This window comes from Dama dama, chromosome 2, assembly GCF_033118175.1.
Source record: "Dama dama isolate Ldn47 chromosome 2, ASM3311817v1, whole genome shotgun sequence".
In the NCBI taxonomy this organism is placed as follows: domain Eukaryota; kingdom Metazoa; phylum Chordata; class Mammalia; order Artiodactyla; family Cervidae; genus Dama; species Dama dama.
Window position 1 is genome coordinate 24,136,507 of NC_083682.1, and position 72,089 is coordinate 24,208,595.

At 38.1% G+C, this 72,089-nt stretch overlaps 5 protein-coding genes across 5 annotated transcripts; 2 read left to right on the top strand and 3 right to left on the bottom strand.

The window, feature by feature from the left end:
* Positions 1-17,746: 17,746 nt before the first annotated feature.
* LOC133068236 (olfactory receptor 10N1-like) lies at positions 17,747-18,679 on the top strand. Its single transcript, XM_061159417.1, has one exon. It carries the CDS (start codon positions 17,747-17,749, stop codon positions 18,677-18,679), a length of 933 nt encoding a protein of 310 aa, XP_061015400.1.
* Positions 18,680-26,682: 8,003 nt separating this feature from the next.
* On the top strand, positions 26,683-27,621 carry LOC133068243 (putative olfactory receptor 10D4). The gene has a single exon (XM_061159429.1). It carries the CDS (start codon positions 26,686-26,688, stop codon positions 27,619-27,621), a length of 936 nt encoding a protein of 311 aa, XP_061015412.1. The 5' UTR covers positions 26,683-26,685.
* A 20,494-nt stretch (positions 27,622-48,115) lies between these two features.
* Positions 48,116-49,054, bottom strand: LOC133068248 (putative olfactory receptor 10D4). Its single transcript, XM_061159443.1, has one exon. The coding sequence runs from the start codon at positions 49,052-49,054 to the stop codon at positions 48,116-48,118; it is 939 nt and encodes a 312-aa protein (XP_061015426.1).
* An 8,456-nt stretch (positions 49,055-57,510) lies between these two features.
* On the bottom strand, positions 57,511-58,440 carry LOC133067061 (putative olfactory receptor 10D4). Its single transcript, XM_061158311.1, has one exon. The coding sequence runs from the start codon at positions 58,438-58,440 to the stop codon at positions 57,511-57,513; it is 930 nt and encodes a 309-aa protein (XP_061014294.1).
* A 2,450-nt stretch (positions 58,441-60,890) lies between these two features.
* On the bottom strand, positions 60,891-61,820 carry LOC133067072 (olfactory receptor 10D3-like). The gene has a single exon (XM_061158313.1). The coding sequence runs from the start codon at positions 61,797-61,799 to the stop codon at positions 60,891-60,893; it is 909 nt and encodes a 302-aa protein (XP_061014296.1). The 5' UTR covers positions 61,800-61,820.
* Between the last annotated feature and the right edge of the window lie 10,269 nt (positions 61,821-72,089).

Sequence of the window (72,089 nt, forward strand, 5' to 3'; positions counted from 1 at the left end):
AAATAGCCAGTGGGAATGTGCTATATGACGCAGGGAGCTCCAACTGGGACTCTGTGACAACCTAGAGGGGTGAGGTGAGGGAGGAGGTTCAAGAAGGAGGGGATATATGTATACCTATGGCTAATTCAAGTTGATGTATGGCAGAAACCAATACAACATTTAAAGCTATTATCCTTCAATTAAAAACAAACACATTTTAGAAAACAACAACTTGATTTAAAAGGGGGTAAAGGACTTAAAGACACTCTGCAAAGAAAATAAGAAACATACAAAAAGATGCATAATATCACTGCTATTCAGTCAGTTCAGTTGCTCAGTCATGTCTGACACAGACCACATAGACTACAGCACTCCAAGCTTCTCTGTTCATCACCTGATCCCACAGATTGCTCAAAGTCATGTCCATCAAGTCGTTGATGCTATCCAACCATCTCATTCTCTGTCATCCCCATCTCCTCCTGCCTTTAACCTTTCCCAGCATCAGGGTCTTTTCCAATGAATCAGTTCTTCACATCAGGTGGCCAAAGTATTGGAGTGTCAGCCTTTCCAATGACTATTCAGGACTGATTTCCTTTAGGATTGACTGGTTGGATCTCCTTGCAGTCCAAGGGACTCTCAAGAGTCTTCTCCAACACCACAGGTCAAAAACATCAATTATTTGGTGCTCAGCTTTCTGTACAGTCCAAGTCTCACATCCATACATGACTTGGAAAAACCATAGCTTTGACTGGATGGACCTTTGTCAGTAAAGTAATGTCTCTACTTTTTAATACACTGTCTAGGTTTGTCATAGCTTTTCTTCCAAGGAGCAAGTGTCTTTTAATTTCATGGCTGCAGTCACCACCTGCAGTGATTTTGGAGCCCAAAAAAATAAACTCTGTCACTGTTTCCATTGTTTCTCATGTTTTCCTATTTCCCTTGAAGTTATGGGACCAGATGCCATAATCTTAGTTTTTTGAATGTTGAATTTTAAGCCAAATTTTTCACTCTCCTCTTTCTCCTTCATAAAGAGGCTCTTTAGTTCCTTTTGTCATCTGCATATCTGAGGTTATTGATATTTCTCCCAGAAATCTTGATTCCAGCTTGTGCTTCATCCAGTCTGGCATTTAGCTTGATGTACTCTGTATATCCAAAATCACTGCAGATGGTGACTGCAGTCATGAAATTAAAAGACACTTACTCCTTGGAAGGAAAGTTATGACCAACCTAGACAGCATATTAAAAAGCAGAGACATTACTTTGCCAACAAAGGTCCATCTAGTCAAGGCTATAGCTTTTCCAGTGGTCATGTATAGATGCGAGAGTTGGACTATAAAGAAAGCTGAGCACTGAAGAACTGATGCTTTTGAAGTGTGGTGTTGGAGAAGACTCCTCAGAGTCCCTTGGACTGCAAGGAGATCCAACCAGTCCATCCTAAAGGAGATCAGTCCTGGGTGCTCATTGGAAGGACTGATGTTGAAGCTGAAAACTCCAATACTTTAGCCACCTCATGCGAAGAGCTGACTCATTGGAAAAGACCCTGATGCTGGGAGGGATTGAGGGCAGGAGGAGAAGGGGACGACAGAAGATGAGATGGCTGGATGGCATCACTGACTCGATGAACATGAGTTTGAGTAAAGTCCAGGAGCTGGTGATGGACAGGGAGGCCTAGCGTGCTGTGATTCATGGGGTCGCAAAGAGTCAGACACGACTGAGTGACTGAACTGAACTGAACTCTACATATAAGTTAAATAAGCAAGGTGACAATATACAACCTTGACGTACCCCTTTCCCAATTTGGAACCAGTCCACTGTTCCATGTCTGGTTCTAACTGTTGCTTCTTGACCTGCATACAGGTTTCTAAGGAGGCAGGTAAGATGGTCTGGTATTCCCGTCTCTTTAAGAATTGTCCACAGCTTTTTGTGATCCACACAGCCAAAGGCCTTAGCATAATGAATGAAGCAGAAATAGATATTTTTCTGGAATTCTCTTGCTTTTTCTATGATCCAATGGGTGTTGACAATTTGATTTCTGGTTTCTCTGCCTTTCTTAAAATCAGCTTGAACATCTGGAAGTTCTTGGTTCATGTACTGTTGAAGCCTAGCTTGGAGAATTTTGAGCATTACTTTGCTAGTGTGTGAGATGAGTGCAATTGTGCAGTAGTTTGAACATTCTTTGGCACTGAAAACTCAGCAGTGGCCACGGCACTGGAAAAGGTCAGTTTTCATTCCAATCACTACCATTAGCGAAATGCATATCAAATTCACAAGGAGATGTCACCTAACACCCATTAGAATGGCTTTTTGGGAAAAAAAAAAAAAACAAAAAGGAAAAGAAATGTGGATAAATTTTGGAACCATTGTACACTATTGGTGGAAACTATAAAATGGTGCAGCCACTATGAAAAACAGTAAGGAAATTTTTTTTTCTCAATAAATTTAAAAATAACATTACCCAATGATTTGGCAATTATCCTTCTGAGTGCACACTCAAAAGTTTTTTTGAATACTCATACTTCTAGCATGTTCAAAGCCGCATTATTCACAATAGGTAGAAAGTGGAAGTTATTTGTGCCCATCAAATTTAAATAGATAGTTAAAATGTGCTATACACATACATGGAATATTACTCCCACTTTAAAACGAAGGAAATTGCTGAGAACAAGATGGCGGGAGAGTAGGTGGACGTGGGGTATATCTGTCTCCACAGATACATCAGGAATATAACTTCAGACACAGAAGTGCATGCAGATCACCAGCTGAGAGCGGACAGGTGTACTTGACCAGTGGAAAAGAAGATATAGAACCATCAAAACTCCATAGGACAAAGGAACTGAGGGGAAAACAGGACTGTTAGTATGACTGGACCTGCCCTCGGTGGGTGGGGGAACTGAATCAGGAGTCCGATCCTGCAGCCCTGGAAGCAGCGGCCATGGAAGCAAGGCGATACTGCTGAGTCACACGTAGGGGTGGAGCCATCACCATAGCCTCTCTCTCCCCACATGCCAGAATCAGCAGCTGAACAATAGAGAGGCTGGCCCATCAAACGCCTGGCACATTGAACTACAGAGTAGGACCCCAGTCAGGGTGCCCCTTTAAGTGCCTGTCGCACCAATCTACAGAGTAGGACCCCAGTCAGGGGGCCCCTCTATGTGCCTGAACCAGCGGAGCTACAGAGAAAGACTGGCCAAAGAGGCCTTCTGATCACCAGCTACAAGAGGCTGGAAGAAAAACTCTGATAGGGCCGTAACTCCTGCCGCAGAGGCAGTCTGTGTCCCTGCACTCTTGGAGCCGCCAGGGTCCCTGCAAGCCAAGCAGCTGTGCCACCTTCATGCTCAATTCTAACTGGTGCAGAGCTGCCACAGCAAAAAAAAAAAAAGTCTTGTGTTTACGCGAACAGGGTCACTTTGGTCATGTCTAACTCTTTGCCACCCTGTAGACTGTAGCCTGCCAGGCTTCTCTGTTAGAAAGGGGGTTTTCCAAGCAAGAATACTGGAGTATATCGGCCAATACTGGTTGCCATACCCTTCTAGAGCACTATGTTTACTACCAGCCTAGCTGCCAGCCCCTCCGAGTAGCTGGTGCTGCCAGAACCCTTGCACCCAAGCATCAGCACCATCTCCACACCTGGCCTTCATAGGGACAAACTCAAGCCCTTCAAGGCAGCCTCGGGAGCTAAACCCCAGTGGATGACCCACAAAAACCACAGTTGAAACCCAGAGGTAGTGTGACTAAGGAAGAAGACCCAAAACCTTCCAACCAGCTGTACAACCTGCAGATGAAATCTACATGATCAACTAGGCAGACTCTGTGCCTAGGGAATATATAAAAGGTCATGGAGAGCTTCCACAAAAGAAAACGCACTAGCTCTGATAGCTGTGGACATTGGAGGCAAGAACACACAGGAGTAGGACCAGATTAGAATCTGAGCAGCCCCCACAGCAGGTACAGAGATCAGTACAGTGTTGGAGGGCATCCTAGAGAGGTAAGGTGGACTGTGATTCCCAACACGGAAAAGGACTCTGATAGCAGTGACTCAAGAAAAACATTTATTACTCTTATGTTTTGACTTGTTCTGTAGATTCTTTTGGATTTTTTTCTTTTTTCTCTCTCTCTCTTTTTCCCCCCTCTGTCGTAGTTGTCGATTTTATTAGCACTAAGAAATTCAATTAAGCTTTTGAGCTTTTTTTTTCCTTTTTCCTCAGTCACATTTTTTATTGTTGTCATAAACCTCTGCCTCTATATTGGGCTTTTGCATTTCTGTGGCCTTCTCTCTCTCTCTCTCTCTTTCTCTTTTTTTAATTTTAATTTCTAAACCTATTATTATTTTTCTACATTTATTCATTTATTTGCTTTTCCTGCTGTTCTTTACCCCTCACACTTAATCTTTAATGTATATAAGTCTTCTTTATCTACCTCTGTTTAACTTTGCATATCTATTTTTTCTTTCTTTTCTTTCTCTCCTTTCCTCTCAACATATTTGTTAGTTTTATTTTCATTGCTTTATTTCCCAATTGGCACCTTGCTTTAGTTATGTTTTCCAGTTTGTGCTTTAATTAGTTTTGTTCTAGATAAAATTTTTGGTTTCCTTTGTTCACTGGGTCAATCTATTGTACTTAATTTTTGTTGGACTGTTTTGATTTTGCTTATGGGTATATATGTATATGTGTATATTCAGTCACACTTTCTATTGTTGTTATGAACCTCTACCTCTATATTGGGCTCTTGCAGTTGTGTGGAATTTTCATTTTTCCCCTCTTTCTGCTTCCTTTTTTTTTTTTTTCTCTTTTCTCTTTTCTACAATTTTAATTTTTTAGACTTATTATAATTTTTCTGCATTTATTCCTTGGTTTATCTTTCCTACTGTTCTTTTCTCCTTGCAGTTAATCTTTAACGTATATAAACTTTCTTCATCTACCTCTATTTAACTTTGCGTATCTATTCTTTCTTTTCTTCCTTTCCTTTCCTCTCAAAAAATTTATTTTTTTCTTTCTTTGCTTTATTCCCCACCTGGCACCTTGCTTTAGTTTTGTTTCCCAGTTTCTGCTTGTTAGTTTTGTCCTTAACTGGTAAATATAATTTTTTATTTTCTTTGTTCAACAGATCAATCTACTGTACTTTATTTTTGTTGGACTGTTTTCACTTTGCTCATGAGTATATATGTATATGTGTATATTCCATTATTTTAATTATTATTTGCCTGATTTTGTAACTGTCATTGGTCTAGGGTTCCTCTTTGGTTTCTCATTTTTTGATATTTGTTTTACTCTCCCTTAATGCCATAACAAACCACTGTGGGATCTTCATTTCTGACTAGAGATCAAACCCAGAGCCTTTGGAGTGGGAGCACTGACTCCAAGACTCTACACTACCAGAGAACTAACCCTAGGGAGTATCAAATAGTGAGAACTCAAACAAAAGAAACCACTTGAATACAAGACCCAGCATCACCCAACCACCAGTAGCACCCTGTGCAGGACACCTCATCTAAACAACAAACAAAACAAAAATACAAACCCATTCATCAACAAACAGAAGTACCACCTCACTCAGCCTTGCCCATCAGAGGAAAAACAAACCAAAACTCAGCACAAATATCACCCTATACAAAGCTCACACAAACCACTGGACCAACCTTAGGAGGGCAGAAACCAAAAGGAAGAAAGAATTCAACCTTCTTCAATAAAAGAATTCAACTTTCCTTGAAGCCTTGGGAAAGGAGACCTCAAACACAGTAACATTTTTTTTTTAATGAAAAGGCAGAGAAATACTGCACAAATGAAGGAATATACTAGAAGCACAGAAGTCCAAATAAATGAAGAGGAAATAGGAAAATTATCTGGAAAAGAATTCAGAATAATGATAGTAAAGATGATCAAAAACCTTGAAAACAAAATGGAGAAAACACAAGAATCAATTAACAAAGATCTAGATTTAAAGAATAAGCATACAGAGACAAACAACACAATTACTGAAATTAAAAATATTCTAGAAAGAATCAATAGCAGAATATCTGAAGCAGAAGAATGAATCAGTGAGCTGTAAGATAAAATGGTGGAAATAACTTCTGAAGAGCAAAATAAAGTTTAAAAAATGAAGAGAGCTCAGGACAGTCTTGGAGACTTCTGAGACCATATCAAACATACTAACATTCGAATTTTAGGGGTCCCAGAATAAGTATAGAAAAAGAAAGGGTATGAGAAAAAATTTTAAGAGATTATAGTTGCAAATTTCCCCAACATGGAAAAGAAAATAGCCAATCAATCAGTTCTAATGAGATGGATAAAACTGGAGCCCATTATACAGAGTGAAATAAGCCAGAAAGGTAAACACCAATGCAGTATACTAACACATATATATGGAATTTAGAAAGATGGTAATGAAAACCCTATATGCAAGACAGAAAAAGAGACACAGATGTATAGAACAGACTTTTGGACTCTGGGAGAAGGCGAGGGTGGGATGATCTGAGAGAACAGCATCAAAACATGTATATTATCAAGTGTGAAACAGAACGCCAGTCCAGGTTGGATGCATGAGACAAATGCTCGGGGTTAGTGCACTGGGATGACCCAGAGGGATGGGATGGGGAGGGAGGTGGGTGGGGGGATCGGGATGGGGAACACATGTAAATCCGTGGCTGATTTATGTCAATGTATGGCTAAAACCACTACAATATTGTAAAGTAATTAGCCTCCAACTAATATAAATAAATGAAAAAGAAAGAAAGAAAGAAAGAAAATAGCCAATCAAGTCCAAGAGGCACAAAGAGTCCCATACAAGATAAACCCAAGGAGAAACATGCCAAGACACACTGATCAAACTAACAAAGACTAACACAAAGAAAGAATATGAAAAGCAGCAAGGGAGAAGCAACAAGTAACATACAAGGGAAACCCCATTTGCTTAACTGCTGATCTTTCAGCAGAAACTCTGCAGGCCAGAAGGGAATGGCAGGATATATTTAAAGTACTGAAAAGGAAAAATCTACAACTAATATTCCTGTACCCAGCAAGGATCTCATTCAAAATTGATGGGGAAATAAAACTTTTTTCAGACAAGCAAAAGTTAAGAGAATTCAGTACTTCCAAACCAGCTTTACAATAAATGTAAAAGGGACTTGTATAGTCAAGAAATACAACAGAAGAAAAAAGATCTACAAAATCAACCCCAAACAATTAGAAAATGGCAATAGGAACATATATATCAACAATTACTTTAAATGTAAATGGATTAAATGCTCCAACAAAAAGACACAGGCTGGCTGAATAGATACAAAAAGAAGACCCATATATTTGCTGTCTACAAGAAACCCACTTCAGACCTCAAGACACATATAGGCTGAAAGTGAAAGGATGAAAAAATATATTCCATTCAAATGGGAAGCAAAATAAAGCTGGAGTAGTAGTCCTCATATCAGACAAAATAGACCTTGAAAATAAGGAAGGCTACACAATATAAAAATGGACACTATATAATGATCAAGGGACCAATCCAAGAGGAAAACATAACAATTGTAAATATCTATGCACCCAACATAGAAGCACCTCAATACATAAGACAAACACTAACAGACATAAAAGGAGAAATTGACAGTAACACAATAACAGTAGGAGACTTTAATACCCCACTCACACTAATGGACAGATCATCAAAACAGAAAATTAATAAGGAAGCACAAGTCTTAAATGACACATTAGATGAGATGGATCTCATTGATATCTTCAGGACATATCATCCAAATGCAGAAGAATACACCTTCTTCTCAAGTGCACATGGAACATTCTCCAGGATAGACCACATCTTGGGTCACAAATCTAACCTCAGTAAATTTAAGAAAATTGAAATCAGATCAAGCATCTTCTCTGACCACAAAGCTATGAGACTAGATATCAATTATAAGAGAAAAAAAAAACTGTAAGAAACACAAACATATGATTAAACAACATGTTTCTAAACAGCTAACAGAAGAAATCAAAAGGGAAATCACAAAATTTCTAGAAACAAATGACAATGAGAACACGACAACTCAAAATATATGAGATACAGCAAAAGCAGTTCTAAAAGGAAAGTTTATAGCAATATAGTTCTACCTCAAGAAACAAGAAAAACATTGAACAGACAACCTAACTTTACACCTAAAACAATTGGAAAAAGAAGAACACACACACAAAAAAAAACAAAATTAGTAGAAGGAAAGAAGTCATAAAGATCCAAGCAGAAAGAAATGAAAAAGAGACAGTAGTAAAGATTAATAAAACTAAAAGTTGGTTCTTTGAGAAGGTAAATAAAATTGACAAACCCTTAGCCAGACTCATCAAGAAAAAAAGAGAGAAGAATGAAATCAATAAAATTAGAAATGAAAAACAAGAGGTTACAACAGACAATGCAGAAATACAAAGGATTATAAAAGATGATTATGAACAACTACATGGCAATAAAATAGATAACCTGGAAGAAATGGACGGATTCTTAGAAAAGTTCAATCTCCTAAGACTGAACCAGGAAGAAGTAGAAATTATGAACAACCCAATTACAAGCACTGAAATTGAAGCTATGATTTTAAAAAATCTCCCATGGAATATTACTCAGCCATTAAAAAGAATTCATTTGAATCAGTCCTAATGAGATGGATGAAACTGGAGCCCATTATACAGAGTGAAGTAAGCCAGAAAGATAAAGAACATTACAGCATACTAACACATATATATGGAATTTAGAAAGATGGTAACGACAACCCTATATGCAAAACAGAAAAAGAGACACAGAAGTACAGAACAGACTTTTGAACTCTGTGGGAGAAGGTGAGGGTGGGATGTTTCAAAAGAACAGCATGTATATTATCTATGGTGAAACAGATCACCAGCCCAGGTGGGATGCATGAGACAAGTGCTCGGGCCTGGTGCACTGGGAAGACCCAGAGGAATCGGGTGGAGAGGGAGGTGGGAGGGGGGATTGGGATGGGGAATACATGTAACTCTATGGCTGATTCACATCAATGTATGACAAAACCCACTGAAAAAATAAATAAATAAATAAAGGGGAAAAAAAATCTCCCAAAAAAACAAAAGCCCAGGACCATGTGGCTTCACAGGAGAATTCTATGAAACATTTAGAGAAGAGCTGATGCCTATCCTTATAAAACTCTTTCAAAAAATTGCAGAGGAAGGACCATTTCCAATTTCATTCTTAAGGCCACCATCACCCTGATACAAAATCCATACAAAGACAACACAAAAAAAAGAAAACTACAGGCCAATATCACTGACGAACATAGATGCAAAAATCCTCAACAAAATTTTAGCAAACAGAACTCAGCAACACATCCAAAAGCTCATACACCATGATCAAGTTGGGTTTATTCTAGGGATGCAAGGATTCTTCAATATATGGAAATCAATCAATGTGATACACCATATTAACAAATTGAAAGATAAAAACCATATGATCATCTCAATAGATGCAGAAAAAACCTTTGATAAAATTCAGCACCTATTTATGACTAAAACTCTTCAAAAAATGGGCATAGAAGGAACCTATCTCAACACAGTAAAGGCCATATATGATAAGCCTACAGAAAACTTTGTTCTCAATGGTGAAAAACAAAGCATTCCACCTAAGATCAGCAACAAGACAAAGGTGTCCACCTTCACCACTATTATTCAACATAGTTCTGGAAGTTCTAGCTACAGCAATCAGAAAAAGAAATAAAAGGAATCCAGATCAGAAAAGAAGTAAAGCTCTCACCATTTGCAGATGACATGATACTGTACATAGAAAACCCTAAAGCTAGTATCAGAAAATTACTAGAGCTAATCAGTGAATTTAGCAAAGTTGCAGGATACAAAATCAATACACATAAATCACTTGCATTTCTATATACTAACAATGAAAAATCAGATAGAGCAATTAAGAAATCAATCCCACTCACCATTGCAACAAAAAGAATTAACTATATAGGAATAAACTTACCTAAGGAGATGAAAGAACTGTACACAGAAAATTATAAGACACTAATGAAAGAAATCAAAGATGACATAAACAGATGGAGAGATATTCCATGTCCCTGGGTAGGAAGAACCAATATTGTGAAAATGACTATACTACCAAATGCAATCTACAGATTCAATGCAATCCCTATCAAATTACCAATGACATTTTTCACAGAACTAGAACAAAAAATTTCACAATTCATATGGACACACAAAAGACCCCAAATAGCCAAAGCAGTCTTGAGAAAGAAGAATGGAGCTGGAAGAATCAACCTTCAGGATTTCAGATTAAAATACAAAGCTACAGTCATCAAGACATTATGGTACTGGCACAAAAACAGAAATATAGACCAATGGAACAAGATAGAAAGCCCAGAAATAAACCCATGCACCAATGGGTACCTTATTTTTGACAAAGGAGGCAAGAATGTATAAGGTGGCAAAGACAGCCTCTTCAGTAAATGGTGCTGAGAAAACTGGACAGCTACATATAAAAGAATGAAATTAGAACACTTCCTAACACCATACACAAAGATAAACTCAAAATGGATTAAAGACCTAAAAGTAAGACCAGAAACTATAAAATTCTTAGAGGAAAACAAAGGCAGAACACTCAATGACATAAGTCAAAGTAGAATCTTCTATGACACACCTCCTAGAATAATGGAAATAAAAAAATTAATAAATAAACAAGTGAGACCTGATTAAACTTAAAAGCATTTGCACAGCAAAGGAAACCATAAGCAAGGTGAAAAGAAAAGCTTCAGAATGGGAGAAAATGATAGCAAATGAAACAACTGACAAAGGATTAATTTCCAAAACATAAAAGCAGCTCATACAACTCAATACCAGAAAAAACAAGCAACCCAATCAAAAAGTGGGTAAAGACCTAAACAGATATTTCTCCAAAGAACACATCCAGATGGCTAACAAACACATGAAAAGATGCTCAACATCGCTCATTATTAGAGAAATGCAAGTCAAAACTGCAATGAGATATCACCTAACACTAGTCAGAATGGCCATCACCAAAAAGTCTACAAACAATAAATGCTGGAAGGGTGTGGAGAAAAGGGAAAACTCTTGCACTGTTGGTGGGAATGTATACTGATACAGCCACTATGGAGGTCAGTATGGAGATTCCTTTAAAAAATAGGAATAAAACCACCATATGACCCAGCAGTTCCACTCCTAGGCATATACTCTGAGGAAACCAAAATTGAAAGAGACACATGTATCCCATTGTTCACTACAGCACTATTTACAATAGCTAGAACATGGAAGCAACTTAGATGTCCATCAACAGATGAATGGATAAAGAAGCTGTGGTATATATGCACAATGGAATATTCAGTTCAGTTCAATTAAGTTCAGTCTCTCAGTCATGTCCGACTCTTTGTGACCCCATGAAGAGCAGCACGCCAGGCCTCCCTGTCCATCACCAACACCCAGAGTTCACCCAAACCCATGTCCATTGAGTCGATGATGCCATCCAACCATCTCATCCTCTGTCATCCCCTTCTCCTGCCCTCAATCTTCCCCAACATCAGGGTCTTTTCAAATGAGTCAGCTCTTCGCATCAGGTGGCTAAAGTATTGGAGTTTCAGCTTCAGCATCAGTCCTTCCAACGAACACCCAGGACTGCTCTTCTTTAGGATGGACTGGTTATATCTCCTTGCAGTCCAAGGGACTCTCAAGAGCCTTCTCCAACACGACACTTCAAAAGCATCAATTCTTCAGTGCTCAGCTTTCTTTATAGTCCAACTCTTACATCTATACATGACCACTGGAAAAACCATAGCCTTGACTAGACAGACCTTTGTTGGCAAAGTAATGTCTATGTTTTTTAATATGCTGTCTAGGTTGGCCATAACTTTCCTTCCAAGGAGTAAGCGTCTTTTAATTTCATGGCTGCAATCACCATCTGCAGTGATTTTGGAGCCCAAAAAAACAAAGTCAGTCAGTTTCCACTGTTTCCCCATCTATTTGCCATGAAGTGATGGGACCAGATGCCATGACCTTAGTTTTCTGGATGTTGAACTTTAAGCCAACTTTCTCACTCTCCTCTTCCACTTTCATCAAGAGGTTCTTTAGTTCTTCTTCACTTTCTACCTTAAGGGTGGTGTCATCTGCATATCTGAGGTTATTGATATTTCTCCTGGCAATCTTGATTCCAGCTTGTGCTTCTTCCTGCCTAACGTTTCTCATGATGTACACTGCATATAAGTTAAATAAGCAGGGTGACAATATACAGCCTTGACATACTCCTTTTCCTATTTGGAACCAATCTGTTGTTCCATGTCCAGTTCTAACTGTTGCTTCCTGACCTGCATACAGGCTTCTCAAGAGGCAGGTCAGGTGGTCTGGTATGCCCATCTCTTTCAGAATTTTCCACAGTTTATTGTGATCCCCACAGTCAAAGGCTTTGGCATAGTCAATAAAGCAGAAATAGATGTTTTTCCGGAACTCTTGCTTTTTCGATGATCCAGAGGATGTTGGCAATTTGATCGCTGATTCCTTTGCCTTTTCTAAAACCAGCTTGAACATCTGGAAGTTCACAGTTCACGTACTGCTGAGGCCTGGTTTGAAGAATTTTGAACATTACTTTACTAGCATGTGAGATTAGTGCAATTGTGCAGCAGTTTGAGCATTCTTTGGCATTGTCTTTCTTTGGGATTGGAATGGAATATTACTCAGCCATAAAAAGAAACACATTTGAATCAGTTCTAATGAAGTGGATGAACCTAGAACTTATTATACAGAGTGAAGTGAGTCAGAAAGAGAAAGATAAATACCCTATTTTAACACATGTATTTGGAATCTAGTAAAATGGTACTGAAGAATTTACTTACAGGGCAACAGTGGAGAAACAGACATAGAGAATAGACTTATGGATATGGGGAGAGGGGAGGAGACGATGAGATGTATGGCAAGAGTAACATGGAAACTTACATTACTGTTTGTAAAGCAGATAGCCAACTGGGATTTGGTGTATGGCTCAGGAAACTCAAAAAGAGGCTCTGTATCAACCTAGAGGGGTGGGATGGGGGCGGGGGGAGATGGGAGGGAACTTCAAAAGGGAGGGAATATATGTATACCTATGGCTGACTCATGTTGAGGGTTTGCCAGAAAACAGCAAAATTCTGTAAAGCAATTATCCTTCAATAAAAAATAAATTAATTAAAAAAAAATAAAGGAAGGAAACTGACTCTGGATGGATGCTACTAGATGGATGAAGCTTGAGATTATTTTAAGTGAAATAAGCAGCCACAAAAAGACAAATTCTGTAGAATTCCATCTATACAGGGTGTTTAGAGTAGTTAGATGATAGATAAGAAGGTAGGAAGTTGTTTGCCAGGGGCTGGGGGAGAAGAAGATACATTTGTTACTCACTCCTGGTGTCCAACTCTTTGAGACACCAGGGACTGTAGCCCACCGGGCTCCTCTGTCCATGGAATTCTCCAGGCAAGAATACTGGAGTGGGTTGCCATTCCCTTCTCCAGAGGATCTTCCTGACCCAGGGATTGAACCTGGGTCTCCCACATTACAGCCAGAGACTTCTTTACTGTATGAACCACCAGGGAAGACCCAGGGGAAGAGAGATTGTTGTTTAATGTATATAGTTTCCTTCTGCAAGGTGAAAAAGTCCTGAAGTTATAGTATGAATATACATAGCACTACTGAACTGTATACTTAAAATGGTTAAGATGATAAATGTAATGCTTTGTACTGCTTTTCCACTATTTAAAAATGAGGCTCCTTTGGAATAGACATGTATACACTGCTGTATTTAAAATGGATAATCTACTGTATAGCACAGGGAAATCTCAATGTTATGTGGCAACCTGGACAGGAGGGGAATTTGGGAGAGAATGGACACATGTATATGTATGGCTGAGTCCCTTTGCTCTTCACCGGAAACTATCACAACATTGTTAATCAACTATACTCCAATATAAAATAAAAAGTTAAAAACGTTAAAAAAATAAATAAAAATAAGCCTCTTTATCTGGTTCTCACATATCCTGGGATTTTTGAGTTTGCTGGTTCTCTCCTTTTTCTTATAACTTCATCTACTCTTGAACCCACTCAAATCACTGTTAAATTGCTGAATACCTCAGTTTCGTGTTTGGTATGGGCAGAAAAAAATCTAGTCTAAGGTAGGCCCCACTGGGGTATGCCTGGAGTTATCATTAGTGTCCTTACTCCTTACCAGACAGAGTGAAATGTGATTGCTTTACAAGTATAATCTAGTTTACCTAAAAAAACCTTACTTAAGGTGAAACAAGGTTAAGGGATGCTGGATAAATCTCTGTGACTTTCACAGGTTTTTGTAAACTGAATTAGAATTCCATCTCCAATCCTCTTACAGCTATCCTCAACATGGCAATTTTGCAAAAATTTGGAAGTAAGTATTTGACCATTTACATACATACACCAAGGCTTCCCTGCAGCTCAGTGGTAAAGATTCCACCTGCAGTGCAGGTTTTGTCTCTGGGTCGGGAAGATCCACTGGAGGAGGAAATGGCAACTCACTCTGGTAATCTTGCCTTGGAAATCCCATGGACAGAGGAGTCTGGTGGGCCACAGTCTATGGGGTCACAAAGAGTCAGACAGTACTGAATGACTGAGTACACATACACACAATACATACACATACACACACACACACACACACACACACACACCCCAAAATATCTTACCTCCCTTTGTTTTCCTTTCAGTACCTCATATTATCTCTTATTCCTATCTTCAAACCATGCAAGCAACCTCCTTTTTTATACCTTCTCTTTTTCCCACATTACTCAATGTCTTGTCTTCTTTATTTAATTTTCCTTCCAAGCCTTCCTAACCCTAATTTTAACCTTAACCCTGAATATACCCCTACAGACCAAGGTCAATTTAATGGTGTTTATGTCCTAGGCTTGATTCTACTGACAAAGATTCATATAGTCAAGGCTATGTTCTTCCCAGTGGTCACATACAGTTTGAGAGCTGGATCAGAAAGAAGGCAGAGTGCCCAAAAAATGATGCCTTCAAATTCTTGTTCTAGAGAAGACTCGTGGGAGCCCCTTGGACAGCAAGGGGATCAAACCAATCAATCTTAAAGGAAATCAACCCTGAATACACATTGGAAGGACTGATGGTGAAGCTGAAGCTCCAGTATATCAGTCACCTGAAGCGAACAGCCAAATTATTGGAAAAGTTTCTGATCCTGGAAAAGATTGAGGGCAAGAGGAGAAGGTGGCAACAAAAGGTGAGATGGCTGGATGGCAACACGGATGCAATGGACTTGAACTTTGGCCAACTTTGGAAGACGGTGAGGGACAGGGAGGTCTGGCGTGCTGCAGTCATAAGGTCACAAAGAGCTGGACACGACTGAGTGACTGAATAACAACAACAGCTTTGTAGTTAAAGGTATGGTTATCATCTTTTTTATTTGTACAGACTGTAAAGTTTTTTTCAAGTCAGTCTTCATGCTTCAAAGTATTAAAAATAATCAAGGATAAATCGGATGGTAGGATTACTCACTTTAACCTTTTATCATTAGTTAGATTTGCAACAAAAATATTAAGCTTACTTTTCAAATTGAATTCCAGATGTACTTGGAATAATGTAGCTACCTAAATACGAACTAAGATGCCAAGTACTATAAAAATTAAATTTCAAATTATAGCTTAAAATTCTATATGACCTCCTAGAATGTTTCTTCCCCATTTTCTCCTGGCTTAGGCCTTTATTTCCTCTAACCTTTGGAGGACTGTCCAACTCTATTCCATTGTACCCCATATCCTAGACACAGAGGTGGTCATGAGATTCAGCCAAAGAAATCAGGTTTGAATCTAAAACCCTGGAAGCAATTGATGGTTGAATCTGAATCACCTAATGGCAGGGCCCTGAGGATACACCACAAGTTCTTACTGTTGAGGAGCTGCCCTAGTTCCCAGCCTTCCATGAGCCCAGTTTTTCATCAATTTCTTTAGTTTTTGAAGCTACTACACTTACTATTTCTTGCAATAAATCGATCCTATTAACACAAGTATCAAAATAATATGTATGCATGTATGTATGTGTCAGTTGCTCAGTAGTGTCCAACTCTTTGTGACCCCATGGACTGTAGGCACCAGGATCCTCTGTCCATTGGATTTTCCAGGCAAGAATACTGGAGTGGGTTGCCATTCCGTTCTCCAGAGGAAATCCCAACCCAGGGGTCAAACCTGGGGACTCCTGTATTGAAGGCATATTCTTTACCATCTGACCCACCAGGGAAGCCCCAAAATAACATAATTCATTAATTAAAACAACATATACACATGAAAAAGTAGTAAATACATAAATGTACCTATAAATATGTGATATGTGTGCCAAATGAATTTTTAAATTATGTTATTATTCCATTGACGTGTATTTTACAAAGATAATCATAAAAGATTTCATCTTTAATCAGTTTCCTTCTCTTTCTGTCTCATTACTAAGGTGTAATTATACCAAGCAGTTAATTGCTTCCTTGCTTAATAGGCTCTCTGACTTGGGGGATTAACACCCAAAGGAAGACCAAGGTTACTTAAAGCTTGTTTGGGAATTATTGCAGTTCCTAGAGTCAAAGAGGAAATAATATTGCAAGAAAGAAAAGCACACTGAGATTTTTGACATTCTGTTTGAAAGTGATGGGAAAAGAGAAGAATTCTGAAGGTCTACCAGCAGACTGCAAGCGGATGAGAATTCTGCAGGACAAGACTGCTTCCTTTTCCTGCAGTAGGAGAGAAAAGTGACATTCAACTCAAATAGCACTAGCCAGTTATGTTCCCTCTTTGCCTTGTTAGTTCCCAAATTTTGTGCTTTATTTTTTAAAAATAATTGATTATCACCCTCTCCCACCCATCATAACCACCAAAATAAAATAAAGTAAGCACAGAGCTAGAACTAGATAGGGTTTTAGGCAGTAGAATTGATGGATTGATCTATGATTCGGTGACTTCACTGTGTTGGAAAAGTTAAAGCAATTTGGAAAAGATATGGAGGTGTTCAAAAAATGAAAATAGGAAAGCAGTCTCTAATATGCATACTCCTGAGCTGTCTACTGCCATAAAGTTGTTGTAGTTTAGTCGCTAAGTTCTATCTGACCCTTTTGTTAACCCATAGACTATGGCCTGCTAGGCTGCAGTGTGTGGGGGATTTTCCCAATAGGAATACTGGAATAGGTTGCCATTTCCTTCTCCAGGGGATCTTCCAGACCCAGGGATTGAACTTGAGTCTCCCACTTCTCCTGCATTGCAGGTGAATTCAATACCACTGAGCCACCAGGAAAGTACTTCCTAGCCCCTCAGTGTTCTTGGTAGAATTTCTAATTAACTTCAACATCATCTTGATGTTTAAACAAAGGTTGTAGTTGTTAGTATCACTAAGTCATGTCTGACTTTTATGCCATCCCATAGACTGTAGCATGCCTGGCTCCTCTACCCTCCACTATCTCCCAAAATTTGTTCAAGTTTAAGTCTATTGAGTCATTGATGTTATCTAACAATCTCACTCTCTGCCACCCTCTTCTTTTTCCTTCAATCTTTCCCAGCATTAGGGTCTTTTCCAAGGAGTTGGCTCTTCAGATCAGATGGCCAAAACTTTTCAGCTTCAGCAACAGTCCTTCCAGTGAATATTGAGGATTGATTTCTTTTTGGATTCAGAGTGACGATGAATGTATTGGTATTGTGTCTTTCACAGCCTACACCTTCATGCTTCCCTGTCTTTGATCTCCCCTAGACCTTCCTCCCAGGAACATGAGGAACCACACAGAGCTGAATGAGTTCGTCCTACTGGGAATACCTCAGTCAGAGGGACTGGAGACTGTGCTCCTTGTCATCTTCTCATTTATTTACCTCTTCACCCTGCTGGGAAATTTGCTCATCCTTCTAGCAATTGTCTCCTCCTCGACCCTTCACACTCCCATGTACTTCTTCTTGGGACTCCTATCGATTTTGGACATGCTGTTCCCCTCTGTCACCTGTCCCAAGATGCTATTCTATCTCTCTGGCCAGAGCCGAGCCATATCTTATAAGGGATGTGCTCTTCAGCTCTTCTTTTATCATTTCCTGGGTTCTACGGAAGGCTGCCTCTATTCCGTGATGGCTTATGATCGTTTTGTTGCCATCTGTCACCCACTGAGGTATATGCTCATCATGAGACCTGGAGTCTGTGTTGGTTTGGTCGTGGCAGCCTGGTTGGTGGGTTGTCTTCATGCCACCATCCTGACATCCTTTACCTTTCAGCTACCCTACTGCAGCCCTAATCGGGTGGACCACTTCTTCTGTGACATTCCTGCTGTCTTACCCCTGGCCTGTGCTGACAGCTCGCTGGCCCAGAGACTGGGTTCCACTAATGTTGGCTTTCTGGCTTTAATGCTTTGGTTGAGTGTTTGTGTCTCCTACACACGCATTGGGATTGCCATTTTGAGGATCCGTTCAGCAGAGGGCAGGCAGAAAGCTTTCTCTACCTGCAGTGCCCACCTCACTGCCATCCTCTGTGCCTTTGGACCTGTAACCATCATCTATCTGCAGCCCACACCCAACCCGTTTCTCAGTGCCATGGTGCAAATATTAAATAATATTGTCTCACCCATGCTGAACTCATTAATCTATTCTTTAAGGAACAAGGAGGTGAAAACCTCACTAAAGAGGGTATTCTATAATGTAGTATTTACTGCTCTGGACTAAATTATGAGTTTTGTAAAGGATTTTAGATTTATTGTCTTTTAACACCATTCTCCTATTTCTTCTTTGAAAAAAAAAATTGTAGTATAGCTTTTTTACAATGTTTTGTTCATTTCTTCTGTACCTTAAAATTAATCAGCCATACCCACGCATGTGCTAAGCTGCATCAGTCGTGTCTGACTCTTTGCAATTCCATGGACTATAACCCACAAGGTTCCTCTGTCCGTGGGATTCTCAAGGCAAGAATACTGGAGTGGGTTGCTATTTCCTACTCCAGGGGATCTTCCTAAGCCAGGGATCAAATTCGTGTCTCTTGTATCTCCTTCTTTGGCAGGTGGGTTCTTTATACCCACTCAAATATCCCCTCTTTTTTGGATTTCCTTCCCATTTAGGTCACCACAGAGCACTGAGTAGAGTTCCCTGTGCTACAGTGTCGGCTTCTATCCATTATCTGTCTTATACATAGTATCAATAATATTTATGTGTCAGTCCCAATCTCCCAATTCATCCCACCACCACCCCCCATTTTCAACTTGGTATCCATATGTCTATTCTCTACCTGTGTCTCTATTTCTTCTCTGCACATAAGATAATCTGTTTCTTCTTTTTCGTTTGCTTTATTTTTTAAAATTTTTATTTTTTATTGGTGTATAGCCAGTCAACTATGTTGTGATAATTTCAGATGAAGAGCAAAGGGACTCAGCCATTCATATACATGTATCAATTTCCTCCAAACTCTGCTCCCTTTTAAATGAATAAATAGATCATAGAAAATGCTTCCTCACATTTGTCTTATTCGCTGTTGTATCCACAGGACATGGCTCAGTGATCTAGTAAGTGCTATGCACGAGTTTATTAAGTAAATGAATGGGTACCACTTAACCTTTTAAATTTGATGAAATTGAATATTTATTTACTATAAACAGAAACATAATTTCAATAACTGGGAAACAGAAAAACCACATACACTGATTTAAATACATATCCTCTTAAAGTTGAGGAAATGTGAAAACCAAATCTGGATGAACTCTAAACACTATTCTCAATTCTCAGTTCTCAAATCAGTATTGTGATGACTGGCATTGCAAAACAATTAAATCAGTTTAAATCTTTCCTGTTATAGCACACTACAAAAATTTTATTTAAAACATACATGCTCACACACACAAGCAAACACCAGTTCTTAAAATCTCACTCCATCAACAACACAACAAAAACAAAGAACTTGATTCCAAAAAGTGGGCAGAAGACCTCAATAGACATTTTTCCAACGAAGACACATAGGTGGCTAATAAACACATGAAAAGATGCTCAACATCACTCATTATTAGAGAAATGCAAGTCAAAACTACAATGAGATATCATACACCCATCAGAATGGTGATCATCAAAAGATCTATAAACAGTGAAGGCTTGAAAGAGTGTAGAGTAAAGGGGACTCTCTTATACTGTTGGTGGGAATGTAAACTGATACAGACACTCTATAGGGCAGTATGGAGATTCCCTCAAAATTATGAATAAAACTACCATATGACTCAACAGTTCTACTACTGGGCATAATCCCTGTGGAAACCATAATTGAAAAAAAGACACAAGTTTTGAAATATTCACTGCAGCACAATTTACAATTGCACATGGAAGCAGTTTTTATGTCCATCAACAGATGAATGGATAAAGAAGCTGTGTTACATATGTACAATGGAATATTACTCAACCATTAAAAGAATGCAGTTGAGACAGTTCTAATGAGGTTGATGAACCTAGAGCCTATTATACAGAATGAAGTAACTCAGAAAGAGAAAAACACATATCATATATTAATGAAAATGCACAATAAACTGTGTAAATTCTGAAAGAGATGGGAACACCAGACCACCTGACCTGCCTCTTGTGAAACCTTTATGCAAGTCAGGAAGCAACAGTTAGAACTGGACATGGAACAACAGACTGGTTCCAAATAGGAAAAGGAGTATGTCAAGGCTGTGTATCGTCACCCTGCTTGTTTAACTTATATGCAGAATACATCATGAGAAATGCAGGCTGGAAGAAGCACAAGCTGGAATCAAGATTGCTGGGAGAAATATCAATAACCTCAGCTATGCAGATGACACCACCCTTATGGCAGAAAGTGAAGAGGAACTGAAAAGCCTCTCGATGAAAGTGAAAGAGGAGAATGAAAAAGTTGGCTTAAAGCTCAACATTCAGAAAACTAAGATCATGGCATCTGGTCCCATCACTTCATGGCAAATAGATGGGGAGACAGTGGAAACAGTGTCAGACTTTATTTTGGGGGGCTCCAAAATCACTGCAGATGGTGATTGCAGCCATGAAATTAAAAGACGCTTACTCCTTGGAAGGAAAGTTATGGCCAACCTAGATAGCATATTAAAAAGCAGAGACATTACTTTGCCAACAAAGGTCCATTTAGTCAAGGCTATGGTTTTTCCAGTAGTTATGTATGGATGTGAGAGTTGGACTGTGAAGAAAGCTGAGTGCCGCAGAATTGATGCTTTTGAAGTGTGGTGTTGGAGAAGACTCTTGAGAGTCCCTTGGACTGCAAGGAGATCCAACCAGTCCATCCTAAAGGAGATCAGTCCTGGGTGTTCATTGGAAGGACTGATGCTGAAGCTGAAACTCCAGTACTTTGGCCACCTGATGTGAAGAGTTGACTCATTGGAAAAGACCCTGATGCTGGGAGGGATTAGGGGCAGGAGGAGAAGGGGACGACAGAGGATGAGATGGCTGGATGGCATCACCAACTAGATGGACATGAGTTTGAGTAAACTCCATGAGTTGGTGATGGACAGGGAGGCCTAGCGTGCTGCGATTCATGGGGTCACAAAGAGTCGGACACGACTGAGCAACTGAACTGAACTGATGGAATCTAGAAAGCTGGTACTGACGAAGCTATTTGCAGGGCAGCAATGGAGATGTAGACATAGATAACAGACTTGTTGACACAGAGGCAGGGAATGAGTGGTGGGACAAATGGAGGGAATAGCATGGAAACATACATTATCATGTGTAAAATACATAGACAGTGAGAATTTGCTATATGATGCAGGGAGCTCAGAAAGGTGCTCTGTGACAACCTAGAGGGACAGGATGGGGAGGAAGGTGGGAAGGAGGCTCAAGAGGGAGAAAACATATGTATACCTATGGCTGATTCATGTTGATGTATGGCAGAAACCAATGCAATATTGTAAAGCAATTATCCTTCAATTAAAAATAAATTTGAAAAAACAAGTAACTTGATTCAAAAGGGTGTAAAGGACTTAAAAGACATTCTGCAAAGAAGACAACAAGCATATAAAAAGATGTTTAATATCACTACCACTAGGTAAATGCAAATCAAATTCACAAGAAGATGTCATTACAGCCATTAAAATGGCTTTTACTGGGGAAAAAAAAAAAGGCCGGGGGTGAAATGTGGAGAAACTGGAACCATTGTGCGTTGTTGGTGGAAACTATAAAATGGTACAGCCACTAAGGAAAACAATGTGGAGATTCCTCAATAAATTTAAAAATAACATTACCTGATGATTCACCAATTATACTTTTGAGTATAGATCCAAAAAGGTCCTGAATATTCATATTTATAGCATGTTCAAAGCAGCATTATTCACAAGAGATAGGTAGGAGGTGAAAGCTATTCATGTTCATTAACGATAAGTGGATAGTCAAAATGTGGTATACACATACATGGAATATTATTCCCACTTTAAAAAGGAAGGAAATTGACACAGTTGTATGCTACTAGATGGATGAACCTTGAGGAGATTATGTTAAGTGAAATAAGCAGCTACAAGAAGACAGATACTGTAGGACTCCAGCTATACTGGGTGTTTAGAGTAGTTATACGACAGGTAAGAAGGTAGGAAGGTGATTCCCAGGGGCTGGAGAAGAGGAAGATAGATTGTTGTTTAATCTATATAGTTTCCTTTTGCAAGATGAAAAAGTTCTAAAGTTTGGTTGCACTGTAGAATGAATATATATAATACTACTGTACTGTATACTTAAAATGGTTAAGATGGTAAATTTTATGCTTTATATTGCTTTTCCACTATTTAAAAATGAAACTCCTTTGGGAAGGACATGTACACATTGCTATATTTAAAATGGATAATCTACTGTATAGCACAGGGAACTCTGCTCAATGTTATGTGGTATCATGAATGGGACAGAAGTTTGTAGGAGAATGAATACATGTGTATGTATGTCTGAGTCCCTTGGCTGTTCACCTGAATCTATCACAACATTGTTAATCAGCTATACTCCAATATAAAATAAAAACTTCTTCAAAATTGAATAAAAATAAGCCTCCTTTATCTGGTTCTCACATAACCTGGGAATTTTGAGTTTGCTAGTTCACTTTTTCTTATAACTTCATCTACCCTTGAACCCACTCATATCACTGTTAAATTGTTGAATACCTCAGTCTGGTGCAGACAGAGAAGAGTCTGAGAAATCCAGCATAAGGTGGGCCTTAGGGGGTCTTCCTGGAGTTATCATTTATGTCCTACCTAATTACCAGACAGTGTGTAATGCAATTTCTTCACAAGTATTACCTAGTTTATCTACAAAAAGTGCTAGATCACATTACAGAGATAAAACAAGTCTTAGGGATGTTGTGTAAATTTCTGTAAATAACAGTTTTTTTGTGGATAGGATAAGGATTCCATCTCAAACCATCATGCAGCTATACTCAATATAGCAATTTTGCTGAAATTCTTAAAATACATAATGACTTTTTACATAAACACACCAAAACATCTTACCTTAGCTTTTTTTCCTTTCAGCATCCCTGATATATGAGAATGTTCCCATATTATCTCTTATTCCTGCTTTAAACCCTCCAAGCACCCCTCCTTTTTTATACTTCCTTTTTTCCCTCCGGTTGTTCAACGCCTTTTCCATTTTCTATTTATTTTTCCTTCCTAGACTTCCTCACCCTAATGAAAGTGAAAGTCACTCAGTCAGTCTGGCTCTTTGCGACCCCATGACTGTAGTCTGCATGACGCTCCTCTATCCATTGACTTCTCCAGGCAAGAATACTGGAGTGGGTAGCCATGCCCTTCTCCAGATCTTCCCGACTCAGGGATTGAACCCAGGTCTCCTGAATTGCAGGCAGATTCTTTACCATCTGAGCCACTAGGGAAGCCCTCTCCTGTCTCTAATCCTAAGCCTGAATACACTGTTACACAAGGCCAATTTAATGGTGTTTAAAGGCAATGTCAAAGGCAATGCTACCCTCTTTTTTTTGGACAGCCTGTACAGTTTTTTCAAGTCGATCACCATGCTTCAAAGTATTAAAGATAATCAGAGATAAATAGGATGGTAGAATCATTAACTTTAACATCTTTTTAGCATCAGTTAGATGGGCAAGAAAAATATTGTTTACCTTTTAAATAGAAATCCCAGATGTACTTGGAATAATGTCACTACCTAAATACCAAGTACAATAAAACAGATACTTCAAATTATAGCTTAAAATTCTTTTTCGCCTATTAGCATGTTTCTTCCCCCTGTTTCTCCTAGCTTAGGCCTTTATTTTCCCCACCCTTTGGAGGACTGCCCATTTCTATTCCACTGTACCCTGTACCCTGGCCACAGAGGTGGGCATGAATTTCACCCAAGAAAATCAGATTTGAACCTGAGGCTCCCAGAAGCAATGGGCAGTTGAGGCTGAATCACCTGCTGGCAGGGCCCAGAGGATGCATCACAAGTTCTTACTGTTGAGGAGCTGCCCTAATTCCTAGCCTTCCATGAGCCTAGGTTTTCACCAATTTCTTTAATTTTCTGAGCTAACCCAGTTACTGTTGCTTGCAATAAATCAATCCTACTACCACAAATATTAAAATAATTTATTGATTAAAAGAACACATACACATGAAAAAGCAGTAAATACATAAATGTACCTATAAATGTGATATATGTGCCAAATGAAGTTTTAAATGATTATTCACTGAAGTATGTTTTATAAGGAAACCATAAAAGATTCCCTCTTTAATCAGTTTCCTCCTCTCTCTTTCTCTCTAGGTCTCATTGATAAGGTCTAATTATACCAAGCAGTTAATTTCTCCCTTGCTTAATAAGGACCCTGACTTGGGGGATTAATACCCAAAGGAAGACCAAGGCTACTTACTATCTCCCGTGTTTGGGAATTATTGCAGTTCCTAGAGTCAGAGAGAAATTACTATAAAAGAGAAAAGCACACTCAGATTTTGACATTCTATTTGAAAGTGATTGAAAAAGAGAATTCTGAAGATCTACCAGCAGACTGCAAGTTGATGGGAATTTCGCAGGACAGGGTTACTTCCTTCTTTCAGAGAAGGAAAGCAAAGTAACATTCAATTCAATAGCACCAGCAAGCTATGTTCTGTTTGCTTTGTAAGTGCCCAGATTTTTCCTTCATTTAAAAAAGTTTTGGCTCTCACCCTCTCTCTCCTGTCATAACCATCAAAATAAAATAATAAAGATAGAGCTAGAGCTAGATAGGGTCTTAGGCAGTAGAATTCATGGGTTAATGTATGATTTAAAAAGCTTACTGTGCTGAAAAAGTTAAAACAAGTTGATACTATCAAGGGTGAAACAGATCACAAGCCCAGGTTTGATGCATGAGACAAGTGCTCAGGGCTGGTGCACTGGGAAGACCAAGAGGGATGGGATGGAGAGGGAGGCGGGAGGGGGAATCGGGATGGGGAACACATGTAAATCCATGGCTGATTCATGTCAATGTATGGCAAAAACCACTACAATATTGTAAAGTAATTAGCCTCCAACTAATAAAAATAAATGAAAAAAAGAAAGAAAATCATAAAAAAAAGTTAAAACAAGTTGAAAAAGGCATGAGAAATGTTCAAAAGATGGAAATTGGAAAGGAGTCTCTACTATACCTACCTCTGTGTCTTCTACTGCCATAAAAGTACAATGCTTTTTAGCCTGGATCTGGTTAGACTATTATAGGTTTTGGAGACTGAAATGGAGGCTATTGGTTACTGATATGTATTAAAATCCAGAGCATAAGCATCCTGTTAATGTAATTTTCTGTTCTTTAAGGGCTGTTTAAGACCCCTCTTTTGGCTGGTTTCTCATTGTTGACCCTCATACCCAAGGAGATAATGTGGGAAAGAGTCTGTCTTTTGTATGTGTGGCTTGCATGCATGCAAGCTAATCACCTCAGTCGTGTCTGACTCTTGAGACCCTCCAGACTATAGCCCACCAGGCTCCTCTGTCCATAGGATTCTCCAAGAAAGAATACTGGAGCGGGCTCACATGTCATCCTCCAGGGCATCTTCCCAATCCAGGAATCAAACCCAGGTCTCTTCTGTCTCCTGCACTGGCAGCTGGGTTCTTTACTAGTGTCACCTGGGAAGCCCCTAAAAGTGAAAGTGTTCATTTTTCAGTCCTGTTTGACTCTTTGTCACCCCATGGACTATAGACCACCAGACTCCTCTATCCATGAAATTCTCCAGGCAGGAATACAGGAATGGGTAGCCATTCCCTTCTCCAGAGGATCTTCCTGACCCAGGGATCAAACCTGCATTACAGGCAGACTCTTTACCATCTGATCCTCCAGGGAAGCCCATATATGACTTATATGATCATAAAGGATTTTGGACATTTAAAGTAACCTAGTTGTCTCAGGTGAATATAGGAAACTTGGATAGGACCTTCTTGCGTCTTTAAACTAGTCCTTTTAGAATCACAAAGCAGCATTCAAAATTAATACAATTTAGCAGTGTGTATGAAGCATGAAAGATAGGAGAGTTGTCATGTAAGGATTTCTTGGTGAAACTGTAAGCAGAAACTGCACTGCAAAGAGAGATTCAACATGGAGAGAGGCAGGCCAATCAAGGCAATTCTAAAGGGAAGCACTAGTCTGTTTACATCAGGATTATTTGCTCCTTTTCCATTTTATTTTCTTAAACACAGCCAGTTCACATACATATTCACTTTAACCACAGATTTCTTTTCACAGACACCCAAGACTTGATCCTTCCATAAACATGAGAAATCACACAGTGGTTACTGAATACATCCTGCTGGGAATCCCTGAGACAGAGGGCCTAGAGACTGTGCTCTTTTTCCTGTTCTCATCATTATATTTGTGCACTGTCTTGGGAAATGTGCTCATCCTCATGGCTATCATCTCCTCCTCTCGGCTTCATACCCCCATGTACTTTTTCTTGGCGAACCTCTCTGTGTTTGACCTGGGTTTCTCATCAACAACTGCTCCCAAGATGCTGTCATATCTTTCAGGGCTGAGTCAAGGTATCTCTTTTCAGGGTTGTGCTACCCAGCTCTTCTTCTACCACTTCCTGGGATGTACTGAGGGTTTCCTATACACGGTGATGGCCTATGACCGCTTTGTTGCCATATGCTTTCCTCTGAGATACATGGTCATAATGAATCACAGAGTCTGCACCATCTTGGCCACAGGGACCTGGATGGGTGGCTGTATCCATGCCATTATCCTAACGTCCCTCACCTTCCAGCTGTCATACTGTGGCTCTAACAAGGTGAGCTATTACTTCTGTGACATCCCTGCCATCTTACCTCTAGCCTGTGGGGATACATCTCTAGCCCAGAGGGTAGGTTTTACAAACGTTGGTCTTTTGTCTCTCATTTGCTTTTTTCTCATTCTTGTTTCCTACACCCGCATTGGGATTGCCATCTCAAAACTTCACTCAGCAGAGGGCAGGCAGCGAGCATTCTCGACCTGCAGTGCACACATGACTGCAATTCTCTGTGCTTATGGGCCAGTCATCATCATCTATCTACAGCCCAATCCCAGTGCTTTGCTTGGCGCTATAATCCAGATATTGAATAATCATGTAACCCCCATGCTGAACCCATTGATCTACAGCCTGAGAAATCAGGATGTTAAATCAGCTCTAAGGAATGCATTTCCCAGGAGAGGCTTCGCTCTGAAGAAAAACTAAGAAAAGGTCAAGCTTTGCCGGACAAAGTTTGAGTCTCCATTTCTCAGGACTAATTCTCTTTTGCAGCTTCCAAGGCATGTTGAAATCAAATGTACTCTGAATGGATCTACCACTTAACCTCACCAAGTTTTAAAAGCCATGTCTGCTTTCATATTTTCCTGTGTTTATAATGAAATATAATTACTAGAGTAACTACTGACGTCGATCTTATTCTTGAGCTGCCTGGATTCACTGCCAGAACCGCCACCCTTCCCCTAACATTTCCTCCCTCGTTAAATCTTTGAAAGAGTTCAGAGAACATATTTTCTTTCTCATAATCTCAGTTAAAAGTATTTCCATATATATCTAAAGGGAAGGGAGAATGGAAAAAAAATTCAAGCAAAGCTTGCTTAATACAGAGTATCAGAACTCAATATCCTTTCTGTAGAGTATAACCTCCAATTTACTTTCACACAACACCAAAACTCTAACTTGAGTAATATTTAAGGTAAGATCTATCACATGTGTAGTCTGGTTTGATTTTAATATTTTCCTTGTGTATGCATTCCTTTGAGATCCAGATATTCTTGTATTATTAGATGACTGGAAGGCTGTGAACTTGAATCATGTCTCATTAGCCACTACAAAAATCAGCTTTAGTTTTGTAAAGAAAAAAGGAAACAAAAAGATAGTAAGACAAACAAAAACAGTCAAGTTTAAATGTTGTACTACATGTTTTTCTAAAACAACATCATTGATTGATTTGTCTGTTATAAAAAGCAAGCTGGTTAGAATTTTCATTTAAATTCAGGTAGCAATAAACTTGCCTTTCCATTGAAAATAAGATCTATATAACTTATTTTGATTCTGCTAATCTCTAGGTTCCCTAATGCTAAGGGAAAAAATAGTAAATTTATTATAGAAACTGTTAAATTTTATAGTCTCATTCTCCTTTTGCTTATTTTATTTTGTTTCCTTTTATGTTTTATCTACCAGATATTATTATGACTTTTCCTGTAAGTCACCTTAAGTCCTTTTGGTAAGAACCAGAGAATAAATAATGCACTAAAACAAATAATAATAATGATATTAATAAAGCTGTATTTCAGAAGTTAAGTAGTATTTTTTGTAATGGATTTATTATTTTCTTCTTTCTCTGGCCTTCAATTCCTATCTATCAAAGCAAATGATTGAAAATAAGTTCTCCAAATAGAAACTATAAGCATCACAACAAATGTGGAGTGAGCTGTTAGAAAATATTCAATGGTCTCCCATGGCAGGAGATGCCAATCACCAGTGCTCTAAATTTGTTGTAAAATAATCTCTAATGTGAGATACTGTAATTGAATCTGACAAGCAATTCCGGAGTCACTAGACTTTTCTGGCTAGAAATTCAGAGGACGTTAACCAAGTAACCTTAATTACACGGAAATTGTTTCCAGGTTAGCAACAACTGAAATGAAATATTAAACATATCAAGTGTTAAAGGATAAAATGTAAATAATGGTTGGATTTTCACTCATTGCTTTCATATAAACATCAAAAACTGAGTATCTTCCATTATAGCAAGGTTGTTTTTTTCCAACGTTCTCTTAACCGAGACAGAACTACAGCAGTTCCGCCCTTATCTGCAGCTTCATTTTCAGTGGTTTCAGTTCTGTGGTTTCAGTCACCCACAGGTCAGCCTTGGTCTGAAACTATTAAATGAAAAATTCCAGAAACAGATTATTCCTAAGTTTTAAACAGCCAGCCTTTCTGAGTAGTGTGATGAAATCTTGAGCTCTGTCTGGCCACGGACATGAATCACTGTCCCAGGAATACAGTGTTTATGTTCAAGAAACCTTTCTTTTACTCAGTAAGGACCCAAAGCTCAAGAGAAGTAATGTTGCCAATACAGATAAGCCATAGTGAAGCCATAAAGTGCTTCTTTTAGGTGATAAAGTTAAAGTTCTCAACTTAAGAAAGAAAAAAATCAGTTCTGTATTGAAGTTGCTGTGACCTATAATACTAATAATGAATCGTATACCCAAGAAATTGTGAAGAAAGAAAACGAAATTTGTACTAGTTTTGTTGCCACACCTCAAACTACAAAAGCTATGACCATAGTGTGTGATAAGTGTTTAATTAGGATGGAAAAGGCATTAAATTGTGCAGTAAAATATTTTAAGAGCAAGAGGGAGACCACATTCATTATGACGTTTGTTACAGCATATTGTTATTATTGTTCTATTTTATTATTAGTTATTGGTGATCTCTTACTGTGCCCAGTTTATAAATTAAACTTTATCATAGGTTTGTATGTATAGGAAAAAAACATATATAAAGTGTTAGTCACTCAGTTGTGTCCAACTCTTTGTGACCCCGTGGACTGTAGCCCGCCAGGGTCCTCTGCCCACAGGATTTCCCAGGTAAGAACACTGGAGTGGATTGTCATTTCCTTCTCCAGGGGATCTTCTGAACCCAGGGATCGAACCGGGGTCTTCTGCATTGGAGGCAGATTCTTTACACTCTGAGCCACCAGATTCAGGTTTGATACTGTTTGCAGTTTCAGGCACCCACTGCGGGTCTTGGAACATATACCCCAGGATAATGGGCATCTACTGTAGTCACTTCTGTCCTTTAAGCCTTATCTTGATGCTGTCAGCTGCATTCATACCTATCCCATTCATTTCATTCTTCCTCTACACTCCAAGGATTTATACTAATTGCTTTCCATTTCCCTAAACATAAATTCCCATATTTTCTTGCCTGATCTCCCACTTTGATGGGCAGATGCTGAAACAGGTTTATGTTTTACAGCCTCCACTCTTCTATTCTTTAAATACATGCACACTTTTTTAAGGATTTTACTACTTATCACTACAAAGAAACACATGACGATACTAAAAAATAATAAACATTCGAAAAGTTACAGCAGTCTAGAAAATTTCTTTGTATTTTATCCTAACAGTTTTCCTCTAATGTGTATTTTAAAATGTAATTTTAACTATTCATATCTTTCTACTCACTTCCAAATTCTTCACCTTCCATTGAAGGGCCAAGTTCACAGGCTAAGAGCCTGGATACAGAAATGTCCTTAGTTAGTGGCAGAAGCAAAAATGGAATCCTGGTCTTCTGGTTTGCAAATAAGTTCTTTTCCTGTTCCACAGACTTATAAATGCCAACTGAGGAATTTATGGGTGATCTTGATGCTACAGAACTTTCATTAATTTCCAGACAAGTCATCATAGCAATAAAAACACTAAATAGAAAAATAATACAGTGTTTTATCATAAGAGGTCACCTCTGATTCAGAAATTTTACTGCTTCTGACACAAAACATAAAAGCTTTTAAACATTAAAAAAAATATGAAGAAATAATGTCTAGTTTTTATAGTCTCATGATACATTCCTAAAGCTTCATCAAACAGACTTTATAAATTTAGAAATAATTTGAAACTTCCAAAAGAGTTACAAAAGTAGTACAAAAAATCCATGTATACCCTTTATTCAGATTCCAAAAATGTTATCATTATATCTATTACAATTCTTCCTCTCTCTCTCCCCATACACATACACACAAACACACACTTTTTTTTTCTAAGTCAGAATAAGTTGTTGCCATGATGAGTTGCAGACATAATTCCCCTTTTCCTTACACTCCTTACTTAGAGTGCATTTTTCTGAAAATAAGGAACCTCCTTATATAACTATAATAAAGTTATCAAAACAAAGAAGTTAACATTGATAAAATACTATTACCTAATCTGCAGCCTTACTTTAGGTTTTAGTAATCCAACAATATCATTTATAGCAAGAAAAAAAATGTCCAGGATCATGCATTGCATAGTCATTTCTGTTCGGTTTCTGTTCATCTACTATGTTTCATAAGTCATGCCTTGTATTCTAGGACAATAAAGTTTTTGAAGATTTTAGTCTGAGTATTTTGTGGAACATCCATTAATTTGAGTTTGTCTGATGTTTCCTTCTCATTAGATTCAGGTTATGCATTTTGAGCAGGACAAGCTCAGAAATGATGATTTGTTCTTCCTAGTATATCATATCAGGAAGTATTTGCTATACATTTGTCCCTTTAGTAGTGAGGTCAATGCCAATCATTTCTGCCAGATTACTTAAGAATAAAGTTATAATTTTACTTTCAGAATTAATTGTGATCTTTGTGGGGAAGAGGGGTACTTTGTGATTATGTAAATATCCTGTTACTCCTCAAAGTTTAAACTGATAGTTGTAATCTCTATGGATGATTCCTGTCAAAATTGATTATTATGGTAGTTGCCAAATAATGTATTTCTAATTTAATCATTCCTACTATAATTACCAACTTCCTACTGTAAGGGAGAGCTTTCCTTTCTCTTTTTAATATAAAACTTATATTCAAATGTATATAAAATGACATTTATATTAAAATGTCACTATAACAAACTGAATAAAATATATGGTCCTATCTTGTTGAGAATGTGACAAAGGCTGTTAGCTGGAATCATATGGGGTAAGATAACCATACTAAGACCTTATCTTATTAGGAAGGAGAAATGCTTTTTAGTAGAGGAAATGCAAAAGATAGCAAAACTGAACTAGATCATGTCTCAGTTCCCTTCCAACTCTGAAATACTAATTCTGTGTCTCTATAGAGCTGCCTCATAACTGTGGACCAACCCTTCTGGTTGGGGAAATGGGAGTATGGGTAGAGGAAAAAATGCAAATGGGAGATGATAATGGGACAAGAAAAAAGGCATTTTATTCTTGCCATGAAATCCTTGCTGAATAACCCAACAAATAAAAAAGAAATAACTTCTTGCTGTGTAACACAGGGAGCTCAGCTCAGCGCAATGTAACAACCTAGGGGGTGGCATATGGCCGGAGTGGGAGGGAGGTAGAAGATGGAGGGGACACATGTATACTTATGGCTGATTCACTTTGTTGTATGGCAGAAACCAACACAACATTGTAAGGCAATTATCCTTCAATTAAAAACAAATTTTAAAATACAGATTATTTTTGCTCAGCTAGTTGCTTGATCTCAGCTAGCTGCAAACACTAGATATGAATCAACAGACAAGGATACCAGTCCTCCAAATAACAGGCTATATTTATTGTAAGGATATAGAGGAAAAGTGGACCATCAGGATAGACATATTACAGAGACAACAGCAACATTTTTCAAGACAAAAAGCACAAGGTTCTTGGACCTGAATTTCACCATTAAACACAGGGTTGTTTATGATATGGGAATGGCTAAGTTTACCTGTGGAAATATTATTGATGCCCTTCAGACCCAGACTGGTGGGCATTAGAACATAAGACTAGACCATCCCTGTGTATATATGTGTCATCAACAACCTCAGTCTGGGGCAGAAATATGTCATCAGTCTCAGTACTACACAAGTACACAATATGATTACAAGTCAGAGGACACAATAAACTCAGACCTCTGAAAAGTCCTCAACCATTGCTCTCAGACTCTGCAGTCCATGGAGTCTCCTATGAGTACATTCCTGAACTAGATGCAGCAGAATTAGAAAGGAACTGTTTCCCAGAATTCTTAGGGGACCACATCAAAATTTTCTTTTTCCATCTCATGCACTACTTAGTCTCAATCTACACTCTTACACCACCTGGGCTGTTTTGGGATTTCACATCTTCTGTAACACAAGATTTCCTGTACTCTGTACTAGCCAGAGGTCCTGAAGACAAATAGCCTGAGACTAGAAGACTTCTAAACATGGTGGCTTTGCACGATAACATATTAACTTCATAATTCTCTTTAAACCGTCACCTGTGAGCACATGATAGGAAATAACTTTGCCTTAAGCTCACTTAAATAGGCAAGGAACAATTAAATAGCAAACCCTTAACAGAGTGGGGAGATTTGTAGTGGGTGGGCATGGAGGAGTGTGTGGTACAATCAAATTTAGAGCAAGTTAGAGGATGAGATGGTTAGACAGTGTCAGTGACTCAACAGACATGAATTTGAGCAAACTCTGAGAGATACTGCAGTATCAAGGACTGCAGTCCTTGGGGTTGCAAAGAGTAGGGTGTGACTTAGTGACGACAACAACAACAGCGCCTGTGCAGAGGGGAGGATATGTTCTCAGGGGAGACATGGCTTACAGTTATTCATGTGGGTACTCTGTTGGTAAGGTGAGGTAGAAAGACTGTACTTCAACACAAACCTCAAAAGAAATAGAATTTAATAGGTTAAGCATATGCTGGAGTATGTGTTATTAAGTCAACACATATTTACTGATCATGTGTAAATAGTTAAGAACTGTACAATAGTTGGGGCTTCCCCAGGGGCTCAGTAGTAAAGAACTCACCGGCCAATGCAAAAGACATAGGAAATTCGGGTTCAATCCCTGGGTCGGGAAGATCCCCTGGAGGAAAAAAGGGCAACCCACTCCAGTATTCTTGCCTGGAAAATCCCAAGGACAAAGGGAGCCTAGCAGGCTACAGCCCATGGAGTCATAAAGAATATAATAGGAAGTGAATAAAATGCACATGGTTTCTGTCTTTAAATAAAACCTGGAGACTCTGAGGTCACCATAGTAAATTTCTGAATACTGAGAAAAAAAAAAACCACTAAGGAAAGTCAAAATTAATTAAAAGATTTCATATTAGGGCAATTAAAATTGGGAAGTACTAAAGGAACCTCACCCCATTCCATCAGGAGAAAGCCCAGACATTAGGCACGGAAGAAAAAACATGACCCCAAATAAAGCCCCTCAGCCTTAGAATAAGATGGGTATGAAATAATGAAAGACAGAATTTTGGACCTGCAATTGTTTGGCCTTTAACATACAATGAAAAGATATTTCATATTTATATTTAATTCTTTATGAAATTTTAATAAGAAAATTCATATTCAGAATTGATATTCATATACAATTTAATTTTGTTGGCAGTATATTATTTGGCACGTTTTCACACTATTGTGAGTGCTTACTTTAGAGCTTCTTCTGTTGAGCTGTATTGAAAAATGTAGACATAATCTGTGATGAGAAATTGAATAGAGAAGGCATTTTGGGCTGTGAGTACAGTGTGTCCTTGATATTAAATTAATTTATGTTTTGTGCTGAAGAGAGACCAGTGAGATGGGCTGCTGGATGATGCAGGCAGATCTCCCTGGGTTGCCTGGCAACCAGCTGCCTGAACTGAGTGTTCTGCTTTCCCCCAGACCTCAGCAGATGGGGGAGGGCAAATCAAGATGTCACTGGTTCCAAGGTTTTGGAGGGAGAAAATTGGGATATTCTCTTGCCTTTTTATTCCACCTTTATTAGTGATAAAACCAACATTTTATTTTGACCCTCAGTTTATACATCAATTTTTAGTATGCAGAGACGTGGAAGTGGGCAGAAAGGTGATTGTTGAGGCTTCTTCAGCATACATTTTTACATTATTTTATCCTCTGGTTGTTATGATATTTCACAAACCCACGTTGTTTGTAGATGAACTGATGGTTTATGAAATATAGTTCAGTGACTTCACTTAAAATTCTTCCCAACTTCAGCCTAATATATACAAAGAAGCATCATAAATGCTTTCCAAGTGCATATCAAGCTAAGCTTTATATAGAGCACAAGACAAACAAGGTAATTCTTCACCAATTATCAGAGCTTTTTTAAGCAATTAAGATATTACACAAAGGAAATTACAATCTCCCCTCCCCCTTCCATCTTTTGAGTAGTGACTTTGCTACATAATAAAATGCCCTCATCAGCAACCAAGAGCACACCTTTTTTTTTCTCACACTCCACTCGATAGATCATCCATGAAGATCCACTACTCTATTTATCTATTTTTCCCTAATTATCATCCGCTCTCCTTCCTAATTGCCAACACCTTTCTTCATACCTCAGTCACACACTGATAGCCTTCTAAATGGAATCCCAGTCACCACTGCATCCGAGGGCATCTCCCTGTTTATAATGGTTCATATCACATTTTCAGAACAGCATCTGATCCCACGCCTGCAATATGAACGTGTGTATGTGTGTGTGTGTGTGTGTGTGTGTGTGTGTGTGCTCAGTCATGTCCACCTCTTTGCAACCCCATGGACCTTGGTCTGCCAGGCTCCTCTGTCCATGGGATTTTCCAAGATGAATACAAAAGGACATATCATAAAAGGCCCTTCCCAGTCTGTCTCTTGCAGACCTTTCTATTCATGGGTCTACATATGAACCTGTGCTGTGGGTCCAGGAGTGTCAGATAAACCACTAAGCTCTTCTGTCAGATGTCTCCCAAATAGTGCCTCTTCCATGAGGCCAGCCTGGGAAAGTTGATTTTTCTTCCTTTAGCTTGCATGCATTTTTTCTGATGGGCCTCTTTCAGCAGCACACTTTGGACATACAATAATAGTGAGAAATAGACCTAAGTTGAATTCCTACAAATACTACTTTGTTGCCTGTGACATTGGGCGTGTTGAACTTTCTAGGCTGCAGTTTCCTCCACTTCAGTTCTGAATAATACCTCCTTCCTGTGGATACTGGCAGCATGAGATAATGCTCGTTAAGCAGCCATCATTATTCTGGCCCTTAGAGCTTATACAGGAATTTTTAATTCTTCCCCCCACCATCCCTGTCCTTTCCACATGGGTTGTAAGAATGGGCTACATTTGCCTGAACATTGCTGAAGTTAACCCACTACCTATTCAAATATGTATTAAGCCCAGAGAGTAGGTTTTCCTAATGTTGGTCTTTTTACCTCTCTCTCTTCTTTTTCCATTATTCTTACATTTGCAATGGTATTGTCACACAAAAAATTCTCTCAGCAGAAGGCATGCATTGAGCTTTGTCAGCCTACCTCACCCCTCACCCGCAGGCAGCAATTCTTTGTGACCAAGAACAGAAGCCCAGGATCAGAGCCTTCTTTGATTCTTTGACTCAGCTACTGAATTTGAGTGACCCTGTCATTAAATTCCCTGATCTCCAGCCTGAGAAGCAAAAGTGTTCCAAATAAAAGATTTAAAGAACAAACTTAATTCATAAAAATAAATGAGAATACTCAGAACTTCTAGAGGAAACATGACTATTGTTTCTTTAACCACTTTCAAGGGACTGTGCTTTAATCTAGTACTATGTCTTTAACTTCATTCCTAAATCCTATGCCTACATGTAGAAATCTGCTATTAAAACTAGAGTTAAAACTAGAGTTTATTATGTAAGTAACAGAATTTAATTGCTGTTTATCATTTGATTTGCTCCTGACCTAAATAATTTTTCATTCTTTTCTTATCTCTATGGAGAAAACATGGGAAGGGAGACTTCATCACTGCAAAAACATTCACCAAAAAGGATATTTCCCTTATCTAAAAATAGCAATTTTCAATAAATTATAGAAGAAACTCTACTTACAATTAAATCTTTTCAATTCCTATTCATGAAGTAAAAATAGATGACAGTTTCTAGATAAAAGGATTCTTTTTTTGTTTGTTTGTCTGGAATAAAGCCAAACTACACATAGAAAAACAGGAAATTGGCATAATAGGGTAGTCTTTTGCGTTCACACGACATTATCTTTTAGCCAGGTGTTTTTTATTAAAAAGAACAAAATTCAAGCAATATTTTTGTTTATTTATTTAAATAATATTTATTGTTTAAATGCTACCTTTTCTGGCACACTGACTCTACTATTGAAATAATTTAGCTACTGGTACCAGGGGGTTTAATCTTATATTTTCAAAGCAGCCATATGAGGCAACTGAAGATTTTGTGACTCACTGTTAATCATGTTGCTTACTTTCATGGAAAATGAAGAGGCAGAATTTATAGGGAGAATGTGGGCGGGGGGACGGGGGACGCGGGGGGAGGACTAGTGTTTTGCTTGATTATGAAAATACTAACTGTTGTGAGAGAGAAAATCTGGCAAATGATCATAGTTTAAAAGACCTTTTTTCCTTGTTATCGGTTGGTTCTGGGTAATATTTCTAAGAGCAACTAGAACCTGGTTATTGAGATTCTCTACTGTATAACATAATTAATGTGATTCAGCTGCATAAAACCGACAACAATGAAAAGAAAACAAAATTGAGAGCAAATCACACACCCACGAAGTTTCCACATGACTGACACGGGATCCCAGTTTCTTTGTGATAGTTTGCTTCATGTCTTACAGATAAGCATGGCCGTGCAGTGGTGAAGACTGGAAGCCTGTGCTTCGGCTGTCTGATGAATTCTCACTAGGGATGCATGAGCTGTGAATGCTGTACCTCCTCTCCCGTGTCAATGTTTAAAGCTAGATCAGCTCAGTATTGAATTCATGGCTTCCTGCAAGTCTGCTTATCAAACTGTGAAGTCCTTGGAGTTCCTCTAGTGACATCACTCACCCTCTCTCCTCATGGATACCCACCAAGAAACAGCCCCTCTAGGGGGCTCTGTCCAGGAGAACCAGGTGTTGAAATGATCAGACAACTCAGGAGCAGCAGGAAGTACATAGCACTGGACTGGTGGGGTGACAGGGAGAGGGGAGGAGGGACAACTTCCAGGGAGATAACTGAGAAGGGATATTTGATAAAACCTCCCTTCCTAGTACATCTTGGGGCGTGTGTGCTCAGCTACTAAGTCATGTTTGACTCTTTGTGACCCCAAGGACTGTAGTCCTCCAGGCTCCTCTGTCCATGGGGTTTCCTAGGCAAGAATACTGGAGTGGGTTGCCATTTCCTCCTCCAGGGGATTTTCCTGACTCAGGGATCAAATCTGCATCTCTTATGTCTCCTGCAACACCCGGGGAGCCAACATTCTGGCTAAGATGACCGAAACAGGGAGTGAGAGGGTTGATGCATAAGGTAGGCTGTGACCTGAGTAACACAGAGCATAGTCCAGTGAAAGAACGTTGAGATGAGACTTTCTAGGCCCTTAATTGTCCCTTTTTCTCTTCTTTATCACCTAGTCAACAGATTCTCAGTTGGGTTTCTCAGTGGAAACTGGATTGCCTCCACTGAAGGAAGGGTGAAAACTTAGACACTGTTAATGATAGTCTTGGGGCCAGCAGGAGCAAATCACCAAGAACTCAGTCACTGAGTTCTATATAGGAACAAATAACCAGAGAGATGATCAGAAATGAAAATTTACCTCATGTAAGTGACATTAAAGGCACTAAAATGTCTTCAGAGATAAAAGATAATATGAAGGAAAGTGAGATATCTTGTCAAATAGTGAATGTTGAAATGAGGGTCGGTTTGCTCTTATCTCTTTAAGATACAGTCAGATGATCTCACAGCTGTGTGATTACAGCACAGTCATTATGTTTTCCTGTGATCTACTCTCTGGGACATGTGCTGGCCTCTGACTCATGGGTACTGTCTTGTGTCCACTTCCATATCTTGACATTAATTACTGTGCACCCTTTTAAAATTATTTAGAAGTCCTACAGAGTCATCCTGTTATCAACATTTCTTCCTATCTCTTACTTTTCACTTTTTCCTATCTAGGCTTTATTCTCTTTAGGCAAAGAAAGTGAAAAGACACAAATTTTTCAGTGTATTTATGCTCCAATGAGTCATATCCACCCCTTCCTTTAAAGTTGAAAGGCTCTACCACTGGTCATCACAGGGTGTTCAAATAGCTTATTAAGATATAAAAAAATAATAAATCTTGGGCTTCTGGTTCTAGAACAAAGTACATACTGAAAGTGTGATCTCTTTCTCTACACACAGAAATTATAGGAAAAAATATAGTAAGTATACATCTTCAGATAAAAATAATGAAGAATTCTCTATAAACAAGAAACAGCCAGAACACCCATAGCACCCATCTGACCCGGGGCCAGAGCTTCACAGCCCAAACAAACTCCAGGCCACAGTCACATTTCAAAAAGGACCAGCATTAATATTACAAAATCATCACCATTCAGGAAAGAGTCACAACTGAGAACTGTTTTGTCAGTATTTTCATCAGCTATTCAAAGAAATCAATATTCTGAAAAGATACACACAAAATACTTAAAAATCAGAAGCACTTATAAATTCGGAAATAAAAAAAATAGTAGGGCATCAAAAAGAATTTAAAATGTAAATATCAAAGAGAAAATTAGACAAATAATATTATTAGGAAATAAGAACAGGAAATTATAAACAAGGGAAAGAAAAGTTGTGAAAAGAAATCATCAGAAATCTTATATAAATAATATCATGGAATTTAAAAATTCAATAATATATGACTGAATAAAGGACTAAAGAGAAAAAATTACTGAACCAGAAGATTTAACTTTGAAAATGATCTAAAATATAGCACAAAAAAATTGAAGAAAAGAAAATATAAAAGCTGATAACTTCTAAGCATTTTCTTTTAGAAGTTATTTCCCAATTTTCTGAAATTTTTAGAACTGCATCTGCTGTTGTCCTTCCATCCTCTGATTTCAATCAGGACTTTCCTTAGAAACCTTTCTTTAATTTTAGTACTTTTACTGCTGAGAGTATATTGAGAGCTCCCCACACTTTCTTCTCTTTACTCTATCTTTATCTGTGGGCTCAGGAGAGTACAATATTAGGTGTTCTCACATCAGGAGAGAACAACAAATAGAAGATTCATTCAAGAGAATTACTGTTTCTTCCTTTTTAAAAAACTGCATAATGATCTCATGAGGTGCTAATGATGAAATAAGTAAAGAAAAACACAAAATATTATTTTTAATTCAGTAAAAATTCCAATTCCCAGAAATGACCACTGATAATAATTTTGGTGGGCGTCTATCAAGCACACCTATACATGCCCACACTTACACAGATTTACTCATGTGAAATAATATTATAGTTATCATCCTGTACTCTAATTTTCATATTTCCTGAACTATTTTTTTCACATCAATAAATCTAGATAGCCATCTTAATTAATATGGCTACCAAAAAATCCATTTTATGGCCACAGAATGTATTTAACTCACTAACAGAAAATGTAGGAGATACAGGAGACTCAGGTTCAATCCCTGGGTCGGGAAGATTCCTTGGCAAAGGAAACAGCAACCCACTCCAGTATTCTTGCCTGGGAAACTCCATGGAGAGAGGAGCCTGGCAGGCTACAGTCCATGGGATTACAAAGAGCCGGACATGACTGAGCATGCACACACATGATCATGAACGATTACGTTTAACCATCCTCTCAATTGAGACCCTTATTTTATAAGGGTATTTCATCCATATGCATATAATCTCAGTTTCTTCCCTGCTTTAGGAAGGCAATATAATATAGCAATACTCTCACATCTTGTCCTAAAGTATTTTTGCTTTATCTTAAAAGGAAGACCTCGAATTTTATTTTTTTTAAACATTTATTTAGGTTACAAGTTTGGGCATGAACTTTTTAAATGCAAAGAAAAGAAACTCATATTTTAAAATCAAGCAGTTGAAAAGAGGTGTTTAGAAGGCAGTCTGAAATAAAGAAAACTACAGATCTCCTTTCCCACTGGGGTATGAGGGGTATCCATCCTATTTAAGAAGATGGGAAGAGGAAGACAGAGCAACAACCCTGCTTCTTTGCTTACACAGTTACTCCCATCCTTCCAAAAGCAAAAAGAGAAGCATGTAGGGCTCCATAGCGACCCATTAGGACTTGTGTTTATTTAAAAGAGACAAAGTATTTCAAAGACTTTGTTTAAATGGGGAACATATTGGAATAGTAGGTTTATACTATACCTTCATGAATATGGGGAGAAGAAGAAAGCAATTTTGCTTAATAATACATATCTAGAGTAATTTATATTTCCAGAAGAATAAAAATTCACATTTAAATACAAAAATGAATATAACAAATTATCAACTAAAAGCCAATTAGAAAACCAAACATTTTAGACATCAAAGGCTGCATTTTAGAGGATAGGAAAATTTCTCCATTCCAGATGGATGTCCTAAAAATTTCCATTATTAAAATAATGTTTATAAGAGAAACTTTATAAAAATCAAAGACAGAAATGCAGCACTATGCATTTTCTTTAGACAGAACTTTGTGAATGTTTTTATTTAACATTTTGTCAAAAGGGGGTTGACAAAACAGAATGGTATCGATTACTACAGTTAAAGGAAAAAAGGGAACATTTACTCCCTTTCATTTTTTTGAGATTTCCTTTGCTAGCGATTGCTAGTAGAAGCAGCAAGATTTTCAAGGCTAAACTCAAGAATTTAACCAGTTAGCACAAAGAAAATCTTAAAACTTTGAATATGAGAAATAGTAGGAGAGTAAATGAAAATAAATGAAACAAAAATATAACTGTTCATACTTGCAACCAAGGATTATAGTGGAGGAAAAATTATTAAACTGTTTCTTGCATTTATCAGTTTCAAGTCTACTCAGCACGTTGAGCTTGGAGAATAGAAAGATTTATATTTATGTCAAACTGTTTTAGAAAAAAAAAAAAAAAAGATGAGTTACTGAAACCAGCATAGAAAAGGAAAAGAGAGTGAGAAAAATAGGAGCAGTTCAGTTTCTGCCTCTGAAACTAAATAAGACAAAGGTACAGGGGCTTCTGTCCTTCCAAAACACGAAACTTTCCAATTTAGTATAAATTTTATCAATATTTATGTCATGAAATAGTAATAATATTCTGTAGCTACCAAAGTCCCTCTGCTGTTTCCTTTTGTCGAAACTAAAACTTGGTATCATGTTAACAACACAGTTTCTATGCAAAGTTAATTCCCTGGGGCTTCTTAATAAAGGAGATCAAGTCCTTTTCTATGACAAGGAAAATGTTCAGTTCTCTTCTCAGTTAGCTGCGAGCTGGAGGGGAAATACACGTATTAACATCAGAGTGGGGGATTTTTGGCTTCTGTAAACGAAACGCAGGGCCCTGTGACCTCTCCCAGCCATATTTTCATCAAGACTTTCTCTCTTACCTATATTACCTCTGGTATCTAATCTCTATACACAAATAGTGCATATAGTGGCACCAACATTTAACAATCACTGATTTGAAACCGCTGCTCCAGAAAGATATTCACACATGGTAGTGTCATCAGGAAGCCATGAGCTTCACAGACCTCTCTCCCACAGTTCTAATCATTATTTCAACCATTCTTTATCCTATCAATTCAGTTCTGAGACCTTTTTTTTAAGACTATCTCCTTTCTTTTTTTTTTTTTTAATTTTTCTTGTTTTTAACACCAAAAGCACTTTGTATTGGGGTATAGCCATAAACAATGTTGTGGAAGTTTCCGGTGAACAGTGAAGGGACTCGGCCATCTTTATTGCAGCCTAAATCAGGGCAGAGAAGACTCTAGCTTGTCGGTGCCCAACAGTGCCATCTTCTGGCCAATATGAGGAATTTTACCTTGCTTCGGAAAGGGAAAGTCGCTCAGTAGTTGACTCTTTGCGACCCCATGGAGTGGAACTCTCCAGGCCAGAATACTGCAGGGGGTAGATGTTCCCTTCTCCGGGGGGTCTTTCCAACCCAGGGATCGAACCCAGGTCTTTCTTATTGCACCCAGATTCTTTAAGCTGAGCCACTAGGGAAGCCTTGCTTCAGGGGCTAATCTCAAGGGCTGAATTCTAAACAGAAAGCACAGTTGTTCTCACCAGGAAAAAATGAAAGGATAATTAAATGACATGAGAGGTGTTACTGAATGCTATCGTGGTGATCATATTGCAATATACAAATGAATCAAATCACCACATACACCTTAAGCTTACACAGGGGTGCATGAAAATTATATCCCAATATTTTTTTTTTTTTTTTTTAAAAAAGGCAGTACTGCAAATGGTAGTCATTGCCTCACCAAAATCAGAAACCAGGAGGCTTCTGGGCAACTTTTCTCCCCTCAATCCATGACCACATACTTCTAAATAATAGTTCCTATAATGGTACACAATTTCAGATGTGAAAGAATGCTTAAAGATAATCTAGTCTAACATCTTCAGTTTATAAATGTTGGAAACCAAAGTCACAGAGCAAAATGACTTGTTCAGGACCACACAGGGTATTATTATTAATGGAGCCAGGTAGAATCCAGATATTTTTCTGGGTCCTAATTAAGTGCTTTTTTACACTTTACTGTATGAGTAAAAGGACATTTCTATTCTTTCCTATTTCCTCATCCAAAATGACCATGAAAAAAATCACCATTATTATTACATTCTTCTGCCTTAGGAACAGTAATGGGTGTGCACATACACACATTTCCACAAAAGGATGTGGTCAGGGAAAAATCCATCAAAGTGAGCCCTGCTAATACCAGTATCTGAGGATGGCTGTGGGCATACTCAGGCTTTTACCTCAGCCTGAGGAACAACATCCTGAGAGGTTTAACACTGCAGGGGAAAGAAAAAAATTCATTAAAATTATTCAGTCAGCCTCTAACCAAAAAACTAACATGCTCTGGAGGGAGGCATGGACTAGTGCCTAGTATTGCTAAAATATATTATCTGAAATATCCAGTTTTCAACAAAAAATTAGAGGACATACAAATAAACAGAAAATTATGATCCGTAGTGCAGGGGGAAAAAAGCAGGCAAAAAAGCTGCCTATGAGAGTAATGAAATGTCAAATTTTAATAGGAAAATATTTCAAAATTGTCCTTATAAATATGTTCAAATAACTGAGGGAAGTCATAATTAAAGAAGCAAAGGAATGTGTGATGACAATGTTAGATCAAATAGAGATTATCAGTGGCTAGAAATTATAAGAACCAAATGGAAGTTCTGGAGTAGAAAAGTACAATTACTGAAATAAACAATTTATTAGAAGGAATCAACGGTAGACTTAAACTGGCAGGAAAAAGAATGAACAAACTTGAAGATAAACTGATACAGGGTACATAAGTCAAAGGACAGAGGAAAAAGTGAAGAAAAATGAACAGAGCCTCAAAGAAATATGGGACCCCATCAAGCACAGCTACACGTAATAGAAATGCCGGAAGAAATAGGAAGGAGCATTAAAACTATTCAGAGAATTAATGGTTAAAAACTTCCCAAATTTACAGGAAAACAATCATTTATGCATCCAGGAAGCTCAACAAACTCCATGTAAGAGAGGCATAAATAGACACATAATAATAAAAGTGCCAAAAGTCAAACAGAAGGAGAAAATGTGGAAAGCATGCAGAGAAAAATGACTCATCACTATACTAGGGAACCTTAGTAAGAACTTATCACTGACTTCTCATGTGAAACAATGGAGATCAGAAAGCACCAGGATAACTACGTAAAGTACTTAAAGGCAAAAAGTCCATCAAGATCCCACATGTTTTAAAGATATCGTCCAAATGAATATGATATAAAGACAAGACATTCTAAGAAAAATTAAAGTGATCATTTGTTTCCAGTGGATGCACCTTATAAGAAAAACAGAAATGAAGTCCTTCAGGCTAAAATCAGGTAACCCTAGATGGTAATCCAACTCTAAGTGGAAAACAGACAGCACTGGTAAAGGTAAGTATGTAATTTTAAAAGGCAGTATAAATTTATATTTTCTAATTTCTATGAACCTATTTTAATACCAATTATATAAAATAATATACATGTAAAGTATTATATGTGTGTATATATATAAATATGTTCAAATAACTGAAGGAAACCATAATTAAAGAAGTAAAGGAATGTGTGATGACAATATTAGGTAAAATAGAGAATATCAATGGCTAGAAATTATGAGAACCAAATGGAAGTTCTGGAGTAGAAAAGTACAATTACTGAAATAAACAATTTATTAGAGGGAATCAATGGTAGACTTAAATTGGCAGAAAAAAGAATGAACAAACTTGAAGATAAACTGATATATATACTGATACAAACTGATATATATATATATAGGCACGCAATATATATATATATATATATATACACATATATATAATTGTAATATGCTGCTGCTGCTGCTAAGTCACTTCAGTCATGTCTGACTCTGTGCGACCCCATAGACGGCAGCCCACCAGACTCCCCCATCCCTGGGATTCTCCAGGCAAGAACACTAGAGTGGGTTGCCATTTCCTTCTCCAATGCACGAAAGTGGAAAGTGAAAGTGAAATCACTCAGTCATGTCTGACTCTTAGCCCCATGGACTGCAGCCTACCAGGCTCCTCCGTCCATGGGATTTTCCAGGCAAGAGTACTGGAGTGGGGTGCCATTGCCTTCTCCAATATACTTGCCAATAATAGCAAACAAGAGTTGGGTGGGAGAAAGTCTGTACTGAGCAAAGAAAATGACATGATAATTCGAAAGCACAGAAACGAATGGTGAAAGCCAAAAATAAGTAAGAAGGTTATTATAACAAAAACTATAAATACACAGTTGCTTTACATACTTCCTCCAGCTTCTTAAAAACCATAAAATTATATAAATCAATAATTATAACATGTGCTGTTGGAATTCTAGCATTCATAGATGCAGTATGTCTAACAATAATACCACAAAAAGAGGGGAAAATGAATAGAGATATAGTAGTGTCTCTATATTGCTCTGGAATTTTAGTATACATTTGAAACTGATTGTAATAAATTAAGATATAAGATGGTAAGCCCCAGAGCAACTATTAAGGTAATAACTCAAACAAAATAGTGAAAAACTCTTTAAGTAAGTCAAAATACTACTTTATAAAGTAATTTTTTAAAGTAAAAGAGAAATAAAGGAACAAAAAAGACACAGAATGAGGCATAGAAAACAAAAAACTAGCAAATGTAAATCCAATTATATCTATATTAACATTAAAATACAAATGAATTAAAATTCAACTGAAAAGCAGAAATCGTCGAAGTGGAGCAGAAAAAAACTTTTCCTAATACATTCTGTCTTCAGGAGACACACTTCAGGTTCAAAGATACAAATAGAAGGAAGACAAATGCATAGAAAAAGAGATGTCATGCAAACAGCAACAAGGGAGATGAAGTGGTTAGACTAACAGACAAAATAGACTTTAAAACAAAAAATGTTACCAGAGATAAAAAGGAATATTTTATAATGATAAAAGGCTTAATCTGCTATGAAGATAGTACAATCATAAATGCATATGTATTTAATAATATATAGTGACCTCAGAAATCATAGGAATTTAATAATATATAGTGACCTCAGAAATCATAGGAATTTAATAATATATAGTGACCTCAGAAATCATAGGAACTAGGGACACATAAGATACATAAGATAAGGGGGGGGGGGAAGGAATCTGCTACAACATGGATGAACCTTGAAAACATTATGCTAAGTTAAACAAGTCAGTCACAGAAAACACATTTTATGTGATTCCGTTTATATCAAATGTCCAGAACAGGCAAACCTGTAGTTATAGAAAGTAGATTAACGGCTGCTTAGAGCTGAAACTGATGGAGGTAATAAGATGATCTGTAAAAGTATACGATATTTTTTTGTGATGATAAAAATGTTCTAAAATTGACCGTGGTGATGGTGGACACTCTGTGAATATACTAAAAAATGCAATGACTCCTATAATTTAAGTGGGTGGATTCTTTGGCATATGAAATATGTCACAATAAAACTGGTTAAAAATTGTGGCAATTGAAAAGGTTTGATACACTACTGAAATAAACCAGGATTATATACATATATATAATATGATTCCAAATATATAAATACATATATGTAGATATGGATGACATAGGTATACATGAAATAGTTGTAAACAGGATTTTAGAAAATTTAGTTCCAATTTAGTCACTCATTAGAGAGAGAGCAGAAATGTCAAAATGTTAATGGTGATTATTACTTAGGTGGTAGGATTAATTTGTAATTTCAAGTTACTTTACTTTTTACAGTTTTCCTATTTTCTTCAAATCTATTTATTTTCAAGACGAAAAAAATGATTACTATTTTTGAGAGTCCAAGAATTCTGGAAGTCAAACTCAGTCTTTGATTTAATGAAGAAAATCTGCATTCATACTACAGAATTCAAACCACGGTCAGAAAGAGCAGATACACTGACCTAAGTCTAGAGGATCTATGAAAATACATGTCACTATATAGATATATTAGCACATTTCTGGTTTCTGAAATGTAACTGAATTTCTTTATATCAGACTTCAGTATATAACAGTGATCACAATATAGATGACGAAGTGATAAATTTAATGGAATGAATTGAGTAGACAATAGATTTTTTTTTTGGACAAATTTAAAATACTCCATGCAAATTGAAAAGAAGTTGCTGGAAGAGGTAAGCATGTGTGCTCTAATTATGACAATACAGAGGCAACTTTATTAGCACAAAGTTAAAACCCTTGCATTCACATCCAAGCTCAGCAAATTTCTATCTCTGAGACACTGCAGGAGTGTCTTAACCTCTCGGCGCCTTAATACACCCCTCTGTATACCGGGATAATAATATCTACTCCATATGAAAATTCTCATAATAACATATGGCAGTATTTATAAAGTGCATAGAATAGTACCTGGCACATGGTAAGTGCCATAAAGATATTCTTGAATACAAATTTATATAAATATATATATGTTAATAACAAAAAAGTCCATTCAACCTATTTATCCCAAATGCCACTTAGCCATTCACCCCAGCTGGTTTCAGAGACCACATGCCCCATATAAATGCAAGGCAAATCTGTAAGCACAGATAATGACATAGTACTTTATGTTACACAAGGATGTACTCCTTGGATTAGTGCTTTTCTCAGAGCCAACTTCACATCCTTGTTTCTCAAGCTGTATATCAAAGGATTCAGGGAAGGGTTAACAATATTATTGAACAACGGAACCACAGAATCCAGCCAAGGGCTGGAGGCAGGCCGGAGATAAATAAGGATCACGGGTCCATAGAAGAGCAGGACGGAAGTCAGGTGGGCACTGCAGGTGGAGAAGGCTCTGTGCCTGCCTTCTGAGGAGCTGATTCTCAATATAGAGATAAAGATGCGAATGTAAGAAGTGAGGACAAGAAGGAAACACAGGAGTGCCACAACACCTACGTTGGTGACACTCACCCTGTGAGCTAGAGAGGTGTCTGCACAGGCCAGGGGCAGCACCACCGGGATGTCACAGAAGAAATTGCCCACCTCCGTGGGGCCACAGTAGGGTAACGTAAACACAAGAAATGTGAGGACAGACGCATGCACACTGCTCCCCACCCAGGTGCTCAGAGTCAAGATGGCGCACACCCCGGGGCTCATGATGACCGTGTACCGCAAGGGGTGACAGATGGCGGCGAAGCGGTCACAGGCCATCACGGTGTACAGGAAACACTCCGTGCAGCCCAGGAAGTGATAAAAGAAGAGCTGGCAGGCGCAGCCCTGGTAAGAGATGGTCCGGCTTTGCCCCAGTAGGTAGAGCATCATTTTGGGGGAACTCACGGAAGGGAAAAAGATGTCAAACACTGACAGGTTGCCCAGGAAGAAGTACATGGGGGTGTGGAGGTTGGAGGAAGTGAGGATGGCCAGGAGAATGAGCAGGTTCCCCACAAGAGTGAGCAGGTAGAAGGTGAGGAAGAAGACAAAGAGCGCGTGTTCCAGCCCCCGTGTGTGAGGGATTCCCATGAGGAGGAACTCGGTTACTGGCGTGTGATTCCTCATCTTCATATCTAGTCACACCTGGAAGATCAGACAGTGGTCTCACTGAGATGGGCTTTCCCCAAAACACTAATACCTGCACAGGATCCACGGGAAAGGGATAATATCTATATATTGTACATTAAAAACCTCTAGACGCGAGTCAGTCCAGTCCTTACTAAGTAATGAGTGACATTCAGCCATTTATTTGTCATTTGTTTCCTCAGAAGGATAAGAGATGACACAACAGGCAGAATAGACTAGAAAGCAGAGAATAAATCCTACACTTGGATTTATCTGAGTTTCAATTGCAAATCTACTCCCCACTCTGTAACCCTGGACAATTTTGAAAAATAATCTCTAAATCTCCTCTGTGTCCATGTTCATGGTATAATATATCTTATGATTCTTATGAGAATTAAAGCTTTAATATATAGATAGATAGATAGATAGATAGATAGATAGATAGATAAAGTCCCCAATGTAATGACTGCTCTTATTCTTGTTTAAAAATTCACTCAAGATGCTTATATTCTGATTCAATGCACTTTTACTCCACATGGAGTTTCTCTTCGGCTGACCTGCTCCTACAGCAGTTTGGAATCACCTATTGATTAAAATGATTCACGGAAATGTCTTCTACATCATCAACAGAAACAATGGAAAACTAAGAACTGTCTGGTAGGAATACACTGAGACAAGATGGAAATGATAATACTTAATTACGAAAAGGAATCGGCACTTAGCAATAATAAAAACTGCTATCTTATTTCAATGTAACATTCAGCCTCTCAATAGAAATTATGTCTGCAATATGACAACAAATGTCATCCCGATGAAGGTTTTTAAGGTTCAGCATCATTAATTAGGGAATATATTAAGAAAATCCATGGAATCTGCTAAGTCAGTATCAGTCCAAACTCAAATAGACCTAATTCCCATCCTCTCTCACCTGCCTAGGATATGTATAACCCATCAGATGAGGAGAAGAGAGTGTTCCAGAAAGAAGGCACCTACAGATGAAAGGGAAAGAGTGGACATGGGCTCGAATCCAGGCTCCACATCCACCCTCCTGTTTCCTTTCCTTTAGATGCTGTGGAACATGAGGGCCAGACTCTGAAACCAGAGAAGTTGAACACCCCTCTTTGTCACATTCAGTCACTCAGGCCAACAGTGCGTCTGGTCCCTGATAAAAGCAGAGGCATCCATTCCCTGAAGAGACAATAGATGTCTTGTGTGTTCCTTTGGGCCCCACTCCCCATGTGGGATGTCTGTATAACAGAGGAAGCAATTAGAGTGGAGACTTTCTGCTCCTTCCTTCTGCCCACTGTCTCTATCTCATTAATTCTTAGATGAAAATGTAATTACCTTAAAAAGTGAGAAAAACGCTAGTCACTCAGTCATGTCTGACTCTTTGCAACCCTATGGACTATAGCCCCTCAGGCTCTTCTGTCCATGGGATTCTCCAGGCAAGAATACTGGAGTGAGTTGCTATTCACTTCTCCAGGGGATCTTCCTGAATCAGGGATCGAACCCTGGTCTCACAGATAGCAGACAGATTCTTTACCATCTGAGGCACCAAAAGCACTTAATTACTTTCAATTTTCAAACCCCTTAGATTAACAATAACACTTGGGCATTTTTATCTAGTGGAAAGCCACCCACTGCATTCAGATTTTTGAAATTTCCCAGTGATCCTGTGTTTGGAAGAACTACTGCTGCTGCTAAGTCACTTCAGTCATGTCCGACTCTGTGCGACCCCTTAGACGGCAGCCCACCAGGCTCCACCATCCCTGGGATTCTCCAGGCAAGAACACTGGAGTGGGTTGCCATTTCCTTCTCCAATGCATGAAAGTGAAAAGCGAAAGTGAAGTCGCTCAGTCGTGTCCAACTCTTCGCGACCCCATGGACTGCAGCCCACCAGGTTCCTCTGCCCATGGGATTTTCCAGGCAAGAGTACTGGAGTGTGTTGCCATTGCCTAATCCTTGGAAGAACTAGGTTTAAGAAAAAAGTTGAGGATTAGGAAAGGAACCACTTATAGAAATAAGGCAACAATCCCATTTGGTGTCAACAAAACTGCTTTTTTCTGTAATTAGTTGTATAGTTCCCCAATATCACTTTCTCAACTGCTTCAATTAATATCTTATCCTTTTCTAAAAACTCTGTTTTTCATTTTCATTTTAAGATCACTACTAGTCTTTATATTAGCATTCTTTAACTACGGTGGGTATGTGCATGCCAAGTCGCTTCAGTCCTGTCTGTCTCTTTGTGACCCCACGGATTGTAGCCCACCAGTCTTTTCTGTCCATGGGATTTTCCAGGCAAGAATACTGGAGTAGTTGCCATGCCCTCCTCCAGGGCATCTTTCCAACCCCGGAATCGAACCCATGTCTCTTACCTCTCCTGCATTGGCCGGCGGGTTCTTTACCACTGTTGCCACCTGGGAAGCCTTTAAGTACTGTGACTTGGTTCAATTTATGTTTTAAGAATCAGTCTACTGACTGCTGTGTAGACAAAGGATCAGAACAGACAAAGGTAGAATTAGGTAGGGCTGTGAGCACACTAGGCTTCCCCGGTTGCTCAATGGTAAAGATTCCGCCTGCAATGCAGGAGCCGCAGGAGACACAGATTCAGTCCCTGGGTGGGGAAGATCCCCTGGAGAAGGAAATGGCATCCCATTCCAGTGTTCTAGCCTGGAGAATCCCCATGGGTAGAGGAGCCTGGCAGGCTACAGTCCATGGGGTAGCAAAGAGATGGACACGACTGGAGTGACAGCACGCACGTGAGCATGTTATTTTTAATGGCCATTCAGAGAAGGAAATGACAACCCACTCCAGTGTTCTTGCCTGGAGAATCCCAGGGACAGAGGAGCCTGGTGGGCTGCCGTCTATGGGGTCACACAGAGTCAGACAAGACTGAAGCGACTTAGCAGCAGCAGCAGCAGTGAAATAAGCACATGGATCTACTTAAAATGTTATAGCTAAGATTCCTTTGATATAATACGAAATGCACAAAAGTGGCAATGCTTTAAGTGTTTACAACATTCTAATCATCATTGTCTTTTTTTCATGCTAAGGAATTCAGAAGAAACTTCTGTCTCTATGGTTTTGAAATCACAATTACTTCTTACTGAGAATATCCTACTTTTCTTTTTTAGCCAAACTCTTCAAGGACTCTTTATTTCATCCTTGCACCAATCATATGAGTAGACATCATTTTCTTTTCAAAGATAAAAATAAGGCTGGAAAAGTTTAAATAATTATCAAATTTCACTCCAAAAGTCAATCACAGAACTTGGATTTGAGTGTCAGCCTGTCATTTAAAACTTATGTCCATTGCTAACAAAATGGAATGAATAATTTTAGTCTTAATTTTAAAGGTAAATATATTATAGTCTTATATTTCTACTCATTTTCTTATTCGTTCCTTTTGTTTTCAAAATGAAGGTGATGAATGAAATCATCATAAAAGCTTAAAATTTTTTGACAAGCAATGATTTCTTTAATATTTTAAACAGTTTTATGGAGATATAATGTCTATGCCATAAAATACCTACTTAAAGTTACAACTCAATGAGAATATATTTACAAAGAATATGTACTTACAGAGATATGCAACCATCACCACAGGCTAATTTTAGAACTTTTCCTTCATATTAAAAAGAAGTGTCCATTTCCAGTCATTTCCATCGATATCCCAAACTCTAGGCAACTATTAATCTATTTTTGGTCTCTATGAATTTGCCCTTTTTGATTATGTTTTACAAGTGTAGTCACAAATTATGTGTTCTTTTTGTCTGGTATCTTTCACCGAATATGTTTTTGAGATTGCCCTCTGCTGTTGCATGTATCAGTATTTTTAAAGTTCCTTCATTTTGGTGAGCAATATTTTATCATATGGATATTTTTATGTCCTGAATGATAAAGTAAGATTCCAACTTTATTCCTAGTACCTGCAGACCCCTAAAAGATTATTGGTGTAACGAGAAATATTTTGCATATCTCAAAATCATCATCACGAATATCCAGTAGAAACTGAATTATTTTGGATTGTCACATATTAAACAGTTCAGAATGTCAATTCTGAATTTATATATATATTATAGTCACAGTTTTTATTATTTTGCTTCAGCTTGTCATGTCAACTTCTTTACTATGAAAATCAGTGCTGTATTAATGAAAATCAGACCAGCTCCGAAATATTTTGTAATTAGTAATGTGCCCTACTCTTCCTTTTTCAACTGCCCTTTCTATAAATTGAGTATTTTACTTTGCATCTAAGTAATAAAAAGAATTCTTCAAGGAGTTTATGTATTTCATAATCAGTATCCCTATGACTCATTAAAACACATGCATTAGGAGAAGACATAAACCACAGTGAGCCTTATATGTACTATCTCATTTCAACTTTCAGAAATGCTATTCTTGGCAAAATCACAAGAAATAAAAGAACAGATAACCTAATAGCACCCAATTTTACTGTTCTTTATTTTGTGTTATTCCTAAATTTTCCATATCATTAATTTATTCAATAAATTTGTCACCCAGACAGATTAAATTAGCTTCACAATACATTCACTTTCAAAACACTTATACATATATACATATATATGAAATTTATGAATTTATGAACATATGACTTATACATGAGTAAGAGTATATAAATTTGCAAGGACAAATAAAACACCATATTTACTAGCATGTATGAGTTAGTAGGTTAACATTCTTTTCCAAACAGTAAAATTTTACATTCAAAGCAAAATACTCTCTTAGGAGACTGTTAGTGAGTGCAAAGTTAAAGCAGTGTCAACTATATGATTATAACCAAGGGTTCTCCTACTACAATAATTTGCCACACTTTTCATTACTGTATCAGTATACTTGTCAAACAATCTGAAATGCCTTTGTCAGCTGGTATTCTCTCTCCCATGGACACTAGAGATACACTATCCATTTGTTCAACAGCTTTATGAAGGCACAAGCTACATATCATAAAAATCAACTCTTGTTAAAAACACAATTTAATTATTTTTTTAAATTTACAGAGTCATGCAAACATTGTCAAAATTCTGATCATTTCCATCACCCAAAAGTTTCCCTGGGGTCAATTTGCAATTAATTCCCATTCCCACTCCCCTCCCCAGGAAGCTAACCACTAATTTACTCTTTGTCTCTGTAAACTTGTCTTTTCTAGGCATTTCATACATATGGAATGATACAACATGTGTTCTTTGAACCTGGCTTCTTTCCCTTAGCGTAATGCTGTTGAGGTTCATCCATGCTATATCACACAAAAATAGTTTGTCGGAGACTTTTTCTTGCCAATAGTATTCCATAGCATAAATACATTATATTTAGTTTATCCTTTCACTAGACATTCAAGACATTTCTACTTTTGAGTATTATGAGTAACACTCCTATGAACAATCACATGAAAATCTCCCTATGTATCCACTTCCTTTTCATCTACTATCCAAGACTGTATATTTTTTTCTGAGATTTTGATCAAATCATCATAATATCTTCTGATATCAGTGATAAGCCTCATAAAATCAAACTAAATTGTAGAACGTTTTTGTAGACATCCAATCCCGTCCGTCAAATGTTTATTCTCATTATGTTCTATTTCAAGCGATGCTATTTTCCTGAGTCTTAGTTCAGCCTACTGTGGGTGCTCTATATGCACAGTGTACATAAGGACATATCTAATAGCTTTCAGAATTGAGGTTTTTCAAAATAACTTAAAGGCACAACAATTCTTCAGAAATCTAAATATCTCTCTTCGAAATGGTAGCTCTCACTGTGCTGAAAGTCAAGCTGCTCCCTACCCTTCCCCTATGTTACTTTACATACTACAGCGGCAGATATAGAAGGGCACCTCCATGCCTATCGTGTTTGCTAACAGTTGGGCTCTCAGGCCACCATGTGGTTTGAGAACTGATAATCCATCTACTGCTAGTGTAGGGTATATGACCCATGTCAACACAGAAGAAAAAGGGAAATCTAAAATAAATGCTTGAGGGAAAATTATCTAGAGACAGAACAAAAGAGATATCAACTGTATTCACTGGGTGTGGGGGTGGGGGAGATGAAGAAACATTATTTGGCCACAGATCTAAGCTTTCAAAAAAAAATGTTACAGGACCTTCGTGGTGGCACAGTTGTAGAGTCCACTTGCCAATGCAGGAGACACAGTTTCGATCCCCGGCCCAGCAAGATTCCACATGCTGCAGAGCAGCTGGGCTCGTGGGCCACAACTGAAAATGATCCAAATACATTCCGTCTATAGGAGACACAGTTCAGAATAGAAAGATATAAATAAAAAGAAAATAAAAGCATAGAAAAAGAGATGTCATGCTAACATCCACCACAGGGAAGCTGAAGTGGCAGGACTAAGACAAAACAGACTTTAAAACAAAAAATGTTACTAGAGATAAAAGGGAACATTTTATAATGATAAAAGGGTTGATCTATTATGAAAATAGAACAATTGTAAACATATATGTATTTAATAACATGTAGTGACCTTAGAAAACCAAAGTAACTAGGGAAATTCAGGCCCCATAAGAAGTTCGTGGTTCAATGAAAAAGACTCCCATCTGCCAATGCAGGAGACATGCGATCTATCCCTGGGTTTGGAAGATGGCCTGGAGGAGGAAATGGCAACCCAGTCCCGTATTCTTGCCCAGGAAATCCCGTGGACAGAGGAGCCTGGCAGGCTGTAGTTCATGGGGTCGCAAAAGAGTCGGACACGACTTAACAACTAAACAACAGCAAAGATAAGAAGTGGAAAAAAAAACCAAAAACCAGAACCTACTACTGTTTGAACCTTGAAAACATTATGCTAAGTTAAGAAGACAGTCACAAAAAAATAAGCATTATAGGATTCTATTTATATAAAATCTCAAGAACAAGCAAATCTGTAGATACAGAAAGTAGATTAAGTTGCTTACAGCTAAAGGTGATAGGGGTAATAAGAAGATGATAGCTACAAGGTATAGGATACCTTTTTCTGATGGTAAAAATGTTTTAAAATTGGCCATAGTGATGGTTGCATAGATCTGTGAATATAATAAAAAAAAACATTGACTTCTACACTTTAAATGGGTGAACTATTTGGGCCATGAATTATCTCAGTAAAATTAGTTTAAAAATTGTGGCAATTGAAATTACTTGATACACTATTAAAATAAGAAAAGATTTTATATATATATACATATATATATATATATACAACTGTATAAATATACATATATAGATAGGTATATTCATGATGTACATTTAGATTACATCATTATAAACAGGAAGTCAGAAGTTTTAGTTCCAATTTAGTCATTAATGAGAGAGATAGGAGAAATGTCAGAATGTTAATGATGATTATCATTTTTGTGGTAGGGTTAATTTGTAATTTCTAGTCACTTTACTTTTTTACAGTTTTCCTATTTTCTTCAAACCTATTTATTTACATGAGGAAAAAGAAGATTATTATTGCTGAAGTGCTAGGAATTTTGGAACTCACACTCAGTCTTTGATTTAATGGAAGAAAATCTGCAATCACTGTTACAGAATTAAAACTACTGTTGTTAAGAACACATACTTCCCTAAGACTAGAGGATCTATGAAACACATACTAGTAGGTATGTGGATATCATCTGGTTTCTGAAATGTAACCAAAATTCTTTATATCAGACTTAGGTACATAACACTCCTCACAACATAGATGAAAAAAGTGATGAAAATTATGGAATGGAACAAACTGAATAGACTACAGATTTTTTTTTTAATTGGAGAATGCTTCATGTAAGTTGAAAAGAAGTTCCTAGAAAAGTGGGCATTTGTGCTATACTTCTGACAATACAAAGCTTTCCACGTGGCACAGTGGTAAAGAATCCTCCTGCCAATGCAAGAGATGCAACAGACCCGGGATCAATCCCTGGGTTGGGAAGATCCCCTGGAGTAGGAAATTGCAACCCACTCCAGCATTCTTGCCTGGAAACATCCATGGATGGAAGAGCCTGGTGGGCTATGGTCCATGGGGTCGCAAAGAGTCAGACATGACAGGATACCCACACACACTTTTCTGACAATACAGAGGAAGCATTATTAGCACAAAGTTAAAACCCTAGCAGCCACAGTCCTACCTAGCTCAGCAACCTTCTATCTCTGTGATACTGCAAAAGTCTCTTAACCTTCCAGTGCCTTCATATCCTCCTCTGTAAATTGGGATAATACCTACTCCACGTGATAATTATCCTAATAACATATATCAGTAGTTATAAAGTGCATAGAGGAGTGCTTAGCCCATGATAAGTGCTGTAAAAGATTTTGCTCAATAAAAATTATATAAATATATACATGCTAATCACACACACAAAAAAATCCATTCAAATTGTTTAGCAGTCACACCAACGCTAAGACACTAGTCATCCCCGATAAACACAAGGCAAATTTATAAGCACAGGTACTGATGGAAAAGCTTACACTCCTCAGGTATGTACTCCCTGGATTAGTGCTTTCCTCAGAGCCAACTTCACATCCTTGTTTCTCAAGCTGTATATCAAAGGATTCAGGGAAGGGTTAACAATATTATTCAACACCTGAACCATAGAATCCAACCACGGGCTGGAGGCAGGCTGGAGATAAATGAGGACCACAGGTCCATAGAAGAGCAGGACGGAAGTCAGGTGGGCACCGCAGGTGGAGAAGGCTCTGTGCCTGCCTTCTGAGGAGCTGATTCTCAATATAGAGATAACGATGCGAGTGTAAGAAGTGAGGACAAGAAGGAAACACAGGAGTGCCACAACACCTACGTTGGTGACACTCACCCTGTGAGCTAGAGAGGTGTCTGCACAGGCCAGGGGCAGCACCACCGGGATGTCACAGAAGAAATTGCCCACCTCCGTGGGGCCACAGTAGGGTAACGTAAACACAAGAAATGTGAGGACAGACGCATGCACACTGCTCCCCACCCAGGTGCTCAGAGTCAAGATGGCGCACACCCCGGGGCTCATGATGACCGTGTACCGCAAGGGGTGACAGATGGCGGCGAAGCGGTCACAGGCCATCACGGTGTACAGGAAACACTCCGTGCAGCCCAGGAAGTGATAAAAGAAGAGCTGGCAGGCGCAGCCCTGGTAAGAGATGGTCCGGCTTTGCCCCAGTAGGTAGAGCATCATTTGGGGGGAACTCACGGAAGGGAAAAAGATGTCAAACACTGACAGGTTGCCCAGGAAGAAGTACATGGGGGTGTGGAGGTTGGAGGAAGTGAGGATGGCCAGGAGAATGAGCAGGTTCCCCACAAGAGTGAGCAGGTAGAAGGTGAGGAAGAAGACAAAGAGCGCGTGTTCCAGCCCCTGTGTGTGAGGGATTCCCGTGAGGAGGAACTCGGTTACTGGTGTGTGATTCCTCATCTTCATATCTAGTCACACCTGGAAGATCAGACAGTGGTCTCACTGAGATGGGCTTTCCCCAAAACACTAATGCCTGCACAGGATCCACGGGAAAGGGATACTATCTATATATTGTACATTAAAAACCTCTAGACGGGAGTCAGTCCAGTTTTCACTAATTAACGTGCAAGTCACTTTTCATCTGTGTCCTCTGAAGGATAATAGATAACACAAGAGGCAGAATATAGCAGAGGGCAGAGGATAAATCATGCCCTTGGATTTATCTGAGTTTAAATGCACACTCAGTGATTTTGGACAATTTTGCAAAAGTATCCAAATCTCCTTGGTATCTGGTTAATAGTTAAATAATATGATTCTTATGAGGAATAACGCTTTAATGTATATAAAATCCCTAATATAATGGCTGCAACTGCCCACTCTCATTAGAAAATTCCCTCAAGGTACTAATATTCTGATTTCAGTGCTCCTTTACTCCACATATCACTTGGCTTTAGCTGACTTGTGCCTACAGCACTTTGGAATCACCTGTTGATTAAAATTATTCACAAAAATGCTTTCTCCATCATCAGCTAGAACAACGGACAACTAAGAACCATCTAGTGGAAATAGAGTGAAACAGGATGGAAATGATAATATTTAATGCAGGGAAAAAGCAACAGGCACCTAGCAATAATAAAAATAGCTATCTTACTTCAACGTAACATTCAATCTCTCAGTAGGAATTATGTCTGCAATATGACAATATATGCCATCCCGATGAAGGTTTTTAAGACTCAGAGTCATTAACTAGGGAATATCTTAAGACAATCCATGAAGTCAACTAAGTCAATTTTAGCCCAAACTCCAATTAGAGCCAATTCCCATCTTCTCTCACCTGCCCATGGTGTGTTTAACCCATTAGATGGAGAGAGAGCATTCTAGAAAGAAGGAACCTACAGATGGAAGGGAAAGAGTGGACTTGGCTAAAATCCAGGCTCCACATCCACCCTCCTGCTTTCTTTCCTTTAAATGTTGTGAAAAACAGAAGGCCAGGCTCTGAAACCAGGGAAGATGAATGCACCTCTTGGTCAGATTCAGCCAGTCAGAACTGAAAATCTAAACCAACATTTCCTGTGGTCCCTAAGAAAAGAAGCATCAGTTCCCTGAGGAGAGAACTTGGTATATTCCTTTGGGACCCACTCTCTCCCCATGTGGGACAGCTATACAACAGAGAGCAATTTATCAGAGACTTTCCCCTCCTTCATTTTTTCTCCCCAGTGTCTCCACTTTATTAATTTTTAAACAACAAATAATATTCAGAAAGCAAGATGTAAGGATAGCTATAATTATATAGAATTTATGATACCTCAGTACTTTTTATAAGCCAGTAACCATTCAGTTCTAGATTCAGACTGTCTGGGAGTAAAAATTTCTCTGACCTTAGTTACTTCACCTATGAAAGGAGGATATGTATGTCTATGTATCTATGCGTTAGGATTTTGTGAGTTAAAGTAGTCAATACGTGTAAAGTGTATCATATACATTGAACTATTTTAAGTGTTAGCTCTTATTCTAGATGTTTGGGTGGATAAATCTAAATAGATAATCAACCTAAAACTCATTTGATTAAAGATTAAAATTTAAATGTTGAAAGATTCAAAAACAAGTAAGTTATATTGCTAGTGGTTCAGTTTTATTTATTTATTTTTTTGTTGTTGTTGTTCAATTTTAACTAATTACAGATCTATTAGATTTTTAGGAAATGGACCAAACCTATAATGAATAGAGAATGCTGGCTCAGAGAGACTTTCCTCTGCCAATTTACAGAAATCCAGTCTCCCATTTTATAAGAATAGATTAATGGCCAACTTCTCACTTGAGACATATGAGTAGAATTTTCATGCCAAATTTCTCTGATGGCCAAAAGCATAAAGCTCCAAATAGGATTGTTTTGTACTGAGAAGACATGATTAAAGCCATAGAAGTTATAAACCAAGTTTAAACTTAAATTTACCAAACTGTGCAATTCTACTTTAAAATTTCATACCTTGTTGACCTGCTTTTATTAAATGGCCAGAAAGAGATTGTAAGAGAATAGAGTAAGGCATATATTTTGGGAAAGAAGGAAGGAAGCCAGTCCATGTTCTCCAGAACCTTGCTTCTTTATGGTAATCAATCAAAACATAGTTCCCATGAGAACAGACTGTGTAAAGCAGAAAAGATACACTGTTTTGGCAAATTAAAACAGAGAAAGACTGAGTTAATCTGAAAAGCTTCCTTGAAGTGGTACATCGTGGCTCAGTCCACCAATCCCCAACCACATGACTTAGGACTCCCAAGAGATGTCACATAGCATCTTCACCCAGCTCACTATTTCGGCAGCAATCCTGTTGTACAAGCAGTGTATCTGAAGCAACTCCTCAAAGAATTTCAGAGAGGAACTGCCACCATACCTTGTGCCCCAGAACGTGGACCACTTAAGTTAATACTTTCCTCAGAGCCAGCTTCACATCTTTGTTTCTCAAGGTGTAAATCAAAGGATTAAGGGAAGGGGTGACAATATTATTTAACACTTGGATAACAGAGTCTAACCAGTGGCTGGAGTCAGGCCAAAGATAGATGAGCATCACAGGCCCATAGAACAAGATGATTGAAATCAGGTGGGCACTGCAGGTTGAAAAAGCTCGGCGCCTGCCTTCGGAGGATCTGATTTTGAAAATGGAAAAGATGATGCAACCATAGGAAGTAAAAATAAGGATAAGACATGTAAGAGTCACAAAATCCACATTAGTGAAGCTTACCATCTGAGCTAGAGAGGTGTCTGCACAGGCCAGGGGTAGCACCTCTGGGATGTCACAGAAGAAATTGTCCACCTCATTGGGGCCACAGTAGGGTAACTTAAAGACAAGAAATGTGAGGATACTTCCATGTAGGCAGCCACCCAGCCAAGAGCCCACTGTCAAGGTGGTACACACTCTAGGGTTCATGATAACCATGTATCGCAAAGGATGACAAATAGCCACAAACCGGTCATAGGCCATCACAGTGTACAGGAAACACTCGGTACCACCCAGGAAGTGGTAAAAGAAGAGCTGGGAGGCACAGCCCTGGTAAGAGATGGTCTGGCTTTGGCCCATTAGGTAGAGCATCATTTTGGGGGAACTCACTGAAGGGAAAAATATGTCAAACACTGACAGGTTGCCCAGGAAGAAATACATGGGGGTGTGGAGGTTGGAAGAAACCAGAATGGTGAGGAAGATGAGCAGGTTTCCCAGTAAAGTGAAAAGATAGAACATCAAAAACAGGATGAATAGCAAGTTCTCCAGCCCTCCAGTGTTAGGAATTCCCAGCAATATGAACTCTGACACGGAAGTGTAGTTCTGCATGTTTATGCACCAGGCAGTCCTGGAAAAGAAAGCATTCATGATATAAGACCACAAATAACTGAGAAAATATCTTCCTAGTAGAGTTATTTCTCAAGCAGTGGCTGTGAGCAAAAAGCATCAAAGAGGAAAAGGAAATCAGTAATAAATCCAGGCCTGCAGCTAAATAATGTTTATATTTGGCCTCGGTATTTTTCATATGCAAAATTACATAGGATAATTTATCTCTATAGTTGACAAATCTCGCAGTAATCCACACTTATTATAGGTTTTAAGTAGTTTCTCCCAATCCAGTTTATCATCACACAGACTGGTATATTACAGAAGCATCTTCTCCAAGGAAAATTTGGAATCAGATGGCAAACTTGTTTTGTATTGTAAGCCAAGTCATAATTAGTTGCTCAATAGACCAACTGAGCTTGTCTAGTGGCCCAGCTAGTAAAGAATTTGCCTGCAAATCAGGAGGCCCTGGTTTGATTCCTAGGTCAGGAAGATCGCCTGGAGACGGGATAGGCTACCCACTGCAGTATTCTTGGGCTTCCCAGGTGGCTCAACTGGTAAAGAATCGGCCTGCAGTGCAGGAGACGTGGGTTTGATCCCTGGGTTGGGAAGATCCCCTGGAGAAGTGCGTGGCAACCAACTCCAGTATTCTTGCCTAGAGAATCCCAAGGAAAGAGGATCTTCGTGGGCTACAGTCCATGGGTCGCAAAGAGTCAGACATGACTGAGCGACTAAGCACAGCAAAGCGATAGACCAACTATCCAAGTATATGCATATAAAAATGTGAACCTAAACAGAAATTATACTCACTTACCTATTTATTTTTACTTTCAGCAATAGTGTTTTCCATTGTTTAGCATTTACATTCAAGAAAAGATATACAATTCATATTTATAACATGCTCACACACACACAGGAATTACACCAAGTCTAGAAGAAAGCCTCGTGTAAGTAACAGAAATAATATTGCATCCCACCAGAAATATGTCCCTCCTCAGGAAGACTTTATTTCTATACTACAGATCTCATACATGTAAGTTCCAATGACATTATTATTTTTTAACTTCATTAATTAATGTCAGTCAGATAAACCAAAAGATCCTCAATTATTTTTTCTGAAGGCCCAATATCTTCTTTTGTTCCTTTGAATCAAATTTTATGTTAGCCCTCCACATGTTGTCACTTGGATATAACTTATTTTTCTCTGCCTGTGATCATTATTTGCTCATAGGAAATAATCTGATAGATCTATTAATATTAATTTATAAATTGCTAATCTCTTACCATTTCCTACATTGTTTCAATTTTATAAGAATAAAGGCTTATAGCCATACAAGAAAAAAAGCTCAATAAATAGAATTTATGGCAAAGAATGAAGAAATGAGAAAGTAGGAGCTCTTCAGAATAGTCTTGAAATCAATCTATAGAGCTAGGGCCCTGTATAAAGCTTGTCCTGCACAAAACGTTTGAGTAGATTGTGATTCTGGCAAAAATACAAACAGGAAAGCAAAAAAACTCCTTTCCAGCACAACATATAATATACATATTGACTTTAAACCTCAACAATTAATTTAATCTCACAAACATTAATTTTCTATCCACCTGCTAGAAATATAAAGATGAATAAAAGAAAGTGTTAGCCCCTAAAGAACTTACTCTAATAGAAAACTGGTTTTTAACTCTGACCCTGACTCTATCATTTTCTACCTCTGGGCCGTAGGAAACTCACTTAACCTATCTGAGTCTCAACTCTTACAAAAGAATAGTGGATAATCATATTTTCTGCCTGATAAAGTCTTTGTGAGGATTGAATGAGATAACAAAAATAAAATTCCTTGCCCGGTGCTTGGCACTTAGTAGTAAATGTTCAATATCAAAGACTAACCTCATGCATATAAGAAAATGATAATGTAGTTAAAACAAAAGCATTGAAGGTGTGATGAAGATATAATTAGAAATGGAGTTGAAAAGGGATCTGCAAGATTTGAAAAAAAGTAGAGTAAACATAGTCAACTGATCTTTGACAAAAGAGCAAAGGCAATGCAATGAGAAAAAATAGTCTTTTAAAACTAATGATTCCGGAACAACAGGACATCTCTCTCTGACACACATAAATACACAAAATGTATCTAAACATAGACCTTATACTCTCCACAAAAATCAACTCCAAATGAATAACAAACCGGAATGTGAAATGCAAAACTACTGGACTCCTAGATGATAATTTAAGAGAAAATCTAAATGATCTTGGATATGGCAATGAGTTTTTAGATATAGCACCAAAGGCACAATTCATAAGAGAAATAACTGATACACTGAACTTCATTAAAATTAAAAAAAAAAAAAAACTTGTTTTGCCAAAGACACAGCCAAGATAATAAGAAGATAAGCTACAGAATGACAGAAAAATATTTTGTAAAAGACAACATCAGACAAAGGACTAATGTTATGAAGAACTCTTAAGATTCAGCAATAAGAAAATCAACAACCCAATTAAAAATTAGCCCAAAGACCTTAACAGATACCTCACCAAAGAAGACAAATATACAGCTAGAAAATAAGGACATAAAAGGATGTTGCACATTATGTCATCAGGGAAATACAAATTAAAACAAATAGATAACACTACAAACTTAGAATGCCCAAAGTCTAAAACACTGACAATACCAAATACTAGTGAGAATGTGAACTAACAGGAACTCTCATTTCTGGTAGACATGCAAAATGGCAGAGTCAGTTTGTAAGACAGGCAGTTTTTTATGAATCTCAATATATTCTTACCATGATCCAGCAGCCATGGTCCTTGATATTTAAGCAAATATCAAGTTGAAAACATATTTTAACACAAAAGTCTGCATATTGATGTTTATATAAACTTTATGCATAATTGCCAAAACTTGGAAGCAACCAAAATGTCCTTCGGTAGGTGAATGGATAAACTATGGTACATCCTGACAATGGAACATCATTAAGTGCTATAAAGATATGAGCCATCAACCTATACAAAGACATGGAGGAATAATAAGGCTGTATTACTAAGTGAAAGAAGGCTATCTGAAAGAGCTACAACCTTTATCATTCCAACCATATGACATTCTGGAGACAGTAAAAAGATTACTGGTCGGCAGGGAATGGATAGGTGGAACACAAAAGACTTTTAGGTCAGTGAAAATACATTGTATGGAATGGTAGATAGATGCTATTATATATTTGTTCAAATCCATTGAATGGACAAAACTGAAAGTGGACCCCAAAGTAAACTATGGACTTCAGGTAATTATGATGTATCAGGGTAGATTTATCTTTTATAGCAAGTGTACCCTCTTGGTGGGGATGTTTGATAATGGGACAGGCTGTACATGTGTACGGGCCTAGGGTATATGAGAAATCTGTACTGTAAACCAAAAATTCATCTAAAAAAATAAAGCTTTTTTTTAAAAAAGCAAGGAAAAACACACAGGTCAGGAAAAATGTTCTTTTCATCAGACCTTCAACAGAGGATTATGTAAATATCTGGCAGAATTAAAAGATATCTTGTAGGCTAGAGGTGCATAAATTCTCCCTTTACCTGAACTTTATTTGTTTCTAGCTCAACAGTCAAAATCACAAAGGTGTTTGTTCTAAACATGCCATCAGCAAAAGTGTAAATTTTACAAATTACCTTAGATTCACTTTCAAACTTCTCTTTCCTCCTCTGCAGTTAGCACTCAATGCCTTATCTCCATCCAAACCTATTCTCAGGAAAGAATCTGACATACCAGGAAAAAAAATTCTAAGAACAGATAATAACAGAAGATTTTCAAGCAGAAATTTTTACCTCTTAGGGAAACAGAAGAAGGAATTATTTTGCTGCAAAGGAGACTAAACTAGATGTTTTCTTCCAACTCTGAATTCTAAAATTTTATATTATTAACATTTTCTAAATTTTGTGGCTTTCACTATCACCACATTCAAAGATTTTTGCATTTTAACCTTCAGGGTTCAATGACATGAAAGTACGTATGCCTGCTAAAGGAAGTTCTCATATTGATAAAAGGAGCAGATTGATATTGATTAAAAGGGTAGATGTTAAGAGTGGGGATAGTTTTTATTTTTTATGCTAACTGCAAAAGGGAATTCATAAACAAAGAATCTCTGTGCTTCAATCTCATCCACCTTCCTCATACAAACCATTCTCCTACCACATGAGCACATTTATCTCTGAGTCTCTCCCCCTTCATGTCCTTCTCAGTGCTGACTTACTAATGAATCACAGGACTCCACAACATATAAGAATTTTCGTAACTTCATACTTCTCCTTCCTCAGTTGGTTGAACAGGGAAAATGATCAGGACAAATAGAGTTAAAAGCAAGACAGAGAGAGAGAAAAGGAAGAAGCATAGTGTAAGCAGAACAAGAGTTGAATAGAAAGAGGTAAAGTTTTAGACAAACATCAGCTAATGGAAAGCACACCTAACATGGGCAGAGGGATTTTTGTCAAGTTTTTAGGCAAGAGTATGTTTCTAAAGTCAAAAGTCCTTATTGGCGTAAGATGCCATGACATAGAGACAAGGTTCAGCGCCTTGTGCTCTTGAGTCCAAGACACAAAGTTTCCACACTCAGCCCTGTCATATAGTCTGGTCCTGAAATGCTGGGTTTATGATATTTTCAAACTGGAGAGTTTCTGTTGAGACACTATCCCCAGTGGCCCAATCTTAGACTTAAGAATCGTGAATCAGCAAAGGGAGTAATTAGAGGTCCTCTTATCTATACTAACACCCGTTTCCCATTACACATCTCATTATTTCATAATATATTACAGATTCATTGTAAATGTAGCATTACAACTTTATAAACTATCTGGTAAATATTCAAAAGAGTGAGAAAAATACCAGTATCTTTCCTTGACCTTATTTAATATGCTCTTTCCAATCTCTATAACACATAGTTACATTTTCAACTACTTACAATCATACCCTCTATGTAGTTTTGCCTAGTTCCTTTTTAATATTAACTTTTTGATTAATAATTTTTCTTATATCTGTCAAAATAAGCACACATAGTTAGGTAGACAGATGTGTGTGTGTGTTAGCTGCTCAGTCATGTCCAACTCTTTGTGACCCCATGGACTGTAGCTCACCTGGCTCCTCTGTCCATGAGATTTTTCCAGGCAAGAACGCTGGAATGGGTTGCCATTTCCTTCTCCAGGGAATCTTCCCAAGGATCAAAGGATCAAACCTGGGTCTCCTGCATTGCAGGAGGATTCTTTACCAACTGAGCCACCAGGAAAGCCCAAGATAAAGCTTGAGACCCCACATAAGAAATGATTACCCAGGGCTGGATTGGTCACTTTCTATATTGTGGTCTCTATATTAGGAAGTGTAAAAAACTCTAAGAGGGTTTTTAGTAGCCTTATATTTGAGTGTATTATTGGAAAGAGGGCATGTGAAGAGACAACACCAACTATCATGGGGAGGGTGGCTGGAGGAGCTCAGATACATTGAGAAAAACAAATAAGGAAGGTCCTTGGACTGTAGAAGTTTGAGATACTTGGTCAGAAAAAAAGGAGAGATGATAGTAACTCAGTCAGAGAATATGTGTGGGAATGTATACTGGGAATGTATGTGGATTAACATCCTCCTTTAGCCTAACCAGATGACATCAGAATAGAATTTTTTTGCATTTAAGTTTCTGTACCTGAAATTACCCTGAGAACTAGACTTGGATTCTAACAATCAGGTAAAGCCTCCACACAAGTATCTCCTGGGAACACCGAGAAGATCAGAACCAACAAAGGAGAGTAACAGGATGAGTCTTTGGGATCAGAACTTGTTTTTACAAATTAGTTTAGGCATAATCTATAAACAACATAATATACAATACATCATAGTTTTAGAGGAAAAAAAAATGGTTCCCATTTTTCTGTGAAGTAATTGCTCTGGATTTTTTCCTCAAAACTTTCTGTTCAGATATCCCGCCTCAATAATTGCATATTTAGATGTCTCTTTAAAAAAAAAAAAAAAAAAAAAAAGGCTTAGTTTTTTTTAAGTGTAATAAAGCCATTGTAAAATTATGAAGGTAACAGAAAAACATGGGCTTCTCTGGTGGCTCAGACAATAAAGATTATGCCTGTAATTCAGGAGACCTAGGTTTGATCCCTGGGTTAGGAAGATCCCCTGGAGAAGGGAATGGCAACCCACTCCAGTATTCTTGCCTGGAGAATCCCAGGGACAAAAGAGCCTGGGGTGCTGCAGCCCATGGGGTCGCAAAAAGTCGGACGCAACTGAGCAACTGAACTGAAGTGACTGAAATGCAGATGGAGTTATAAGAAAAAGGGGAGAACCAGCAAACTCAAAAGGCACAACATAAGTGAAAACTAAACAAGCGGCCTAATGTTTAAACTGTGCTAAAAGACACAAAGCACAAAATTTACTGTCAGCCATTCTCACTGTGCAGTTCAGTAGTGCTAAGTATATTCACTCTAGTGAGCAGCCAAACTTCACAGGTTTTTCATCTTACAAAAGGAAACTTTATATCCATTAAACTATTTTCCCTTTCCCCAGCCCCTGGCAACCACCATTCTATCTTCTTTTTCTATATTTTGACAACTCTATAAACCTCATATACTTAAATCATACAGAAATCACATAGTATTTGTCTTATTTTGTGACTGCTCATTTCACTTAACATAATCTCTTCAAGTTTCATCCACCTAGTAACATGTGTCAATTTCCCTCCTTGTAAAGATGGGAGTACTATTGCCTGTATTTCAATTATCTATTCATCATTAATGGACTCCTGAATTGCTTCCACCTCCTGCCTATGTGAATAATGCCGTGATGAAGAGCATGCTATAAATATCTACTCAAGACTCTTTGGACATAATTCAGAAGGATAATTGCTAAATCACAGGGCAATTTTATTTTTAAATTTTTTGAGGAACCACCATACTGCTTTCCGTAGTGGCTGCACCACTTTATATCCCCACCAATAATGCACAATGATTCCAACTTCTTCACATTTCTTATCTTTTCCTTTTTTTATTTTCCACTAAGAGCCATTCTAATGGGTGTGAGGTGATTTCTCGTGAATTTGATTTGAATTTCTCTAGTGATAGAGATTGAGCATCTTTTCATATGCTTATTGGACATTTATGTGTCTTTTTTTGGAGAAATGTCTGTTTAAGTCCTTTACCTCCTTTTTGATCAAGATATTTGTTTGTTGTAACTGTTGATGGAGTACAATATTAAAAAGCAATGTGCACACGTGTGTGTACACATTATTTTTTTAAAAATTCTATGTTGGGTGCTGTACTAAAACTTCACATGTAGGAAAGATTTAAACTGCTTTGATTTTTTATAGTACTAAGCAGTAATTATTAGAAGGAGGCAAGTGGTTGGAGTTCATTCATATTCAGCTTTCATACATCTTCAACTTTAATGAGAATATATATTTAAATTAGTGAATATTGTTTTTGTGTATCCTAACTACCGCACGATTGCACTCATCTCACATGCTAGTAAAGTAATGCTCAAAATTCTCCAAACCAGGCTTCAGCAATACGTGAACTGTGAACTTCCAGATGTTCAAGCTGGTTTTAGAAAAGGCAGAGGAACCAGCGATCAAATTGTCAACACCAGCTGGATCATCAAAAAAGCAAGAGAGTTCCAGAAAAACATCTATTTCTGCTTTATTGACTATGCCAAACCCTTTGACTGTGTGGATCACAATAAACTGTGGAAAATTCTTCAAGAGATGGGAATACCCGACCACCTGACCTGCCTCCTGAGAAACCTGTATGCAGGTCAGGAAGCAATAATTAGAACTGGACGATGAACAACAGACTGGCTCCAAATAGGAAAAGGAGTAAGTCAAGGCTGTATATTGTCACCCTGCTTATTTAACTTATATGCAGAGTACATCATGAGAAATGCTGGGCTGGATGAAGCACAAGCTGGAATCAAGATTTCCAGGAGAAATATCAATAACCTCAGATATGCAGATGACACCACCCTTATGGCAGAAAGTGAAGAAGAACTAAAGAGCCTCTTGATGAAAGTGAAAGAGGAGAGTGAAAAAGTTGGCTTAAAGCTTAACATTTAGAAAACTAAGATCATGGCATCTGGTCCCATCACTTCATGGCAAATAGATGGGGAAACAGTGGAAGCAGTGTCAGACTTTTTATTTTGGGGGCTCCAAAATCACTGCAGATGGTGATTGCAGTCACGAAATTAAAAGATGCTTACTCCTTGGGAGGAAAGTTATGACCAACCTAGACAGCATATTAGAAAGCAGAGACATCACTTTATCAACAAAGGTCCGTCTAATCAAGGCTATGGTTTTTCCAGTGGTCATGTATGGTCATGAGAGTAGGACTATAAAGAAAGCTGAGCGCCAAAGAATTGATGCTTTTGAACTGGTGGTGTTGGAGAAGACTCTTGAGAGTCCCTTGGACTACAAGGAGATCCAACCAGTCCATCCTAAAGGAGATCGGTCCTGGGTGTTCATTGGAAGCACTGAAGTTGAAGCTGAAACTCCACTACTTTGGTCACCTGATGCGAAGAGCTGACTCATCTGAAAAGACCCTGATGCTGGGAAAGCTTGAGGGCAGGAGAAAAAGGGGACGACAGAAGATGAGATGGTTGGATGGCATGACTGACTCAATGTACATGAGTTTGGGTAAACTCTGGGAGTTAGTGATGGACAGGGAGGCCTGGTGTGCTGCAGTTCATGGGGTTGCAAAAAGTCGGACACGACTGAGCGACTGAACTGAACTGAGCAAAATTATTTCACTCATGTTTCTGTTTTATGTAAATAAATAGGTAATTACATTTAATTTGAAAGTCTAAGCAGAATCCATTTATTCATGCAACAAACCCACCCACAGCGCCTAGTAGATCACTGGGCCATGTCCTGTGGTATAACAGTGAATAAGACAAACACTATAGAATTTTTCATAGCATAGAAAAAAAAAAATCTACTGAACAAGTTTAAGTGCTGATGTGATAAGTATCTGTCCATAATCTGTATTCAGGCTTTATCAGATCTCATAGCATGTGGGTTTTCCACCAATATCCAGCCTTAATAAGACATCAAACTATAGTAGAATTGCTTAAATACAGCGTATTGTCTAGGATACATCCCCAAAGCATAGGAATTTTTATTGTGATGTTAGATTTTACTGGTCTGGTTAGGAAGGGCCTTGGAACTCTCACACTGCACATCAAACCATTGTCTATGTTTAAATGGGCTTCATTTTGTCCTTTTTGTCTCATGCCTTTTGTAAAGGCAAGAGTGTATTTAATTCGGGGTTGTATTTTTTGTTTTTGATGGTTTCAAGTAAAATGAAAATTTGGGGGAATAAAAATGGAATACAAAATAACCACAAATTAATAAAATGTCATCAAAGCTAAGGGCAGTAAATATTGCTCTCTCTTTCTCCCTAAATTCTGGAGAAAATTGAGAAATAATGATCAACTTGAGTGTTGTTGGAAGCCAACTTGGAAAAATGTCTTGGTGGGAGAACAAGATAATCCTGGTCATTTAACCCAGTAATCAGGACATCTCTTCAAACAACACTGAACAGGAAGGCTTTCCCAGCCCTTTCACACTAAAGAGTAATCTGGGATGTTGTCAGTATGATAGAGCAGGGAAAAAATGACAACAGGAGCTAAGAGGGCTTGGGCTAGACCTGGCTTTACTGTAATTAAATGTGTTATGAATGGCAAGATACTTATTTCTAGATCTCAGTGCCATCATATACAGAAGGATACAATGAGTTGTGGCACAGAATTAATGGAGATAAAAATAAAGTCAACATATAAACACAACCTATGTCCGTGCATATTTTACTAGTTATTTATTGAATGTTCTCTGTGTATCATGAGCTCCAGAGAGAGGTAGTGAGGTTGAATAAATTGCCAAGCAGGTCCTTCAGGGCAGTCATGTGGTAGCGGGATTAAGAGTAAGAGCTATTTAATTAACAAGATCTGAGTGTGAGGTCTGATTTGCCACTTAATGTGCAAATTTGGCTCCATTATTTGAAGCTTCTAATCCTCACAGTTCTGTTTTTTTTAATTGAAACTCCTTTATGGGGATGATATGAAAATTACATAAGATGGTATCTGTGAAATATTCATCACAGATCATATTCTAGCAATTGTGATTAATACTATTGTTAGCAACACGGACAAACTGAAATATGTATAGGTAGAACCGAGGGATGATTACACTCTAAGTGAAGTAAGAAAAGCTAATTTGGCACAGAGATGGCTATTGAAGGATGATTTTTGGATTGCCATAGATCTTTACTAC

Bases quoted from the DNA above. Each gene is read 5' to 3' on its own strand.
- LOC133068236 (XM_061159417.1), top strand. From the start codon at position 17,747: ATGAGGAACCACACAGAGCTGAATGAGTTCGTCCTACTGGGAATACCT.
- LOC133068243 (XM_061159429.1), top strand. From the start codon at position 26,686: ATGAGAAATCACACAGTGGTTACTGAATACATCCTGCTGGGAATCCCT.
- LOC133068248 (XM_061159443.1), bottom strand. From the start codon at position 49,054: ATGAAGATGAGGAATCACACGCCAGTAACCGAGTTCCTCCTCATGGGA.
- LOC133067061 (XM_061158311.1), bottom strand. From the start codon at position 58,440: ATGAAGATGAGGAATCACACACCAGTAACCGAGTTCCTCCTCACGGGA.
- LOC133067072 (XM_061158313.1), bottom strand. From the start codon at position 61,799: ATGCAGAACTACACTTCCGTGTCAGAGTTCATATTGCTGGGAATTCCT.